This window comes from Acomys minous, assembly GCF_964271855.1.
Source record: "Acomys minous genome assembly, chromosome: 4".
Lineage (NCBI taxonomy): Eukaryota > Metazoa > Chordata > Mammalia > Rodentia > Muridae > Acomys > Acomys minous.
The window spans coordinates 45,093,606-45,165,694 of NC_140486.1; the positions used below are offsets into that span (position 1 = coordinate 45,093,606).

The window sequence follows — 72,089 nt, forward strand, 5'->3', positions numbered from 1 at the left end:
ACTTTGAAACAAGGAGCGAGATGCAAGGTGAGGAAGAGCATAGACACCTATAGGGAAGTACAGCCACTATATCCTCTAAGGATAAAGGACTGGGTATTTTATTCTTAGTGCAATGAGAAGGTATTGAGATGTTTTGGGCATGGAAACTTGTTTTATTTTAAAGCTCAGCAATAGTAAGCTCAGAAAAAGAAAGAAAGAAAGAAAGAAAGAAAGAAAGAAAGAAAGAAAGAAAGAAAGACAAATAGGAAAAAAGAGATTTCTAAAAGTGTGATCACAAGCTATACAGCCTCAATACAGAGACTGGGTGGATCACATTAACAACAACAACAACAACAACAACAACAACAACAACAACAACAACAAGAAGTGGTGAAACATAAGCGGGCTTACTCAGAACACAGAGTAGGTCATGGTGGCTTGGAAGGGCAGCAGGAATATTTGGGGCTCTCAGAGGTTGTTAAACTTGAGAAGGAACTTAATCTGAGTGCTAGCAAAAAGCATGAGCTTTTCAGAAAGCTTACCGTGAAGGCACTGAGATGAAGACACGTAGGCACATGACCACAGAGAGCAGTGGGGCCAGGGAGGTGCTGTTAGCCCAGGTCGAAGCATATGATCCTAGGTGGTGAGAAAGATGTTGGCAACTCATGGAGACAGCTGGGAACTGTCACCGGTCAAGTGTCTATAATCACATTTTTACTTGAATGAATAGATTTGGGCATAATTGACTCATGTGAGGAGCTCAGGAGGAGTGCATTTGATGGGGAAGAGGAAGAGTTCAGTGGGAGTCAGCCTTACAAAAAGGCTTTATACAAAGGACGAAATAGTGAGAAAAACTGAAGTTACAGGTGTGGGATTATTAAGTGAAACAAAGGTGATATATGAAATCGCTTTCTTCCTGGCATTCTCTCAGAATAAGAGTTTCCTCTAATATAAAGGATCTTAGAAGGTCACACAGAACTCATCTAGTTCTCAAAGAAGCAAACTGCTTAGGACAGAGGAAGTAATGTTTTAAAGACTTTAGGCAGCAAAAACCAGGGGAGAAAAATAGGATAAAGATGGCAAAGGCCATGTGGGGAAACTTTCAGGTAGCAAATGAGCCTCCTGGAGATGGCCACTGTGTTTGCATAGCTGTGGTAGATACACTCTGGCTAGGCATAGACTCCAGGGATTTTGACTCCTGATTGCTTCTTGCTGCTAAAATGTCTTTCCATGCTTCCCATCGCTCTATTCCACATGTATGCAGCATGATGTGGCTGGACATGAGGAAATCTTCATTGCCTATGGTCTGGTGTGATTGTTTCCTGGGCATTAGCCCACTCTGTCGGGCAAATTTCCTGAAGATTTACTTTCTGTGGGGCACTGCTGCAAAGGTGAAAGTCAGGTGTATCCAGATAACAAATGGGGTATATTGATGCACTCCTTTTCTCAACTGAGGAACCCCAGATCTTGTAAAAAGTGTCACATAGCCCTCAGGCAAGATTACAGGCTAGACTCTTTCCTGATATAACCTATTCAGCAAACACTTAGGGGTTCCTGTAAAAACCCCACACTACGCTAAGGAGATCCTAGCCTTTAGCAAATGACCTTTAATCATACCTAGAATTTCTTCTCCCCACCCATTGGATAATTAAGTACTGTGTTTTCCTTCTTGTGATAGGACCCCATGATACTGCATGTAAAAGAGATACTGTACCACTGCATGTAGATTAAGCATTCTGGAACCCCTAGCCCCAGTGGATCAGACACATTCACTCACAAATCCCTCTTTGCTGCCCAAGGTTTAAGGGTAAAGGTTGGCTGGGTTGCTTTCTCATGCTTGCGCTGTTCTTCCACCATGACCATCTGAGACTTTATTTATTCTGAGGGAAAATCGCAGCTGGATACCTAGCACTAGACTGAAGGTCAAGGCAGTCAAGGCAGTGATGGTGGAGCTGCCTTGGTAGCTGCTAGAACCTGCTCCATCACTAACTGGTGAAGCACCACCAGGCCTGCGGCTCACCGGACCTGCCTACTGGCAGGTTTCCTCCTGCTTCCTCTGCTGTGCTTAGCACATCAGCTTGACAAAGCGCTGTAACACTTTTTGTGTTATCACAGGCCTGTGGAGCTCCCAGGTCGCCACTGTGGTCTGATGCTAGCAATCTCATTCTAAAAGAACTAAACTGTAACACTGCATGAAAACCTCTTTTGACACCCTGGCCTAGCACAGGAGACTCATCCTAAGGTGCTCTAACCATTCATGGAGAAACGAGACCTTTGATCTTGAGGTCTGACTGTTCTCATCCCAAAGTAAGCAGTACCTGGACCAGGATGATGGATGCAGAAGCCAGGCTACCCACTGGATGCTGAACAACAACTTTCGTGAAATAAGGCTGTTTATGTGAACTGGTGCTTTTATAATTTCTGATAATGATTTTATAGAATTCTTGAATTGGTTCAAGTAATGTTAAGCCCCTCCCCCTACAGAATAGCAAAAACTGCTAGGATCTCTGTGAACTTTCATTTGTCATAAGCATGTAAATTCCACTAAGAAGAACAAGCATGAGATAGATTTATGATCAAGGAAAACATTCACTCTAGGTTAGGTCCTTAGAGGAAATCAGATCTTGGTATACACAATGATAAGAGAAGCCATGAACAAAGAATAAGTGGCTCTATTATGAGTATAGAACAGAATAGATAATTAACCAATTTAACTGTGAACTATAACTGTAATTTAAAAATAAGACATAAGATAGATGACCTATTTCTTGGTAAAAACAAAAACCAAAACACCCTTGTTAACCTATGACATAAAATACATAAAAATTATTTCTTTGAACTCAAAATGAGCTTGTGAAATGGAAAACAGATAAAATATTACTTTAAATTTTGTTTGTTTGTTTTGAGGTAGAGACTCTCTGTGTAGCCTTGGGTGTCCTGGACTCACTTTATAGACCAGGATGACCTTGAACTCACAGAGATCTGCCTGCCTTTACCTCCCTGAGTACTGGGATTAGAGGCATGTGCCATCATGTCCAGCTTTGAACTTATTATAAATTTATGGAGCTAAGAAATAGATAAAGAATATTTAGACAGTTGCCAGTTTTAATGAAAGAACATGTGAACAGTAATCTTGCTGTAATTTTTTAAACATTGTTAAACTACCACATAAAAAACTATTGCTTTGAAATTACAATAAACTTGTCATAAATAGATAGATATGGAATGTTTAGGTGGGAGCAAGTTTTAATGGAAAAACATGTAATTGATAATCTTGCTGTAACTTCCTTTTGTGTTATGGTTTTTATCTTTTTTTATAATAATTGATTTTATGGCTATGAGGTAAATTTTCTTCTTATATAGAGAACTTTGTTTTAGGAAGTATACAAAGGTTAAGAGAAAAAAGTGTAGGTTGGTTGGAACCTCTTGGAGCCTGCTTGTCAGGGCTTTGCTACACCCAACATCCACCAAATAGGTGTCTATGTGTTTGATTGTATATATGTATGTATATATGTATTTATTTATGTGTGCCCAGATGCATGTATATGTAGATGTATGTATGCATGTATGAAGTTGTTGGTGCTTGCCTTGCTCCATCCACTCAGTATGTGTGTGTATGTGTATCTGTGTAAGGTAGTTGAAGCTTTGTTCCATTCACCAAATATGTGAATGTGTATATGTCTGCACTCTGTATTTTTGTCTGCCTGTATGCATGTATGTATGTATATGTGTGAAGTTGGTGGTGCCCACTTTGTTTAATCCACTATGTGTGTGAATGTGCTTCTTCTCTCTTTTTTCCCCCTTTTCTGTCTCTATTGATAGTCTAAGCTAGAAGCTAGAAGCTCTGGCCATTAAAGGCTTAAAGATAATTTAAAGCTTTTCTCTCTGACTACCAGAGACAATAGGTTGAAGCTATCAGTGCTGGCCATTGAAGAGTTAAAGTTTAGAGGTCTTTGCCAGTCACAAACAGTACTGATCCCAAAAGCCAGGAGCTAGCAGCTTGTTGGCTTCTTTTGCCAACTCTATATTCCATTTCATGTTTACCCTGGTGTCAAACCTGGGCTTGACAGAAAGAGAAGACACCTGTGGGGAGGAAGTAAGGGAGGTAGGGAAAGAGGAAGGAAGGAAAGGAGGAGGGGAGGGAGACACACACACACACACACACACACACACACACAGAGAGAGAGAGAGAGAGAGAGAGAGAGAGAGAGAGAGAGAGAGAGAGAGAAGTGTCAGAGATCTTCTATACCAGTAAACTTAAGTCCTGTCTTAATACATCACCATATCTAATCATCCTATATCAATGACAAAAAGAAACATCTACGTTTGGTTGTGTGGAAAGCTCCTCTTCTTTCTAAAAGATCATGTGATACCTATGGGCTGCTATGGGAACAGTGTTGATTATGATTAATTATTGACTCTAAATATTGTAGCCATTGTTATGATATTAATTGAGTTAATGGAGCATTAATATGGACTGAAAATGTGATACTATCCACATTCTAATTTTTAGAATCAATATCTCATTAACAAGTCATTGCAGCATCTATGAGCATCATTAGATTAATCTCATGATATAAAAAACAATATTCTAAATACTGAGAAAAAGTCTGGTTCAAAAGATGAACTGAGTTTCATTATTTGGAGAGGCATGGACTTAGTACACATACGAATTAGTCTGGTTCTGCACTTAGACTCAAAACAGGCAAACATAGATCATTTAATTTATGATCTTAGTAATCATAGAGGCATCTGAGTTGTTTAATTGCTATAATTTAGAATCATACAGAATAAATAAAACAGCAAAATAAGGTTTTGACATGGCTTAAGGACTATAGGATGCTGCAATAACAGCAGCAAATCTCAAGAAATAACAAGAAAAAATAAATTGAAGTAAAACTGAAACTGTCAGGCTAGATTTGTATTCTTTTCTAGCCACAATATGAGGACAACCCTGGCAGGAGCCTTCCACTAGGTCATATTGTATCGATCACTGGGCCACTGGGCTGCTGGAAAGGTCCATGGCCAGAGGCTTACCGACAGATTGTCCATCACTATAATTTCTGAAATGCCTAATGGAGGAGTGTCAGCCTCTGCAACCCAAGGATCAAAGGATTAATAAAACTCCCAGACTCATATCTCACACATATTTTTCACCCTAAAATAAAATGAATCCAATGCCTGCATTCATCAAATTGATTTTTCTGTGTATTAATGTCAGAATTTACAGATTTTCTTTCAAGGTCTTCAAAAGTCCCTAAATGTCATGGTAAATAATATACTCACAGGTTAATTTACAGAAAAAAAAAGTTCAGAGTTTCTTTTTGAGCTCTTATTTGAACATCAGATCCATATGTTATTTTCAGAGATGGGGAAAATTTTAGACAAATTCCCTCTCTAAAACTGAAATGGGAAGATGGGAATTTATTGAGTCTTGGGTTATTTATAATTAAAATTGAACAGGAGCAATCAGAATTATTCAAATATTTATGCTGACATTGATTTCATAATATGTTATGATTTTAATATATAAAGCAAGTATTAGAAATGTATTAATACCAAAATCATTTTCATGGATTAGGTCCCTCTTATTTCAAAGACCCTAGCAATCTCTAACTGCATCTCTAAATCACTGTAGTTACTTCATCCTTCCAAAGAGCTGGTACTAGCGCAGCTCTTGCAAGTAAAGTCTTCTGTTTAATTTGATGTATTATCATGCGGTGTGGCGGGCTGGTGTCTCCCTGGGTGACCTTGTGAAGGATGTGTAGATTTGTAGAGCTTTTATTTCTTCATAAGAACGCAGGTTGAAGCAACATAGTCAAAGGAGCTTCTCTTCCGCAGACGGCCTTCACCTTGGATCTGAGGGTTGCCTCTTCTCATTAAATGTCTTTGACATAATTCAAAGCCTCATGGAAACACTGAAATTATTTTTGCATTACTATTTTTTAGTTGGTGAAATGGCAAGTGTTTCATTTGGCTGCTTTCTCAAATTTTGCTGTGTAGCTCAGGCAACAGAGGGTGCATATTTTAGTAGGTAAGAGAACATTTCCCTAGACAGACTCTTCGATGTCAGTCTTACTCTGCAAAATATAGATTGTAGGCTCAATTTTCTTAACCAATATATTTTATTATGAACTCATTAACCAAGCGTATGTCCCTTATAACCCGACTAACCAAAACAATAGGAGAAGAGAATTAAAGAATAACAAAACTGCAAGGATAAAAGATATCAGTTCTGAGGAACGATTCTCCTGTTTCAATCAGCTGGATTTCTACTGCTGGAACCTGAAGTCACCAGAACCCGGAACCCCAGCAGGAGCCGGGAGCCCCAAGCCCTGAAGCCTTCCCTCGAGTGGTTCTCTCTAGGAGCATTCAGAAGTAGAGCGATGAACAGCCAAAACTATCTCAAGTCTCCAAAGACCTCGCCTCTTGTTCTGGCTCATTTATATATCTCCTCCCAGAGTCTGGTCACAGGATCTTTTCAGCTGGAAACAATCAAGCTCCTGCACGAGGTGGTTTGCCTTGCAGTGGATTAACATCACCTGTTCTCTCACAAGACCATTCCCTGTCCCATACCTGGGATCATAACAAAAACAGGTATATCTCTCCTTCAATAGATTTTCTGACCTTGTACAAGTTATATACTTTGCTTACAGGTAAGTTGTCTTGCAGTGTTTTATTACTTGTGATTTCCATTAAAGATGGAGTTGAAGAAATAATAAGAGAAATGCCATCTCACCCCACCTCACTCCTCAGTATTTCCATGCTCTCCTTTTCCCTGCTTTACTCCTCTCTTTCATAACCCCCTTCTCTTTTCCTGTTAGTTGTCTCACACCTCGTGCCCCCTTAAAACTTCCTCCTTTATTTTGTTTCACTTTCTAGTTTTTTAGTTTCTATCCTCACTTACTCCCGCCAAAATACATATACTTAACACAATGATCAGACTTTTATGTTCTTGTTGTGGTCTTTTTAACATTTGGTTTAATTATTTTGTGTGTATCTGTGTACATACATGCTTGCAGGAGTCAGTTGCCTGCTTCTAGTATGTAGGTATTCAGGACTGAACTTAGCTCCTTAGGCTTGGCAGCAGCCATCTCTATCACTGAGTCAAACCACCATCCCCGTTGTTGTTCATGTTCAAATGTTTAAGTTATTTTGAATTATGTGTGCATGTGTGGGTATGTGCATCTCAGTGCGGGTCCCCTGTGGAGGCCAGAAACTGTGGGTATCCTGGAGCTGGAGTTACCGGACATTGCTAGTCATCTGATATGGGTGCTGTGCACCAAATCTTCTGCCTGAGTAGGGTGTGCTCTTAACCATTGAAACCCTCTAAAGACATATTATTAGATAGTTTTTAATTCTTAAGTGCATGCTTTTACAAAAAGTGGCCTTAGACAACATACTACCATGTACAATGAGTACATACAATGAAAAAATTAAAAATTCTTGGTATAGAATCAGCAAGTTATTTTTATTCTGTTTTAAATGTTCCATAGTTTCTAAATATTTGTAGAATGGATGAGTCAATTAGGGCTTTTTTTTTTTTTTAGCAAGAAGGTCAGTAACCATGATCAAAACTAACCTTGATCAAATTCAGGCATGAGCCACTTTATCCCCAGTCGTATTGCATAGTGAGGGAGAGTTAGGAAGAGAGGCTAAGGGAGACATTCTGTTGCTATCTTATGCCAATTCCTTTCCACATAGAAAAAAATACCTACTAAAAGTTATCTTTGCCTTATTTGTTTGCTCTCAAAATGTTTCCCCCAAATCCTTAAGTTATATGCAAAGTGTAGATAGTGGCTTTTAAGTGGCAAAAACTAATCTCCCAGCAGGTAATCTATTTTGAGGTTTTTTGATTCTTAATTTCTTTATTCAGAACATCCATTCTAGGTATTATGCAAACCCATTAGGATATAGGACAAAAGGGAGTACAGAAACATTCTAACGTGGTTGTTCTTACAGAGGAATATCAGCACTGTGGTTACTACATTAATTATTAGTAGTAAGTATTTAGCAGACATCTGTTAACACTGGAGTTGGAGGCAGCCTTGTTCTCTCACAGCTGGAGATCTGGAATAATGATCTCTGAATATTAAATTTACCTTTGAAGTACATTTTGTACTCAAACATTCTGAGGCATTTCTCACACTTTCTAATTATTCCAGACTTGAGACATGGCTTGCTACAGTAGATAAAGCCACACTCAAGGGCGTGTTAGTTCTCAGATCTGTTACACTTCTAATTAGCAGTAAGATTTCTGAACAACTCTTATATTCCTAGGGTGGAGCTTTTTTTTTTTTTTTTTTTTTTTTTTTTAGTAAAAAACACTAGGAGGACGGAACTGGATCCCTGTCAAAACGGTGCTGTGCCTTCAACTCTGAAAAAGAAGTCAGTGATAGGAGTATGTAAAGTGTAAGTCCTTTGAGTTGCTCCTGTTATATCAGCTCGGAGGCTTCCACGTTTGTTCCGTTTTACTTCTTTCATGAATGAGCTTGGAAGACATAGCAGAATGATGCAAGGATCTCTCCGAAGATATTCAACCGCAGCGTCCTGCTTTATAAGTAATCAGTGGGTTCTATAACTACGAATTACACTCCATGTTATTTCTAGTTTGGTCCTATTCATATCCGTCCATCAGATATTTGATATGGAGTGACCATGTTGGGGCTATAAGTCACAGAAGTGAATTATATGAGTCCCAGCCTTTAATAAGCTACACAACAAGGGATTTAACAGGTGTATCAGGGTGATGCCAGAATAAAATGTCCAACCTTAGTTTTTCCATACAAGATGTAAAATTTGAAAATGACAACTATATTGTAATTATTTTTATAAAACAAAGTTTGTTCCTCATAGTTTCCCTCTTAACCCAGCTATAACACAAATAATTGGGACTCTTTTATATTTGTTTAGAAGACTTTAGAACACTATATTGAGCAGTTTACATCTCTTCTTAACCCATTATATTATCCTGACTTTATCTTTACCAAAATCACCATGTTACTTGCCTTTTAGTTTTTTCTTTGCTCCAGCTGAATCTTCTTCATCTCTCCTGAACCTCTGCCTGTAGCTAAATCCTTTACCTCCTCTTCTAACCCCTCCTCCTCTGGTTGGCAGGAAGTCCAGCCCTACTCTTTCCCCTGCTCAGCAATTGGCTGTAAGCTGTTTTATTAACATATCAGGGAGGACAATTGGGAAGCAGGGCTTAACAATATTAAAACAGGTAATTATCAGAAGAAGGACCACAAGAAGATATGGGAGATACAGAAATCAGCACTTGGATTGCACAATAACCTTATGCCTACACAACAATATAAGGACAGATTCCTTTTGTGAGAAACATAGGAAATGCTTAAGAGACTCCTGTATCCAGATGAACGAGGAAAGTTTCACATTTGATGCAGGAGAATTGTTATTCCATGCGCTTATCACAATCAGTCTGCCTGGCTCAGAACAGCACTGAGTTTTTCTTGAGAAGGCGAAACAGACTTGTTTTTATCTCAATTTTTTCATTTTTATCGAAAATGGCTTGTTTTCTTACATGACATATCCTGATTAGAGTTTCCCCTTACTATATTCTTTGCAGTCCCTCCCCACATTATTTCCTATCCACATCCACTCTCTCTCTCTCTCTCATTAAAAAAATATCAGGCTTCTAATAAACAACAACAAAACATAACAAAATAAAATGTAATAAGAGAAAACAAAATTTATCACATAGAAATTAGACAAGATGGACCAGGAGAAGGGAAAGAGCCTCAAGGGCAGACACAAGAGTCAGAGACCCATTAGTTTGCACACTCAGGAGTCCCATAAAAATAGTAAGCTGATGTTTTTCTAATTCTATCCAAGTGCGGTAACCCAAACCTAAAAATACATGCATGGTATGTAATAATTTATAAGTGGATGTTAGCCATAAAGTACAGGGTAACCATGGTACAATCCACAGACATAGAGAAGGGGCCAGGGTAGGATGCTTGAATTTCACTCAGAAAGGTAAATAAAATAGATGTTGGAGGTGGAGGGAGGGAAGGAACTGAATAGAAGAGAGAATGGGGGAGGGAAAAGGGGGATACTAGGCGTAGGGAGAACAGAGGGAGAGAGGGCAAGGGGGAGACCAGAAATCAGAGGTAGGGGACATCTCTGGGATTTGACAGAGAACTGGTATAGGAGAGGTCTATGTGGTCACCCTAGCTGATAGTCCTAGCAACAGGAGATATGAAGCCTGAAGTTGCTACTTTCCTATAGCTATGCAAGGCTTCCAATGCAGGGTTAAAGACACCAACCCAGCCACAAAACCTTCAACCCAAAATTGGTCCTGCCTATAAGATGTGCAAAGATAAAGATGAAGCAAAGATTTAGGGAACGGCCAACAAAAGATTGGCCCTATTCGAAACCGATATCCTGGGAAAGAGCCAGTCACTGACACTATTAATGTTACTCTGCTATGCTTATACTCAGGAGCCTAGCATAACTCCTCTGTGAGGCTTCACCCAGCAGCTGACGGAAACAACGCAGAGACCCACAGCCAGACATTAGATACAGATCTGAAGGTCCTATCGAAGAGTTGGGGGAATGATTGAGGGATCTGGAGGGCATCAAGGACTCCACAAGAAGATCTACAGAGTTAACTAAGCTGGGCCCATGGGGTCCCACTAAGACTGAACCACCAACAAAAAGGTACCCATGGACTAGTCCTAGGCTCCCTGCACATAGATCAAAGATGGACAGCTGTGGATGGACAGATTTGGATCCCCTAACAACTGGAATAAAGGCCCTCTCTGACTCTGATGCCTTACTTTTGGTCCCATTCCCTAAACAGGCTCTCTTGTCTGCCCTCGGTGGGAGAAGAGTCATCTAGTTCTGCAGAGACTTAATGTACCAGAGTGTGTTGGTACCCATGGGGGACCTCCCCATTCTCTGAGTAGATGGAGAGGGGAGAATTGGGAGTGGAGGGGTGTGTGGGGGTGTGCTGAGAGAAAAGGGGAGCTGCAATCAGGAAATAAAGTAAATAAATAAATATTATATTTTTAAATTAAAATACTGTACTGAAATCTATAATATATAAGCAGAGGACCTGGTGCAGAGCTATAAAGGCCCTGCACTTGCCACTCCAGTCCTTGTGAGTTCATATGAGTCATGCTCAGTTGTTTCAGATGGCCTTATTTTCCTGGTATTCTCCATCTCCTCTGGGTTTTACATGTTTTCCCTGTCCTCTCTTCTGTGGGATTGCCTGAACTCTGGGCCAGGGCGGCCGGGGGATTTGATGGAAACATCCCATTTAGTGCTGTGTGTTCCAAGCTCTCTTTTTCTGTGTAATGTCTGGCTTTGGGTCACTGTATTTGTTACCACTTGCTGCAGGAGGACGCTTCCCCGATGATGGCTGAACAAGGGACTGACCAATAAGTACAGCAGAATAGCATTAGGAGTCATTTTGTCATTCCTTTTTTTCTCTCCTTTATTAATTTATTCTTGTTACATCTCAATGGTTATCCCATCCCTTGTATCCTCCCATTCTTCCCTCCCTCCCATTTTCCCCCTATTCCCCTCCCCTGTGACTGTTCCTGAAGGGGATTACCTCCCCCTGTATATGTTCATAGGGTATCAAGTCTCTTCTTGGTAACCTGCTGTCCTTCCTCTGAGTGCCACCAGGTCTCCCCCTCTAGGGGAGGTGGTCAAAGGTGAGGCACCAGAGTACGTGAGAAAGTATTATCCCACTCTCCACTCTACTGTGGAGAGTGTTCTGTCCATTGGCTAGATCTGGGTAGGGGTTTAAGGTTTACCACCTGTATTGTCCTTGGCTGGTGCCTTAGTTTAAGTGGGACCCCTGAGCCCAAATCTGCCTATCATAATGTTCTACTTGTAGGTTTCTAGGACCCTCAGGATCCTTCTACTTTGCCATTCTCCCATGCTTCTCTCATCTAGAGTCCCACTAGAATGTCCTCCCCTCTGTCTCAGTTTCCTGGTAAGTGAAGGCTTTGGTGGGACATGCCCCTTGGGCTAATATGCAGATATGTGAGTATATACCATTTGAGTCTTTCTGCTTCTGGGTTAACTCACTCATTATGATCATTTCTAGCTCAATCCATTTATCCACAAATTTCTGGAATTCCTTGTTTTTAATAGCTGAATAGTATTCCATAGTGTATATGTACCACAGTTTCTTTATCCATTCTTCCATTGAGGGACACTTCGGCTGTTTCCATGTTCTGGCTATTATGAATAAGGCTGCTATGAACATGGTTGAGCAAATTTTCTTGTTGTGTGCTGGAGCATCTTCTGGGTTAACCTAGGTCTCTGGGCTATCTAGCCTCTTGTTCTTGGCCACCCAATCAGTGTCATGTATGGGCTATATCTTGTGGGATGGGATATAAGTCAAATCAGACATTGGTTGGTTTTACCACAAATTTGTGCCACCATTGACCTAGCATGTTTTGCAGACAAGACAGCATTAAAGATTTTTTTTTCTGGTTGGGTTGGTGTTTATACTTCTCTTTTGGTAGGCTGCAGAGTAACTTCTTGTACTGAAGGCACAGACGATGGGGATAAAAGGTCTATATAGGAACAAGCTCAACCTCTCCATGTTCGATGAGTTGTGTAAGTGTTTCCTTAGCCACGGGGCTTTGCTGCCAGTTTGTGGAGAGCAATCTATTGTCTTGCCAACAGCCTAGGTTGTCTGGGGATTTCCCTGGGATGCCTTTGGCCAGTGGCTCAATTAAAAATGACCCAGTCCCAGTATTGGACACCTTATTTGGTGACAAGAGATAGCCAGCTGGGACTCTGTCTCCCTCATTATTGGAGACTTCATTAAGGTCACCTTCATATATTTTAGGAAGTTTTACTGTACTATTTCTGTAACATTCCCTTTCTCAACCCAATCTACTCTTCTTCTGTTCCCATCTCCTGCCCCAGCCCACACGTAAAATCCGTTCCATTCCTCCGTTCTTGGGAGACACATATGAGACACATTTTAATGTATAGAATCTCTACCCAGGGGCATCAGAATACCATTGGTCCTCAAATACATATAGACTATTCTTTGAGGCAGAACCCAAATACTCACAAAATAGGCCCTAACAATTATAAGATTAAACTAATATCAAATATCTTTTCCTACCACAATGGGATGGGAGATACAGACCAATAACACAAGGTCAATGTGGAAAATTCAGATACACATGAACATTAAACAACCTGCTCTTAAAACATTGAAAAGGCAGTGAAAAATCAAACAAATAATACAAGAATACTTTGAGACAAATGAAACTGATAATATAAGGCATTGATACTTACATGAGGGTTATAACAAAAACCAAATTAGAAAATAGCCAAAAAAAGAGATCAGGAAAGCAATAGAAAAATCAACAAAAATCAGAGCTGTATTATATAACATCTATACATAAATAAGGAAAGAAAGACCATGAAGTTGAAAGAGAGAGAGAGAGAGAGAGAGAGAGAGAGAGAGAGATATCAGTGTACATTGGGAAAAGTTGAACAGAGGAAAAGAGAGGTAGTTATAATAAAAACAGATTAATAATAATAAATATGACATGAAAAACAGGAGACTACCTAGGTCAGAAGGGTAAAAGGAGGGCAAGGACAGGGAGCAACAGGATTGAGCAGAAAAGCAAAGGGAAGAAACAGTCCTCCCAAAACAGCATGAACATTTCATAAAGATATCTATTGCTTTATATGTTAATTGTAAAAAAAAAACAAATTTAAACAAGAATTTATCTTGTAAAAGTAAACTATTTTGTCCAGAGGCTTTTCTGATATTAATTGCTTACTGAAAGATTAAATGATTCATTTTTAAGCAATTAGAGAGTTTCAGAATTTCATAGCTAGAAGGCAAGTTAGGATTTTTTTTTCATTTCAAAGATGAAAGATGGCCAATTTGAGGTTCTCTGGCCTTCCCACTGCCACAGTAAATGACAGTACTCTGTCTAGAACTCGAGGTGGTAATCTGAGCAGGGGGTATGTAGTTAATTAGGTTCCATTCCCAAGGGGAGAGAGTGTTTATTGAATGACTGGGCCAGGAGAAAGACAACCTGCACCTGACATTGTTCTCCCAACACGGATAAAACAATCACATGTGGTCATCAAACTGTGGGCCCTCTAGTTTCCAAAGGAAACAGCTGATGGCAAAACAAACCCTTCGGCCTAACAGTAGGAGTCAAGGTTAGATTATTGGTATGGTACACATATTTTAATGAGACAAATTATTCATTAGATAGGTATCAGAGTTTGCTATGTAAGCAAAGCATCCACTCTGTTCACTGAAACTGGACAAATTGGCGAGGAAAAAAAAATACAAATTGTTTTCTTCAAAAGAATTGGGTATGATGTAAAGCACGCATAGCCAGAAATTCATAGAGCTAGAGTCCTACTCTGAGATACCTCTAAAATTATGAAGGAAGGGAAATCATCTTCAAGGCACATAGAGACCTCTCAGAGTGCTTGTTTTTCTTTGCTCCTGTCCCCTTCCCTGCCACCACGTGAAAATGTAGGCACTTGCCGTAAATGCATATGTACTATAGAGCGTACCCACAGATATACTGTACAGTGGCAGAGTCAGGTGAGAAAGTACAATCTGCCTGATGGTATGATGCACACTACAGTGCAGTGAAGACAGATGTGGGGATGTGTGAACTGAGTGGCAAGGAATATAGGTTGACTAATAAGTTTGCAGATAGTCAAAAAATGTAGGTTTCAACTCTAAGTAAATTATCTAATCACACATATGCCACTCATAAAAGGGGGCTATTGTAATACATTTAGGTTAGCTTAATTCAAAAGAGAAAGTGTCCAGAAACATAGAATGTATCTAGATAATTACCTCAGTTATCTCCTGACTTAACTCATCCTCAGGAAAATTACATAAGACCACTCATCTATCTATTTTATTTAACGTTGCCACTCAAACATAATTTGTCTGAAAAAAAAAAAAACACAAGCAAAATCCAAAAATCTTGCTAGAGATGAAAAACAATATTAGCTGAAAAGTCAGAAAATAATCCCACATATATCTTCTGATGCTACAGGAGATCAGAGGTAATTTGCAATCTGGAGGAGGGAGTCCAGTAAAACAGGAAGCTTGCCCAGATGTGATCACTTGTCAAAACACAGTCATGAGACAAGAAAGACTTCCAATTTGAAAGAAGGATTCCTGACTTTAAATTATACTGCATAGCATGACTTATGAGATAAAAGGGAGAAGTATAGTCTTCCCAAGAGAGGAACTCACCAATTGGTTATCTAATACTAAGTGGCCAGTCTTCAAAACAAATATACAAGAAACACTGTATAGGCTGAGCAGGATGTATTTATATACTTAGGAATTTGTTTATGAGTGTGTGCGTGCATGCGCGTGCACGTGTGTGTGTGTGTGTGTGTGTGTAACAATGGAAAAAGAGACAATGAATTTGAATGAAAGCAAGGAGGAGTTTATGAAAGTTTTTGCGGGGAAGATGTAATGATGTAATTATATTGTAATCTCAAAAATAAAGTAATTTTTAATTCAGGTTTTAAATGGGAAGGCTTCCTTTCTATGCTTCCTTGCTGGTCCTAGTTGATGAGTAATAAAGACATTTGCATCAGATAAGCAATTTAAAAATACAAAGAAAAGAATAAGAGGGTTGTAGAGATGGCTTAGTGGTTTAGATTACCTGCTGTTCTTCCAGAACACCTGGGGTTTGATTTTCAGCAGCTACATGGTGGCTTACAACCATCCGTAACTCAGTTCCAGGGTACCTGAGACCCTCTTTTAACCTATAGGCACCAGGTCATCAGACATGCATGTGGTACAACATACACATGCTGACAAAACATTTATACACATAAAATAAATAAATCTAATAATTAAATAACCCAATATTTGAGTCTACCTTCAAGAAAATGACTGAGCATATGTGCACAAAGTGAAGTGTAAATGCAGCTTTGCTACATCTTACCTCAGTAAAGATTTGTGTTAAAGGTACAAATCATGTTTGGGTAAAAATGCCTTCAAATGGAAAATATTTGAGCGCCCGTCAACCCCTCTACACCACATCTGTCAGAACATTTTTGGCCTTGATCTGAGCATGGAATCAAACTCAGGTCTTGTAGTTTCACAAAGAGAATGAGGCTCTAACTTCAGAGAGTGGCCATCTTCTCGACATTGTAGAAAGTTTAGTTGACATTTGTCTGTATTAAATCAGGAGAATGAATTGTCTCAGGGACAAGTTCTTTATGGATTTAAACTAATTCTACTTTAATGGTCAAAACAGGAAGGGACACTCCCTTTGACATCAGAGGCTCAGGAGCCTCCACAAGAAGGCCTAACTGGAGAGCAGATTGTTCCATTAACTATCAAAAGCGCTCAACTTTTACCAGTTTTGAACTGTTCCCAGATCACAACTGTATATTAAGTCCTCCTATTTGACAAGGTGGAAGAATGTGTCACCATAGCCTAGGGGATCAAAGTGCTATAAGCCAGACAAGGAGAACCCTCTCCTCCATGACTTGTCAGTACTCATGCGGATAGCAAAATAATTATGATCTCATGGTTTGAGAGCTGTAAACATATTTTAATAAGAAATGATCATGCTGCAGGCAGAGTCAATGACCAAACTCTGCCAAAACAGGGTAAGCAAATTCTCAATAGTTCCTTCCTTGCATATATGTCTGTTAGATATATTGGGCCAGAAAGCTGAAGATAATCCTTCAATGTTATAGAGAGTGTTGGGTGCCTGTTCAGGCAGCAAACTGTCTCAGTCATTTTTTCATTTTGGAAGCTGCTAACATGCACTTCTGATTCACTCAGACGTTTTATCCCTTCTCAAATCTCTGATGGGATTGAAGACCAGATAGTTTAGTCTTTCAATTAAACTTAGTAGGTTAGGGTTTAAGATATTTTTAGATCAAGATAGATGTTTTAAGTTAAAAGAGATGAGATATGATAGGCATTGATCTTCACTCAGAAATTTGGACCTAACAAGTTAGGAAAGATGTTTACTTCAAATTTGTCAAAAACAAATAGCAAAATCACTATGAGTGTAACATTTATATAATTCCTGATTGTCTCATGGTTCTTCCTGCTGTATGTAGTTTATTTTATTCATGTATAATAATATAAATGTATAAGTTAAAAAGAAACATAAAAAAAAGAAATGATTATGATTCTTGTCTCAATGGAACCTTTCTATTTATTTCACAAGATTAAAATGCTGCTCAGATCTATAATCAGAAATGAAAGCTAAGATCTTTATAAAAGTCTCAGGTAGATTATACAAAAATATAAGATCACCTCCATACCACTGTAGAGATTACTGAGTCCAACTAACTTTCAAGGAAAACAGTTAAAAATAGGGGAGGAGATAACCTTCTGTCACAGACCTAGGGGAGGGGGATAGGGTGAAAGAGGGAAGGGGGGAGGAAGGGGAGGATACAAGTGAGGGGACAACAATTGAGATGTAATCTAAATAAAGTAATTTTTAAAAAAAGAAAAATGTGGTTTCCTCAACAAAATGTCCAGAGTTATGTTTTTTTCCAAATAAGAATTATGCCTCTTCCTTTAGCATCCATTTAAGCAAATTTTCTGAAAAAGTCCATTTTCTGCAGCAGATTCAAAGTGAAAAAAGAATACACTATAATTTAGCCTCCTTTAAGAGTTCCCAGAATAGTCTGCACTTTATAAGTCAGTGGAAGGTAACACATTCTAATCATGCAAATGTCATTGCTGGTGGCTGATTTGGTATCTTCAGCATCACTATATCTTTAGTCATTTGAGTCACCTGTACTTGAGAAGTTCTGCTGAAGAGAAATTTCCATCCCTTTCAAACCCGAGGGCAAACTTCCTACAGCAGACTTCTAGAAATATCTTGGTTGTAAAAGGATGCATTATCTGACATGGGCTGGTCATTATCCCCACTTGCACAGTTCACAGGCTCCAAGTTTGATATCCCAGAACTATATTCAGTAAACAAGATGTAGTGATGCATTTTTGTAATCCATGCATACGGACACAACTGGTTCTCTAGGATTCATCAGCTGACCAGATTAACCTAATCAGGCATAGAGAAATCCTCAAAAAATGAAGTAGGTGGTACCTGAGGAATGAAAACGAATGCTGAAGACCATCTGTTATACCCAGCCTTGTGGGCCAAGCAACTATTGAATTTTTGGACTTTCCATCAGGAAACAGCCATCTTTGGACTAGCTGTATCATTCTAACCTCTAATTCATGATGTGTGTGTGTGTGTGTGTGTGTGTGTGTGTGTTGTATGTATGTATATATGTATGTATGTATGTATATATATGTGTGTGTGTGTGTACATGTGTATATATACACATATATTATATTTAGTCTTTGAATAATGTTTTTCTAGAGATCCTTGACAAATTCAGCATACATGTACAATAAAGAGGTCTAGAATGCTTATGAAATAGGAATTATAGTTAATAAAATTAATTCAAACTGGAGATTTTTGTCAAATATGTAGATTTTTGTTTGCCTCTGTTACCAAAATAAACAAACAAAAGCATAACTATACAAGATTTTAAAAAGTGTTTATTTAATTCACTACATATATCAATATATGTCAACTATTTATTATTTGTATATAGTCCATATTATCATGATCTAAGTCTCAAAAATACCAAATAGAATTTATTTTAAAGAAAGTCATGAAGTTGACAGGTTGTTATGAAACTATAATGTAAACAATCAATTAAATAACTGACCCTTTTAGCCAGTAAATTAATTTAATGGCAAGAAAATAACTAAAAATTGTTAAGAAACTAAGTGGTTAACTTGGCATTCTGTACTAAGTGAAATGCCCTTGAAAGCTTCAAGAACTCAAAGTAACTAAGTTCCAAGATTATTATCTATAGCAAAGGTATTTCTTAAATTTTGTAGTAAACTAAAAAATATAAAAACAATTGTGAACTAAGGCAGATCAGGACACCAAGTTCACAGTGCAGAAGATACAAAAGAAATAATATACACAATAGAGGAAGAAACACAGTCTTAACCATGAACTTATGGGAAAGAATACCCTTCAGAAGACTATGAGCAACTGAAGGAGTGTACCATGTCCAATACAACAAACCATCAAATGCCTGATGGCATTGCAGGGGTGGAGAAAGAACAAATAAGAGTCCACTCAACTAGAAAAATAACCAATAAAAATGCAAGAATTATTAAACAACTCACAATAAAATTTAAATATAAGGGATTACAGTTTGTTAAAATGTGACAGACTGTTGGGATAGATTTTAAAAAATAGATGCAGGGACTGAGGAGATGGTGGGTGTATGAGAATGCCTGCTGTGAAAGCACTTAGTACCTTGTACCTGTGTGAAAATTCAGGTATGACTACACATACTTGTAGCCCCAACACTGGGGAATGGAGATAGGTAGATGGCAAGAGATCTCTCTAACATAGCATAAATGGTGAGCTTCAGTTCACTGAGAGAGCCTGTCTCAGAGTAATAAGGTGAAGAGTAATGGAGGAAGGTTCTGAACAACATGTTCTGGCTCTTCATGAATGTACGTGGTCATACACATGCATGTGCCTGCACATAAACACACATACACACATATATGGTCACAAACATTCATACATTCCCCCCCCTCTCTCTCTCTGACACACACACACACACATACACACACAGACACGTGCACAGATAAGCACAGGTGTTGCTTCCAAGAAACATACACTACTGATGAAATTACTTATGGACTAGGAGTCAAGGGATGGGAGTCAATCAAACGAATGAAGCTAAATACAAACAGGTGCAGCTAATCTGATCTTTGAGTTGAAAACAAAGGAAAAGATTTTATACCAAAATCAGTCCAAAAATAACAAAAACAAACAAACAAACAAGCAAAAACCATGCATTCGTTACTAAGACACAGAAAAATTCATCAAGAAGAAACAGTGATTATAAATGTTTATGTGCTAATATGTGGGCTCCAATAAAGCAAAAACTAATGAGAATAAAGTATCTGATAATTCCTGACATTATAATAGGCTGTGATTTTTATATCCTACTCTCATGTTTAGTTAGATCATTTAAATAAAATATCAATAAGGACACTTCAGGCATAAATCAAATGAACTTTACAGATGTATATAGAGTATCACATCTAAAAAGAAACAAACTACATGTTGTTTTCACCAGAGCACAGACCCTTCTCTAAAATAGAGGTCATTGACTTTTTAGGTTAAAACAAACAAGCCTCAATAGATGCAGTACATTAAAATAGTTCATATATCTTATCAGGGCATAGTGGCATAAACTAGAAATCAATAGCAAGAGAAACTACTAAAAAAATTTAGAGACTGACCTAAACACTCTTGAATGGCAAATGGGTAAGTAAAGAAATGAGAAAGATTTTTTTAAGTTCTAGAAATAAATGAATAGAAAAACACAATTTAGTAGAACTTGGGGGATACAGCTAAGGCAAGTCTAAACAGATCTAGAATCAGTACTCCTCAAATTCTACCATAAGAGAGAAGGAATAGGAACATGACCAATCTCAGCATATGGAAGATTTATCCCCAGATTTCCAAGATGGTGACACCAATCACACACTGCATCTGATTAGCAGGAAATACAGGGCTGCACAACAACCTAAAGACCAAACTGAGAACTACAAAACACCAGTGCTTCTGAATCTCAGGTAGCGACCTCATTGGAGGAATCCCCAACACCAGAGACAACCAGATAACTAGAGGACAGCACAAGAAGACTAGCAGCAAAACAGAGAGCCTTATAAGAACACAAGAAAACAGTGATCTTAACACAGCAAGCCCTGGAGATATGAATACCCACAAAACTCAAAAAGAAGACTTTAAGTCTGAGGTGACAGAAATGATAAAATCTTTGAAAGAGGAAAATAAATCACTCAAAGAAACACAGGAAAATACACTCAATCAGATGAAGGAATTGAATAAATTCTATAAAGACCTACAGGAATATACATCCAAAGAGGTCAAAGAGATGAAGGAATTGAACAAATCCTATAAAGAATTATAGGAAAATACAGTCAAACATGAAAAATAAATGAATAAGACTATTCAAGACCTAAATAGGAAATTAGAAGCAACAACAAAAGCACAAGCGGAGGCAATCCTAGAATTGGAAAACATAGAGAAGAGAACAGGAACTACAGATACAAGCCACACCAATCAAATACAAGAAATGGAAGAGAGAGAATCTCAAGTGCGGAAGATAAAATTGAAGTTATTGATACATCAGTCAAAGAAAGTGTTAAAACCAAAAAATTCCTGACAGAAAACACCCAAGAAGTTTGGGACGCTATAAAAAGGCCAAATCTAAGAATTGTAGCAATGGAAGAAGGGGAAGACTCCAAGCTCCAAGGCCCAGAAAACATTTTCAAAAAAATAATAGAAGAAAACTTTCCCAACTGCAAGAAAGAAATGCCCATTAGCATCCAAGAAGGCTACAGAACTCCAAATAGATTCAACCAGAAAAGAAAATCCTCCCACCACATAATAATCGAAACATTAAATGTACAGAACAAAGAAAGAATATTAAAAGCTGCAAGAGAAAAAGGTCAAGTCACATATAAAGCTAAAACCATCAGAATTCCACCTGACTTCTTAACAGAGACTATGAAAGCTAGAAGGGCCTGGACAGAGATCATGGAAACATTAAGAGCACACAGATGCCAACCCACACTATTATACCCAGCAAAACTTTCAATCACCATAGACGGTGAAAACAAGGTATTTCATGACAAAACCAAGTTTAATCAGTACCTAACCACAAATCCAGGCCTACAAAATGTATTAGAAGAAAGGCGCCAAAGAATCATCAGGTCACACTTCAAAAGCCTATATGCCCCAAAATCTGAAACCTAAATGAAATGTACAATTTTCTTGATAGCTACCAACTGCCAAAATTGAATCAATCAGGTAAACAAACTGAATAGTCCTATCACACCTGAGGAAATAGAGGCAGTCATCAGGAGTCTTCCACCAAAAATAATGCCCAGGACCAGATGTATTCAGTGCAGAAATCTACCAAGCCTTCAGAGGAGAGCTGACACCAGTTCTCTTCAAACTGTTCTATAAAATAGAAACAGAAGGAACATTAGCAATCTCATTCTATGAGGCCAAAGTCACCTTGATACCTAAACCACAGAAAGACTCAACAAAGAAAGAGAATTTTAGACCAATTTATCTTACGAACATTGATGCAAAATTATTCAATATAATACTCGCAAACTGAATTCAAGAACGTATCAAAACTATCATTCACCATGACAAGGTAGGCTTCATCTCAGGCATGCATGGGTGGTTCAATGTATGGAAATCAATCAATGTAATTCATCATATCAACAAACTGAAAGAAAAAAAACACATGATCATCTCCTTAGATGCTGAAAAAGCATTAGACAAAATCCAACATCCATTCATGTTAACAGTCCTGGAGAGAGCAGGGATACAAAGTACATTCCTAAACATAATAAAGGCAATATACAACAAGCCTATAGCCAACATGAAACTAAATTGAGAGACACTTAAATCAATTTCACTGAAATCAGGGATAAGACAAGGCTGTCCACTCTCTCAGCTCTTCAATATAGTAACTGAAGTCCTAGCTAGAACAATAAGACAACTAAAGGAGACCAAGGGCTTACAAATCGGAAAAGAAGAAATTAAACTATCGCTATTTGCAGATGATATGATAGTTTACATAAGTGACTCCCAAAATTCTATCAAGGAACTCCTACAGCTGATATACACCTTCAGCAAAGTGGCTGGATACAAAATCAACTAAAAAAAAAAAAATCAGTAGCCCTCCTGTATACCAGTGACAAAGTGGCTGAGAAAGAAGTAAAGGAAACAACACTCTTTACAATAGCCACAAATAATATAAAGTATCTTGGTGTAACTCTAACCCAAGAAGTGAAAGATTTGTATGAAAAAAACTTCAAATCTCTGAACAAAGAATTTGAAGAAGATTTCAGAAGATGGAAAGATCTCCCATGCTCATGGATCAGGAGAATCAACATAGTAAAAATGGCCATCTTACCAAAAGCAATCTACAGATTCAATGTAAGTCCCATCAAAATACCCAACCAATTCTTTACCAACCTTGAGAGGTCAATTCTCAACTTCATATGGAAAAATAGAAACCCCAGAATAGCTAAAATGATCTTCTACAATAAAAGATCTTCTGAAGGAATCTCTATTTCATATCTCAAGGTATACTATAGGGCAACAGTAAAAAAAAAAAAAACCCAGCAAGGTACTAGCATAGATAGACTGGTTTATCAATGGAATCGAATTGAAGACCCAGAAATAAACCTTCATGCCTATGGACACTTGATTTTTGACAAAGAAGCCAAATCCATACAATGGAAAAATGATAGCATCCTCAACAAATGGTGCTGGTCTAACTGGATGGTACATGTATAAAAATGAAAATAGATTCATATCTATCACCCTGCCCAAAACTGAAGTCCAAATGGATTAAAGACCTCAACATAAAACCAGACACACTAAATGGAGGGAAAAGAGTGAAGAGCCTTGAGCTCACTGGCACAGGAGACAACTTCCTGAAGAGAACACCAATTCAGGCCCTAAGATCAACCATCAATAAATGGGACCTTATGAAACTGAAAAGCTTCTGTAAGGCAAAGGACACTATCAACAGAACAAAATGACAGCCTACAGACTGGGAAAAGATCTTCACCAAACAGACATCAGACAAAGGGCTAATGTCCAAAATAAATAATGAACTGAAGACATTAAACACCACCAAACCAAATAATCCAATTAAAATTGGGGTACAGAACTAAACAAAGAATTGCCTATAAAGGAATATCAAATGGCCGAGAAACACTTAATGAAATGCTCAACATCCCTAGTTATCAGGGAAATGCAACTCAAAACAACTCTGAGATTCCATCTTATAGCTATCTGAATGGCTAGGATCAAGAATTCAAGTGACAGCACATGCAGGCGAGGATGTGGAGAAAGGGGAACACTCCTCCATTGCTGACGGGAGTACAAACTTGTACAGCCACTTTGGAATCAATCTGGTCCTTTCTTAGGAAATTAGGAATAACTCTGCCTCAGGACTCAGCCATACCACTCTTGAGAAAATACTGATTAGCTTAATTATAACTGTAAAGAACAATTCTAGAGCTGATCACAACTGCAGTTACAAAAGCAACACAGTACTCACTCAAGAGGAAGGACAGAGAACATTAGAATCCAAAAACAAACCCAAACAGCTTCAAGAGACTGAGTTTTCAACAAAACAACAACAGTGTCACAATATGCATTAGAAAAATAACAGCCTCTTCAACACATTTGGAAGACATGTATTTGGAAAATTTTTACGTGCAAATGAATTAAATCATATCAATATCTCTTGTCCCACACAAAACTCAATTCAAAATGTATCAAGATTTGAATGTATGAATGAATTGGAATGAAACTTTGAAATTTCTAGAGAGTAACACAGAGAAAACACTTCAAAACATAGATATAGGCAATGACTCTGTGAAAAGGATTCCAATATCATAGTAAACAACTCTAAAACTTAAGAAATAGGATTACAGAAAATTAAAGTATGTTTGCATACCAAGTGGAATAATTAGCAAAGTGAAGATAAATTATACAGAAAGGAGATCTATGCCAGGTATACCTCAGACACAGGATTAATGTCTATAATATACATTGAGCTACAAATTGTAAGTACCAAAAATCATTCATCTATATAATAATGGGCTAGTGAACTGAATAGAAAATTTTCAAAAGAATGAATCCAAATGGCAAATATTTGAGGCACCTCTCCTGTCTTAGGGTCAGCAGACAAAAATTAAGACTTATTTAAGATGCCTGCACATCACCTCTATCAGAGTGACTAGCATCATGAAAGCAAATAACAAATACAGGTGAGGATGTGGACAAAGAGAAGTCATCTTGATGGTAGTTGGTGTAGCAGAGTACAGCTAAAGATGCATTAGGTAAGTTCAATAGAAACTTACATGTCTGCCCTAAAGAAAAATAAAATCATGACATTAATTGGAAAATGGTTATAATGTAATAAAAATAAATCCTTCATAGTAGAATGTGGTAGTATACACCTCAATCACATCTGAGAGAGATGGCTCTCTGAAACAAACAGGGTTTCCCTTATTCCAGGAAGGGGTAGTAAAAAAGTAAAGAGTGGGCCATATTCTTTCACTTGTGACACATTGGCAGACACTCCCAGAACCTATATATTCTCCTCTGTAAGTCAGCATTTCTGGAAATGTTTGATAGGCTTGCTAGGGAGTAGCAGTTCAAAGTGTTTCAGATAAACATACAAAGAACATGTAACAACTTGGTCTAATTTAGTAATATAGGATTAGAGGTGTCTCCTGGTTAATAAGAATCCTGATCCTGATTTAATGATAGTCAACATTCAGTGGCTTCCTTCCTTGCTCGCATCCTTAATTCCTTTTCTTTCTAATCTGATACAGACCTTTATTTTAACACCCATTATTTCTTTCCACCTGTTTTTTTTCCTTTTTCAAACTTTCTACGGTTCAAATATGTTGCAGGATATTTGATCACATTGTGAACCCCAAGACTGTGAACTGAAAAAACTAATTTCTAGTTGTGGTGTGGCTCAGACCTAGCACACACCTTAGATTAAATGGGTCAAGAGGCAGACCAAGCAACCTGTTGACAGGGAGCTAACATAGGGAAGGACCATAGAGAGTGAGAGGAAGTCCACAGGACAGATGCACAGGAAATAGAAAGGAAGGGCATTCAGTTTGATGAGATTTAAGACAGCATAGAGAAGGAGAAGAAGCTTCTTCCTTCTGGGACATTGACTGACTAGGAAGGTCAGCTGGGTGTTTTCTCTGCCTATCTGAACTAGCAGGTTTTCACCCCAGCATCTGGCTCTTGAGTCTTTATTGATAAAATTGAACATTTTGGGACTTTGTTTGAAAAACAACACATTTATATGTTCAATACATCTTTCTAATGTTTTCTTCTAGAAACTTACTAAGCAATTATAACATTCCTCATATTTTATTATTTATATTATAAGGATTCAGGCTTCTCAATGGTAAACTGTCTAGAAAATCTTTGGTATTTCATTATTTTCAAAGTCTACTCACATTGTTTTGTAATCTTCTAATCTTCCTCCAACAGACATTAATAAACTCCATTTATTGAGATTGTTCTAGCAATTGTTATTTCTTTATACTCAGATAAGGTTTCCATTTTGGAGAACATTTTGCTGAAACACAAAGCAGTAAGATTCATCCATTCATTATTTTTCATGAGTATATATTAATCATAGCATAAAAAGATTTATTATAATATTTTTGCAGTTCACATGCTAACATTAATGCTGTTTACCCTCCTATTATTTTATCCTAACCTTATTTCCTTACCTCCCTTCTTCCCACTAATTTTCTACCTCCCTAATACTCCACCTTTTACTTTCATGGCCTCCTTGCACCTAGATTCCATATATGATGGAAAACATGAACTTACCTTTGTGTACCATTAACACAATGATATCCAGTTCTTTCAGTTTTCTTGGAAACACATACCTTCATTCTTTACCACAGTTGAAAAGAACTGAATTTAATATATACTAAGTTATATTAATATATATTAAATATATCCACATTTTTAATTCTTTAATCAGCCAGTGGTCACATAGGCTACTTCTATAAATTGAGTGCTGTGAACAATGCTGTAATAAAGACAGGCTCACAGGCACCTCTATAGAAACATGACTGATGCTTTCAGGCATATATCCAGAAATCATGTGGCTAAAGCACAAAGAAATTCTACTTATGATTTTTAGGTGCCTCTATATTCACATTTGCTTCTATATTCACACCAGCTACACTAACTTCCAATCCCATTAGCACTAAATAGGAACTCACATCCTCAGCAGAATTTCTTGTCTTCCATATATACAACTTCCATTTCACTGAGAAACCATTAACATCAATGGTTGTTATGACTTCAAGGGTACAGGCTGTGCTGTATGATGAAATTCACCTGTGGTGCCTGCCACTGCTCAAGGCATTATACACACTGTGTATCTTGCTCGAAATGTGTGGAAAGGAAACTTGATAATTTACTGTAGTCCACTACAGTGTGTGTGAATGCAGGTTGTTCCCCCAAGGCATGCATCAAATGTTTGTTTTTCAGAGTGGCACAACTGCAAAATGATAGAACATAAATGTGTGGCCTTGTGGGCAGCTTTTTTCTTCATCCCTTGAAGGGAATTCTGGGAGCTTAGCTCTTCCTCTGTGTCCTAATACATGCATAAGATGAATGCACCCTTCTGCCAATGACGTGAATACATCTCAGGCTCAATGCTCTAGTTTCGACGGTTCATGAACCAAAATCTATAAACCTCTGACTCAAAATGAACCTTTTCCCTTCAAGTTAATTATCTCAGATATTTTTACAACAGAAGCCTATCACACACAGACAGATTAAATCTAAAAGTTCATATCTCTAGACCGTTTTGCACTTCGTTTTCTCTCCCTCAACTCTCTCCTCCCCTTAGAATTGCTTTATGAGTTTTCTATAAACGTAAGTTTGTGAAACACTGCAGTATGATGGTAAAGACTTTTTTTCTTATCAGATCTTTAGACCATTTAAAAAGTAATTATATGAATGCTCAGTGTTATTAGTTATTTTCATTGAATTGGCATTTTCATTATGAATCCATTTTTAATTACACTGGACACATTTCATCAATATTTCTTCTGAGGAGAGTGTATAATGGCATTTGCAAGAACATATACACTAGGTCAAATGGAAAATGTCTACACCTGAAGCCATGCCAAGTATGATCTGAGTAGCTGGTAAGTTGTAGAAAAGTTCTCACAAACTTAAATATGCCTGTGCTAGCAGGTAAACTTAAGAAGACAGTGATAGTTAACAAGCAAACTCATCTAGAGACCATATAAACCACTGGTTTTTTGTAGCTCTTTTTTTCTCCATTAATTCTGTAAGGGAAGAAAAAGAAAGACAAAGGTGGATTTCCAAGCCTGAGACTTATGATTCTTCCCTGGAACCAAGCAGCAGGATGCTGAGGCATGCCTTTGTGGTGCTGACTGTGTAAGATAAAACCTTGATGTGCAGGCTTCAGAGCCCCAACTCACAGGGTTAAAGATCCAAGGGCCATCATTGGCTTGTGGAAAAGAAAAAGGCAAGGATCCTCCTATCTTTGTGGTTCTTAGAGTGCAAACAAAAGACATTTTGACTTTTACCAGCGGCTTAGTCCAGAATTCAACAAAACAGACCAATTGATAAGTATTTTGGGCTTTCATGGGCTTATCAGGTCTTTTTAACATTTTATTCATGTTTATTTGTTTACTTTTTACAACACTCTAATATATATCTCAAAAATATTCTCTGTAGTGCATTTAGCCCCTGCCCTACTATTTCCAGGCCCTGGACAAAAATCATTCCTATCTCATGTTTAATTAATTCTTGAAGATAATATGTATTGACATTTTCCCCAATACAGAAATATTCTAGGAAAAACAGTACATCACATTTGATTTTCAGTGGTCTTTGGTTTCTGTTACAATAAATAATTCTTCAGCTTCTCTTGTCCCTTTCTTAACATACATAAATATATGTATGTAACAACATTTATTAAACATATAGGCATTAATTTGAAAGAGAATAAGGATGAGTAAGGGGGGAAGGTTTGGAAGGAGGAAAGAGAAGAATAAGTATATTATAATATCAAAAGAAATATTTTTAAATCTATATGGCAGTTATTTGACAGAATATCCTTCAGTTTGGGAGATGTATATAGTTATTGCTCAGAATTAGGTAGAGCTTTGGATTTATCTGGGAACATTAATCACCTATCATTTATTTGTCTATGGCCTAAGATGACCCTGTCTCACAGCAATGGTGATGTCCTGCTGTCATTCTTCAATCAAAGTGTTATGTACTTGGTTGTTCACTGTAAAGTTACTATTTCTCCCTTTGTAATAAAAAAAATAAGGTAAGAAATCCTGAGATTACCAAATTATGTCCTTCTTATTAAATTGAACTTTTCCATTACTATTTATGAGTTCACATTTCTACCTATGTTATGGTTGAGTTTCAAAAGCCCTCAATTTCTTGTTATCTCTACCTTCTCCAGCCCTCATCTCTTTATCTCTCTCTCTTTCTCTCTCTCTCTCTCTCTCTCTCTCTCTCTCTCTCTCTCTCTCTCTCCTTTATTTCTATCTTCCTGTTTCAGCAAGAAAGTCCTACAATTCTCAATTTAATCAAGAGGTTATACTTAATTGCTATCATTACTTATTTTGATGATCAAAATGTCTCAGATACTGTCAACTGTGTCTACTTGTCATGTGTCTTCCTTTCATGTGAATCTTATCTATTTTTCATAAGATTTGTCTTAATTGTGTGTGTGTGTGTGTGTGTGTGTGTGTGTGTTTAGAATATCACTGAGCCTATAAGACCACCATTGAAGAGTATGTGAGGATGATGTAATGCACCCTCACTCTTCTATTGATAGTGCCTTCAAAATAGAAGTGTAAGAAGATGTCTGTTACTTACCCCTTCGCTGGCATTAATGAGGCAGGATCTTTCCAGGTGTCACACAGGCTGATTGGGAATCCTGGTTTGTCAGCCTCATCTGATAAAATCTTAATGTGCTTCCTGTCCACAATGACGCAGCCTAAGGAAGCTTTAAACTAGATACAGTATCATCTCATAACAGTCAACATATTCAAAAGCGAAGCGCCTCAACCTGAATAATAAAAAAGTGACACATAAATACCAGTCCCAGGGTGACAGAGATGTTAGATGGTCTGCAACGGATCTAGAGTGGTCAAGAAAAAAATGGCCTGAGAAAATTACAAACATGTTTGCAAGTTACAAAAACCAAGTCTCAGAAAAGTTACAGATATATTAGAAATGAGATAAAAACAATTAAAAACAACCAAAATAAACCGTGGAAAAATTTTAGGTCACAGTTAAAACAATCAGAAAATTTCAAGATAGAACAACCTGAATTAAACCATCAAAATATCAGAAAAGAACCTGGGGTACATGCAGTAGTAGGGCAGTTGTATAGGGTGCCAGAGGCCTTGGGTTCAAGCACAGCATAAGTAAATAACCCTGAGGACATACAGCATTATAATAAAGTATACAAAATAAAATCAAATAAAAGTATATATAAAGTTCCATTGCTGTCCCAGGGAGAGAAGAGAAAGGTGTCATCAATGAAAACCATTCATAAAAATAATAGCTAGAAAATCCTCAATTTTGGCAAAATGTATACAGAAAAAAATGCCTAACCAAGTATACAAGAAACAATCAATAAACAGGTACTTAATGGCATATTAAAATGATTTTAGTAGCATCTGAATAGATGTTGAGGGACCACGCTACTTTCGAAGTTTCTCTAGGGTACTCTGCAGTTCAGATGACAACAATCTGCATCCATGAAAAAGGAGTATCCACAACTCCATGCACAGAGATTTGCACACTACCATTTGTTCCTCGTTTATCACAGACGATAGCCACTGAGACAGGCTTTCAAGAGCATCAGTCCTGTTACAGAAGAAAAGCATCCTCCTTCAAAAAACTGGTTTAGTTCACCCACTGAGCATAACTCTAGCATAAAAACTCAGGGAAGCGATATTGTCAGCTGAGTTGAAGCTACTCCACTTCCATGGACATCAGAAAACTGCCAATCTTGGAACCTATACAACAGTATGTGAAGAGGACAGCACTCTTTTAGGGAATGATATGGCTTAGGATTTCCCTTTATGAAAATACACATCACTCTGTACACAATGGATGCTAAACTAATATTGAATATTTGCAAATTTACTGTTTGTCAGATATGTAATAATAATTAAGATAGTGTTAAGAGCTTTGCCTTCATCTCAATACTAAATATAAGCTCATGGAATAACTAGCTTTATTTTCACCAACATACATAGGATGCTAAATCATATTGCTCATAAATTACCTAGCCAGGATTTGAGCCTGGTCTCATCATTTAAGGTATTAAAGACTACTTAAGACTAGACTTTATAGATGAAAGTCAGGGCCAAAGTGAGGTGGCTTTTAACACCAGAGTAAGAGTCCAAAATATGCTAACTAAATATCTAAGAAATTATTGAAGATTTTGAAAAAAGATGCTATGTACTTAGAACACTGATGTAAGAGAGGTAACATAAGTACAATGTAAAGAGATAAGTAGCCTGTATTTTAAAAATATTAGAACGATAATTTGAATATAAAAATATCTTTAAAAGCATAAAATGTGCAGTATGTGGAGTATTGAATACATGTTTTCTGCTGTGAAAGATATAGTTGTGGATCCTGTAAACCAAGAGACTGGTGCTGAGTAGGAAAGAACACAGGAGACACATGGGTAGAATGAGCAGAACTAGCAGTTGATTTAAACTAGGAATCAGAGTCACTCACTATCTTCTCAGTAGGATGACCAGTCAATGCTTTTACCTATGGCATAATGTAAGTTTGATTATAGAAAGTTTAGAATCTTTAGAAAAAGAATATACTGTAAAAATAACTAGCTGTGTTTCTACATATGTGTGTCATGAATCACCATCCACGCTCCAGGAAAGAATACTTCAATTCTGAGGTATTAGCTACACAAACCTTGAGTTAGCCTCAGTCAGATTATTAGAGCAGCTCAATTTATACCATTCACAGCACCTGATTGTAGCTTACATTTAGTCAATCAGTGAATGACAGTTAGGGACCCTCATATATGTGCACACTTAATACTGTTGCTCTATTTCCATTCTCAGAGAAAACCAGGAATCTCACTCCTATTGTAGAAATATACATAGTTAATAATTTATATAGTACTGTGAGAACATCTCTATAAAACTTCAGAGAACACCTCAAATTTCCTCAGAGATTCTTTTTCCATGAATCTGCACATGGATTTCACAGCACTAGAGCTTTGAATGGAAATGTTCAAAACTCCAAATCTTCATGAATACCTTTGATGTGAAAGATTTTTTGAAGCCCACTGAGCTGAACATATTTAAATATTTCACTTAACATTTCCTTTCGAGAGTTTACTAGGAATACTGGCAAGATGTCACTCTCTAGAACTTAAGCTCAATCCTCCCTGCTTGATGTTTTTGGTTTTGCCCACCAACTCTCTTGCATCATCTTTACCCTTTGCAGTACACCCTACCTCTGCCATAGCTTTCTTCAGGGATGCAAGCATGCAAAGCAAAAGACACATTGCCGGAGGGTTCAAATATTGAGCTGAAGATGAACGGAAGGGCTATTCTGAGTGGACACTGAAAGCTAGAATCAGGAACAGAAAGAATTATTACCTAATCTGATTAGAAAAGACAATGGGAAAAAATGCCTAAGGGTAGATTTTTCTGTTAAGTATGAGTCACTTTTAATAATTACTAATCAACTATACTTGTGGGGTGAACTCTTAAGGGTTAAATAATTCTGTTAGGCATTCATGAGCAGTTGAGATTCTGAAAAGAAAGAAAGAAAGAAAGAAAGAAAGAAACAAAGAAACAAAGAAAGAAAGAAAAAGAAAGAAAGAAAGAACTGGTTCAACAGACAAAAGAGTCAGAGACATACCCTCTCTCACTGTTAGGATTCCCACAAACACGCTAAGCATGTATGCGGAGAGCCTAGTGCAGACCCATGCAGGCTCCATGACTGCAATCTCAGTCTATGTGAGCCCCTATAAGCCAGTACGGTTATCTGACTCTGTGGGCTATGTTCTCTTCGTGTTCTCGGCCATCCTACTGGGCTGCCGAGCCCAACCTTGATATGAGGCTTATTGAATCTCATTATGCGTTTTTATGTTGAAACTACCAGAAAACCGATTGTTTTCTGCAGGCAGATGGAGGAGCAGTGGATCTTGGGGAGAGAGAAAGTGAGGAGAGGACTGTAAGGACTGGAAGGAGGCAAGACTGTGGCCAGGATGTATTGTATGAGAGATAATAAATAAACTGGTTCAACAACACAACATTGTTTCTGAGATTCAATGAGGTATTTTTTTAAAAAAGAAATCAGTGGAAATGAGAAAATATGTGTGTAAGAAGGGGAGATGCTTAGTAAGCATCCTAATAGGAATGAAATGTAAATGTTATATATTTTCTGTGTCTCTCATTTTGAGCATGTGGGGTTAGTTGTCTTTGTCCCAGGTTCTTATCACACACATTGTAACAACACAAGGCTTTTCTCTGATTAGAAAAAAAGGGTTTGTTACTTTATGCATGAGTAAGAAGTAAGTAATCCTCTTCAGTATAGTACTGCAAAGGAAAGGTGTATAGACATGTGAGAATAGCACACATAGTGGTACCACACATATAATATCAAATTACATTTAGGAGACCAGAGATGTCTCCCAAGGGAGATGATGTGTCATCTAGGTTTTAAAGTATTGTGAGGACACCCTTTAGGACTCTAGGTGAGAGAAGTCCAGCAGAATGGGGAAATAGAAGGATTCAAAGGGTCCTAGAAACGTACAAGAAGAGCATTATGATGGGCAGATCTGGTCCCAGGGGTTCTGCTCAAACTATGGCATCAGCCAAGGACAATACGTGCAGTAAACATCGAACCCCTACCCAGATCTAGCCAATGGACAGGACATTCCCCACAGTTGAGGGGAGACCAGGGACTGACTTTCACATGAACTCTGGTGCCCCATATTTGACCAAGTCCCCTTGATGGGGAGGCCCAGCGGCACTCAGAGGAAGGATAACAGGCTATCAAGAGGAGACTTGATACCCTATGATCATATAGAGGGGATGGAGGTCTTCCTCAGTCACAGTCATAGGGGAGGGGAATAGGGTGAAAGCAGGAGGGAGGGAGAAATGGGATACAAGAGATGGGATAACAATTTAGTTGTATTATGAATAAATTAATAAAGATGTTAAATTTAAAAAGATATTGTTTTTAATTAAAAAATAAAGTATTGAAATAACCAGAGTTGGAGACAGCTCTGAAAGGAAGGAACAGGGAATTTCATTGCTTCAATGGCCTACTAAAGTACGCAGTAAAATAAATCCAGTTTCTCAAAGGTTTTCTACACCCTGAGCACAAATCTTACTTTACTTCTTGGGCCTCTTCTAACCTTAAAGGAAATCGAGATAAGTTCAAGAAAATTAACTATTAAACAAACAGACAAGCTCTCTTGACTATACAGTCTAAGTAAGACATGATTTATCACGGTCAATTTTATTTTCCCACTTTATTTTCTTTGTGACACATATTCCTCTCTGTAGATAATTTGCTTGATTTGTTTCCAACTGTGCTTTCCAGAATGTAAGTCCAATTAGTGAAAATTGAATATACCTTTCCATCTCTTTAATCAAGAACCTGGGACAGGCTCTTATATGCAGTAAAAACTCAATAGGTGCTTGTCAAATAAGGAATAGCTGCCTTCCATTCCAAAGAAAGCAAAACCTAGGGACATCTGGTACACTTCTGCCCTGACATTTTGAGCAGCATATTAATGGTGCATTCCTTGATATTAGTGTGAACATTGAGTCATAAAACAATGCCAAAGCATCCACTCTGACACATTAAAACTTTATGGGAGTGCCAGCATTTGATGAAATATAATCATTGTCGTTGTATTAAATAGTTTTATGACAGTAATCTGCAGGTCCAATGCAAGAATTCAAGTCTCAGTTTTGCATCTTGTGCCATCCATTTTGACTCTTAGCTATCTTTCCATAAAAGTAAAAAACAAAACAAAACCATCTTAGGTTATTAAGTATTTGTTGTACTATATGTTCCTGGATGAAGCCAATGAATAAGAAAGTCAGTAATTGGGCTATTATTTAAAGGCTACTATAAAGTGAAAGTGGAAACCTACTTGTTAAAATATCTATCCATTTATAAACCACAAAGGTATAGTGTCTCATTTTGAATTGTTCAAAAGTGCTATCTTTCTATGCCCTGTTTCAATGTATTTACAATGATAAAAAAAAAAACTTACTGAAGGAAGTAGAATACATCAACGACAGACACTGGGCTCTGTGTAGGGGCAGCATACCTCCAATTCTCACTACAATAACACAGTAGACACTAGAATAATCTCTATTTTAAGATGTGAAAATTGCAGGTCAGAGAAGTTTGTTCTGATAAGTCAGAGTGGTTCCCACTCAAGTGTGAGGCTATCTGATCTCCAATTTCTCCAATATAGCCAATTTCTAGTCAGTAAACTGTATGAAATAAACATCTGACTTTTTAAATTCTTTCCAAATGAGAAATCTACTTATTTAGTTCTTACTTAGTTGCTTTATAATTTAAATTAATTTCTGTATTGAAAGCAGCTACTCTGTTTATGTGCTTTATCATAGACCTAAATGTACAGAGAATCAATGCTGAATCCATTTTCTATTGAGCTGGATTCTTGCATTCACTGGACACAGAAAGAAATGAAAAATGCCCAGATACCAAAGTTCTGACTGAATCTCAAAGCAATTAAAGATCAGAAGTTGTACACACAACTCTTCTCTTGGAGATTTTTCCTACCAGATTGCTGTTATTCCTCCATATTTAAAGATCAAGTTAATATGAGTGTAATATGTTCCATTGCAGCTCTTAATACAGTCTCTGATACAGTGAAAACATTTTCTTAAAACACTTTATGCATTCTGTCATTTCCTCTCATCTAAGGTTTCAGTCATACCACAGAGAGTTCATGACTTAGCTTGATAGTGAGATCAATAATTCTCAACTGGTTTGGTTTTGGACTCAATCTAATTTGTTACAACAGTGTCTATCTGAGCATTTTACTTCCTTAATTTTTCACTGTTGTCCTTTCCTTTCTTGGTCATTTGTTTATTTTTCTTTCTTTTTTTTAAAGATAGTTTATTCTCATAATGTAGGCTGGCCTTGAACTTGTTATGTAGCCAAGCCAGCCTTGGAAACATGATATTCTTGACTTCCATATGTCAGTGTGCCCAAAACATGTAGAGGGTATTAAAAGATAATAGCCCTGCATAGGGCTGAGCTCTAAAGTAAATAACCTATTACTGTGTATAATTAGGGCAAGCTGCTCACTCCTTGGGAGCCTATGGTTCATCTTCTAGCTAGGGAAAGGAAATATGTTTCCCAAGCCTTTTTTCTCATAAGATATTACAACATCATAATATTAAAGACAACATAATACTCAAATAGCAATGTATTTTGATAGCATAGGCAAGAGCAATTTAAGCATGAATCATGATGTTGAAATCCTTTCCATCATCCTGACTCTAGAGTTATGCCACTCGAATTATTCTAGGGTAAACTGAATAAAGTTCAGAATTTAACTGAATTTTTTTCTTTGCTTTTCATGTCATAATCTTTCATGTCTATAGGTCATTACAGTTGTACCAGACAAGACACATTCAACATGCCCTGCTTTCTATTGTGTAGCTAAGTATTTGATAAGATGACAAAATAGGATAGCCAGTCAAGAGTAAGTTCTTTTACTGGGATTTTAAAAAACAAATTCTTAATTAATTTATCCATTCTTCAAATTGAGGATCTAGGAAACTCACATATACCCTATACTGGTAAAGTATTAGTGGCCAAATCTAAGACCTATGAATCTTGAATTTAGTCAAGCAACTGTAATTCACTGGGAATAAAGTTGACATTTGAGGAAGGATCTCCAGTGTCTTGCCTCTGTAGAGCTTGCTCAAAACTATGCAGTAAGTATTTGCATATTACATTTATATTGGATGATGTTTACTTTACACATACACACACATGCTTACTTTTGAAAGACAAGCTATAAAGATGAGTTAAATTTCATTAGAACATAACTTTGGAAAATCTTAACGAGATGTTTTTTAAAAGAAAATGCCAAGAAATATCTACCCAATGCCATAGACCATAAGAGAATAGACAAACAAAAGTATCAAAAGATTTAAAATCAGCCATCATTAAACATTTTTAATGATTCACATCCATTTCTTTTAGAATTTACAGTCATTTACACAAATATTAGCCAGTAGTACTCTTTCCATGAAATCAGGGAGCAATATCTGAGTTTACAACCTGTTTCATACTTAGAAGAGTCCATGAATCTGAAGGTTACTGACTTGGCATTATTTACATATGGAAATATAGAAACATCTTTGAGTTCTTTATCGTGCTTGGTCCCACATTTTTCACTACTGATTCCAGAAATACAAAACTCAGAACGAAAACAAATAAATTCAAAGTTAAAGAACAAATTTAGAGTCCAGATGATTATGTTATGATAAGAATGGAGATCACAGATAAACCACCAGATATTAAGCAGTAATAATTATTCTTTATAAAAGCAAGTTCAAAGTTATTAGCTGTTTCCTCTCAAATGGGTGCCAGGTTTATAAGCTAAATGACTCATTCAAAATTTTGTGACTTTTATATTTTTGGTTGTGAGCCTAGCATTTAACGGCTGAGCTATGGGAGAATAGCGAAGTAGAAAGATCCAGAGGGTCCTAGAAACCTACAAGAAGAACATTACGATAAGCAAATTTGGGCCCAGGGGTCCTGCTCAAACTATGGCACCAGCCAAGGACAATATAGGCCGTAAACTTCAAATCCCTACCCAGATCTAGCCAATGGACAGGACATTCTCCACAGTTGAGTGGAGAGTAGGGTATGACTTTCACATGTACTCTGGTGCCTCATATTTGACCACGTCCTCTTGATGGGTAGACCTGGTGGCACTCAGAGGAAGGATAGCAGGCTACCAAGAAGAGACTTGATACCCTATGAGCATATAAAGGGGGAGGAAGTCCCCCTCAGTCACAGTCATAGGGGAGGGGAGTAAGGGGAAAATGGTAGGGAGGGAGGAATGGGAGGATACAAGGGATGGGATAACCATTGAGACGTAATAAGAATAAATTAATAAAATAAAGTTTTAAAAAAATTGTGACTTAAAAGTTTTAAAAAATATTTAACCCACATATCACTTAGGATGCAAACGTGCATCAGTGAGATGCATGTGTCCAAGTATATGAAAGTCTCCTTTTATTATTGTGAACATTAAAGAACATGTACCCAGAAGGTGATATTCACTCCATATACACTAACTCATTGTCTTTTAGGGATTTTACTGTTCCTAATACCTCTTTAGTGATCTCAAGCTGATAGTAACCTCCCTGCCTTCTTAAGTAATTTTGCTTGGAGTGTTTGTCTTTAAAAGATTATACCATGGACGAGAATGCATCCTGAAGTTAGAGGCCTAACTTTAGTCTAATATGATACCTGCCTGTCTAGACTTCTCAGGCTATCAAACCACATAAAACTTCCACTCAGAAACTCCATCACAATCACCATAACACCAGTTTCCAGTAATGGCTAAATGCCACAAGATTGCCCCATTAAAAGTTTTTATTTAGTCTTTGCATTATAATATTTTAGCATGCTGCTTAAAAGATGAATGTTGAAAGCAAGATGGCAGTGCCAGTTCCTATGGTATCTTAGTAGCAGACTATCAGAGACTGCAGAACAAGCAAATGACATGACTGCTGACTCCAAAACACCAATGTCTGTGTTTCCCAGAGGAGAAGAGGCATCTTAGGAGATAGAGACACACAGATCCAGCCCCCCCCCCCAGAAAGGACTCCCAGGGCCAAGAGATACACTCAGTCCTAGGCTCCTCTGGTGGCTTCTGCCTGCACAAACAGGCTCCTATGTTCCAGAAATGCACAGCTCCAGCATCCAGACCCAAGACTACTTCCACCTCACCAAGGACAGCTCACAGATACCAGGGATAGGGTCTCAGGCTCCATCCCACGGTTCTATCCATCTCTTGGTGGAGAATGGCTGGACAATCAAAGCATACAGGGTCTGGTTCCAAGATGGCAGACCCCAGACTAGCATCAGGAGCACCGTGCCTATACAGTAAGCAAGAAACATTGCTATGAAACCTTAAATGCCAGCATCCATTTGTGTTTCTCCAGAGAAAGGAGTGGATCCCAGCTGCCAGACACACATGGCAACACCATCATACCTCCTGGACATCCTGAGGATGATTTTGGAGTCCAGAGACATGCTGATACAGCCTACAGTTCATGATTCTACTAACCTTCCTTAGGTAACATCAAGATCACACAGGTTAGAAACTTACACCCTTATTCCTGACCTATAGGTCCAACTGGGAAAGAACCAGCAGAGAACAACTGTAGGCTATGACCTAACCCATGACCTAGGGCTTTTACCCACTCTCCAACTGCCCAGGAGGCCCAACAAACTGTAGGAACAACTACCCAATGCCAGAGACAACCACATGGCTAAAGGCCAGAATAAGAACACAATCAATAAAAATAAAAGTATTATGGCAACAAACTCTGGATACTGTAATTCAACTGAAACACAAGAAAATGACCTTAAATCTATGCTTATGAAGATGGTAGAGGTCTTTAAGAAGGAAATGAGTAAATCCTTCAAAGAAATACTGGAAGATACAACCAAGCAAGTAAAAGAAATGACTAAAACGGTTCAAAACTTGAAAATGGAAATAATATCAAAAAAGAAAATGAACTGAGGAAATCCAAGAAATGGAAAACATAGGGAAAAAACAGAGGTATGTATTACCAACAGAATACAAGAGATGGAGGAGAGAATCTCAGGCATAGAAGATACAACTGAAGAAAGTGATCTATCTGTCAAAGAAAATATTAAATTGAAAAAAATCCTGACACAAAATATCCAAGAAATCAAAGATACCATGAAAAGATGAAACTTAACAATAATAGGAATAGAAGAAAGACAGGATTCCTGAACCAAGGGCCAGAATATATCTTTAATAAAGTCATAGAAACAAATGTCCCCAACCTAGGGGACATGCCCCCCCCAAAGAAAGAGATGCCTTTGGAAATATAAGAGTCTTATAGAACACCAAATAGATTAGAACAGAAAAGAAAATACTCCCTCCACATATAATCAAAACACTAAACGTGGAGATCCAAGATGGTGGCACCAATATCACATGGTATCTGATAAACAGAACACCCTGATTGCAGAATGACTGACAAGCCATGAATGTGAATGCTAAAACTCCACTGTCTGTGCTTCCCAGATGCTCTCCAGGTGATAGGAAAGCCAACAGTGAAGGAAACAGTGAGTCCAAATTCAGGTCACCTAGCTAATCCTGAGACAAGTCTCTGGGATCTGCCAGAGCCTGGTCTCAACCTCTGGCCACCCAAATACTCTCACTGTCATGTGAGTGGATACTGTCCAAGTACTTAGGTGTATCACCCAAACATTGGGCCTCTTGGCATCCAGAATCCACTGAAACACCCCACCTGCCTCTCCAAAGTGCAACTTGTCTTCCCAAGGAGAAAAATCAGTCCTCTAAGCTCACAGGTTCATCAAAATGACTATACCTAAAGATTACAGTGTCCAGGCAGCTGGAGCTCATTTTCCTCAGAGCAAGAAAATCAGGCTGAGTCTAGGACTTCCCTTGGTCAGAGGAGGGCCCTCAGGCTCCAGAGAAGCCCAGTCAGTCCTAAGGATCATATATAAGAAGAAAACCACAGGCTGAGAACCAGCTTCCAGTCATAGACCATATCCACCAATCCAAGAAGGACTCCTACAAAACATCCAGCTTCCTGCCTGGGGTTTTGTCCAGTGTGCACAATGTCTGAGCACATTGTCCGAATGGCTGCAGTTCCTTAATCTTGGAGAAAGATAATCAGTAGCAAGGTGGATGACTCCTGAACTTCCTCGAGAGAGGAGGGGCCCCAGTCCAAGAGGGCTCCAGCAGGAACATCCAGCTTCCTACAGGATCTTCCCACACCCCTGATAACTCTATAAGGCAGCAGAATGTATCTACTAGCCAATGCCAAAGACAACCAGATGGCTAAAATTGAGCATATAAACACAATCAACAAAAGCAAAACCAATATGGGATCTCTGAAACTCAGTTTTCCATTGGCAAGCAGCTCTGGATAACCTATCACAAGTGACATACAAGCAAATGACATTAAAGCTATGGTAATGAAGATGATAATGGCCTTTAAAGAGGAAGCCCTTAAAGAAATACAGAAAGATACAGTCAAACAGATTGAGGCTTTAAAAGAGGAAATAATACAGGAAAACGTTATATCTAAAAAGTTCCTGACACAAAACATCCACGAAATCAAGGACACCATGAAAAGATGAAATTCAAGAATAATCAGAATAGAAGAAAGAGAAAAGTTCCAGCTCTAAGGCCCAGAAAAGATTTTCAACAAAATCATGAAATAAAATTTCCCCATTCTAAAGAAAGAGATATCTATAAGCATACAAGGGGCCTACAGAATACCGAATAGATTGGACCAGATAAGAAAATCCTCCTGCCTCACAATAATCGAACACTAAATACACAGAACAAAGAAAAATATTAAAAGCTGCAAGGGGAAATGGCTGAGTAACTTATAAAGGTTGACATTTCAGAATCAAACCTGACTTCTCAGCAGAGACCATATAAGCCAGTAGAACCTGGGAAGACATTTGCAAACCCTCAGAGTCCAGCGATGCTAATCTTGACTACTATACCTAACAAAACTTTCAATCACCACAGGTGGAGAAAAGAATATATTCTATGACAGAACAAAATTTAAAGTATCTATGCACAAACCTAGCCCTATAGAAGAAAATAGAAGGAAAACTCCCACCTGAGGAGATTCACTACACCCCCCAAAACCCCACAGGATATAAATATCTTCACTACAGCAAAATCAAAAGAAGACAGTCAAACAAATACACTATCACAACCAATAACAAAATAATGGAAACTAACAGTCACTGGTCATTGTTGTCTCTCAACATCAATAGACTTAATAATTTTTAAAAAAAAGGAAAAACACAGACCTACAGAATGCATATATAAACAGGACCCCTCATTCTGCTGCATACAAGAAATATCCCTAAGCCACAATGAGAGACATTTCCTGAGAGTAAAAGGCTGTAAGAAGGTTTTCCTAGCAAATAGATCCAAACAGCAATCTGGAATAGCTATTCTAATATCTAATAAAATAGACATTCAACCAAAATTAATCAAAAGACACAATGAAGAACACTTGATACTCATCAAAGGAAAAATCCACCAAGATGACATCTCAATTCTGAACATCTATGCCCAAAATGCAAGGGCACCAACATTTGGAAAATAAACATTAATAAAGTTAAAATCACATATTGAGCCCCACACATTAATAATGGGAGACTTCAACATACCACTCTCACCAAAGGACAGGTTAACAAAACAGAAACTACAGAGAAATAATAACACTAACAGATGTTATGAATAAAATGGATCTAACAGACATCTACAGAACTTTCACCAAAACACAAAAGAATATAACTTCTTCTCAGAACCTTAAGGAACCTTCTCAAAAATTGGCCATATAGCTAGTTACAAAGGAAGCCTCAATAGATACAAGAAAATTGAAATAATCCCTTGTAACTTATCAGACCACCATGGAATAAAGCTGGATATCAAAAGCAACAGAAGTAACAGAAACCCTACACAAGCAGGGGAATCAAACAATTGCCTGCTCAATGACAACTGAGTCAGAGAAGAAATAAAGATTTCCTAAAATGTAATGAAAATGAAGGCACAACATACCCAAACTTATGGGATACAATGAAATCAGTGCTAAGAGGAAAGTGGGTAGTGCTAATCACCTTCCTAAAGTAATTGGCGATATCTCATACTAGCACCTGAACAGCACACCTGAAGGCCCTAGGGGGGAAAAAGCAGTAGTAGGAGTAGAGGAATAGAGGAGTAAAAGTCTGGCAATAAAAATAAAATAAAATTAAATTTAAAAAAACAGGGCTGAAACCAACAAGTTAGAAGCAAAGACAACAATTCAATGATTCAAAGAAATCAAAAAATGGTTCTTTGAGAAAAATCAACAAGATAGACAAACCATTAGCCAAGCTAACCAAAAAGCAGAGATATACTATACAAATCAACAAACGCAGAAATGGAAGGAGGCATAACAACAGAGACAGGGGGAATCCAAAGAATCATTAGTTCTTATTTCAAAACCCTATATGCCACAAAATTTGAAATTTTAAATGAAATGGACAATACTCTTAACAGATTCTACTTATCAAAATTGAATCAAGATCATATAAACTAAATAGTTCTATATCTCCTAAGGAAGTAGAAGCAGTCATCAAAATTCTTCCAAACAAAAATGTTAAGGGCCAGATGGATTCAATGTAGAATTCTACCAGACCTTCAAAGAAGAGCTACTAACAATACTCTTCAAACTATTCCACAAAATAGACCCAGAAGGATCATTACCAAGTTCATTCTATGTGGCCAGAGTCACACTGATGTCTAAACCACACAAAAATACAACAAAGAAAGGGTATTTCAGAGCAATTTTCCTTATGAACATTGATGCAAAAGACTCAATAAAATATTCACAAACTGAATCCAATAACACATCAAAAATAGGCACCATGACCAAATAAGCTTTATCCCAGGCATGCATGGAGGCTCAATATATGCAAACCCATCAAAGTATCCTACCATATGAACAAACTGAATGAAAAAACACATGACCATCTCCTTAGATACAGAAAAATCATTTGACAAACTCTAAAACCAGTTCATGTTAAAGTGTTGGAGAGATCAGGAATACAAGGCACATACATAAACATAGTACAGACAATATACAGAAAACCTATAGCCTGCATCAAACTAAATGGAGAGAAACTTAAATCAATTCCACTGAAGTCAGGGACAAGACAAAGCTGCCCACTCTCTCTGTATCTCTTCAATATAGTACTTGAAGTCCTAGCTACAGGAATAAAACAATTAAAGGAGATCAATAGGGATACAAATCAGAAAAGAAGAAGTAAAAGCCTCACTATTCAAAGATGATATGACAGTATACATAAGGAATACCAAAAATGCAACCAGAGAACTCCTACATCTGATAAACACCCCTAAGAATGTGACAGGATACAAAATTAACTAAAATAAAAACAAATACCAAAAACAATATCCCTCCTCTATACAAAAGACAAAGGGGCTAAGAAAGAAATTAGGAAAACAACATCCTTCAAAATAACCACAAAAAAACATAAAATATCTTGGTGTACCTCTATACAAGCAAGTGAAAGACGAATATGAAACAATTTCAAGGCTCTGAATAAAGAAATTGAAGAAGATATCAGAAGATGTCCCATACTCATGGATCTGTAGCATTAGCATAGTAAAAATGACCATTTTACCAAAAGCAATCTACAAATTCATTGCATTTACCATCAAATAACCAACCAAGTTCTCTACAGACTTTTAAAGAACAATTCTTAACTTCATATGGAAAAACAAACAAACAAACAAATAACCAAATAGCTAAGACAATCCTATGCAATAAAGACCTTCTGAAGGTATCTTCAACCCTGATTTCAAGCTGTACTGTAGAACAATGGTAGTAGAAACTTCATAGTACTGGCATAGAAAAATACTGGTGGAAAACGGAATTGAGTTGAAGACCTAGAAATATATCCACGCACCTAAAGACACTTGATTTTTGACAAAGAAACCCAAACCATTCAATGGAAAAAAAATAGCATCTTCAACAAATGGTCTACTCCGATGTCTACATGTAGAAAAATACAGATAGATCCATATTTATCATCTTATATAAAAACTGAAGATCAAATGGATGAAGGACCTTAAAATAAAACCAGAAGCATTAAATCTATTAGAAAAGAAAGTGGAGAAGATCCTTGAACTCATTTGCACAGGAAACAACTTCCTGAATGGAACTATAACAGCTCAGGCTCTAAGATCAACAATTAATAAATGAAACCTCATGAAGCTGAAAAGCTTCTGTAAATCAAAGGACACTGCCACTAAAACAAGATGACAGCCAACTCTGCATCCATATGACAGAGGGCATATATATTTATATATGAATAATATTACATATATATTATTCATATATAAATATATATAACTCAAGAAATTAAACACAAACAAACCCAACAATCCAATTGAAAAATGCAGTGCAGAGATAGAGACGGAAATCTCAACAGAGGATTATCAAATGGCTGAGAATCACTTAAAGAAATGTTCAACTTCCTTAGTCATCAGGGAAATGCAAGTCAAAAAGACTAAGTGATTCCATCTTACACCTATCTGAATGGCTAAGATCAAAAACTCAAGTGAGAGTACATGCTGGTGAGGATTTGGAGAAAGGGCCACCCTCCTCCATAACTGGTGGGAGAGCAAACTTCAGAAATCAGTCTGGTGCATTCTCAGAAAACTGGGAACAGCTCTACCTCAAGACATATACCCAAAAGATGGTGTACCATACAACAAGGACACTTACTCAAATATGTTCCTAGCAGTTTTCTTAGTAATAGTCATGATATGGAAACAACCTACATGTCCATCAATCAAAGAATAGATAAAGAAACTGTGCTACATTTACACAGCTATTAAATAGCTACTCAGCTATTAAAAACAAGAAAATCATGAAATTTGCAGGCAAATAGATAGAACTAGAAAAGATCATCCTGAGTGTGGTAACCCAAACATATATGGCATGTACTTACTCATAAGTATATTATTTTACCCATATAGTATATGATTAAACATTCTATAATTCACAGACCCAAAAAGATAAACAACAAGGAGGATACAAGGGAGGATGCTTAAATCTCACTCAGAAGTGGGACTAGAATACACAGTGGAAGTGGTTGGAGAGAAGGAACACGCTAGAGGAGGGAGCAGAGAGAGAAATGAGGGTGGAGATCAGACCTGGGAGAAGAGTGAGGGATGGAGAAGAGAGGGCATGCAGAAAAAAGAGAAACAGTGGTGGGAGAATCTTTCTGTCAAGCTGGAGACCCAACACAGAGTAGGCTTTTGGGAGGATATGGGGTGACTCTAGCTGAGACTCCTAGTAGGAGGGGCCATGGAGACTGGAGACGATGCCCTCTATCTAAGCAAGACTCCTAGTGGAGAGATGGGAACACCACCCACATACAAGAACTTTGAACCAAAAATTTATGCTGCATACAAGATGGACAAGGATAGTAATGGAACAGAGATTAATAGGCTGTCCAGCCAATGCATGGACCAACCCATGGGAGAGAGCCAACCAATGACACTATTAATGATACTCTGCTATGCCTGCAGATTGAAGCCAAGCCTAGCTGTCCCCTGAAAGTCTCCAGCCAGGAGCAGATAGGAACAGATGCTGAGACTCATAGCCAAACTTTGGTCAAAGACAGCATGGGAAGTCTTGTGGGAAAGTGGAGGGAAGGATAGAAGGACGTGGAGATGACAGGGGTTCCACAAGAAAACCAACAGAACCAACTGATCAGGGCCCATAGGGTCTTACTGAAGCACCAACCAAGGACCATGCATAGAAAGGAACCTAGCCCCCCTACACAGATGGATGCCAGCTCAAGCTTCATGTGGGTCCCCTAGTAGAGAGAGAAGGGGCTGTCTCTGACATTGACTCTGTTTTCTGCTTCTTGGTCACTTCTCCTTGGCACAACTGCCACAAGGAAAGAGGATGTGCTCAATCCTGATGTCACTTGATAAGCTGGAGTGGGTTGGTGAAGGGGGCAGCTCCTCTTCTCTGAGGAATAGGTAAGGGGGGTGGGGGAAGAGGGACCAAGGGTGTAACTCAGAGGAGAGGAGGGAGGGGCCATGATCATGATGTAAAGTGAATAAATAAATAAAGTGATTTTTTAAATTTAAGTAATTTATTCAGATTACTTCTCAATTGTTATCCTCTCACTTGTTAAAATAATTGTAAGTGATATTTATAACTATGTTTGCTGAGAAAATAAGCAAATATTAGTCTGGGAGTTTTGTTTTGTTTGGTTTGGTATGGTTTGATTTGTTTTCTATCCTGGGAATTGAATCCAGGGCCCTATGTATGCTGTGAAAGCACATCTTTCCTGAGCTATACCCATATCCTTCCTTCCTTCCTTCCTTCCTTCCTTCCTTCCTTCCTTCCTTCCTTCTTTCCTTTCTTTCCTTCTTTTTTCTTCCTTCCTCTCTTTCCTCTTATCTATCTATCTATCTAATCTACCCAGTTGTTATTTGCCTGTTTTGAGCCAGGGTCTTGTGTTTCCCAGAACGACCATTGATCTGACCGGCCTTGACTTCCCTGTGACTCTCACGCTGGCTGCAACCTTGCCTTCTTCTTACCTCTCCAGTAGTGAGGATCACAGATGTACCAGCAGTCTTGTTCTGCCTTGGGAATTGTGGATAATTTAGACATGAGCATATGTATTTATTCAAAACTAAAATGCAGACTCTTCAGGTCACTGAAGTTACAGATTCACTCATTTCATACACTCAGTGTTAAGTAAAAATTGTAATTCTATGGAAAAGTCTTTTTGTACTACTTAGCTGCCACTCCCCAGTGTTTGCTTTCCTGGATGGACATTGAAAAACTCCCTCCTATTCTGCCAAACCACCTCAGGGTTTTCTGTTTATCCCAGCTGATGTGAAACTTAAGGAAATTCATCATCCTACTTTCAGGATATTGTCAGCTCATTTTCTTCAATATAGGAGAAGTTTAAATAACTACACCAGAATAAAGAATATAAAGTGTGGATAGGGACAGGATAGAAGACAGGTAAAGTTAATGTAGCACCCATTTTTAAAAGTCTTTTTAATCAAGTTCTCTGCAGCTGTTTAATAAAAACCACCCACTTGCATTGATAAATTACTTGCAAATTATATCAGCCCTAAATTAGTTCCCAAAGTTCTTAGCTGCTGATGGCAGCAATGTTTTATGGAGATTTAAACAAGGTGATTTGGCAAAGAAGCACCAACTCGCCCTTGCATAGCCCTGAAATAACTGGTGGCAGAGAATGCCTAAGAGATGAGGGAAATGTTCCCAATAAATAATTTGTCACTTTGTCTACTCTTGCTGCCCCAGTGAGCTGTAGCACAAATGTGCAACGGTCAAACATATTTACCCTTCATCACCTCGTAAGGGTGAGTTCATCTACATTGACTTATGCTTAAGAATAAAAGGGAAAGGTTTCTATGCAGATGGTTTGTGAGAAAGGTATTCAGTGGGATTTTATTGATGCTTTATTTAATATCATCCAAATATTTACTGGGGATAATAGTGCAGAATGTTGTAATGTCTCTTTCTCTCTCTCTCTCTCTCTCTCTCTCTCTCTCTCTCTCTCTCTCTCTCTCTCTTCCTCTCTGTCTCTGTCTGTCTGTCTCTGTCACTCTATCTGTCTCTATCTCTGTCTGTCTGTCTCTCTCCCCCCACCCCCGTTGTGCTTTTCCCTAAAATATTAGCTTAATAAAGATTACAACATTTGTGTTCAACTGAATTACAATATAATAGATATAGAAAACATTTTTGTGTTAATGAAAGGTCATCATCACATTGGTAACATTCAATATTTTCACAACCTAGAAACTAAAATCATACTCACTGCTTGTCAGTCTGTCCGTTTGTCTGTGACCTCAGCTCTGTCCCTCTGCCATATCTGCCTCATTTAACACAGCCTTCAACTGCAACCGAGGTGAAAAGATTGAGCTGTAATCCTTCAATTGAGATCACTGCAAGGACACTGCCCATCTCCTGAGAACTCTTTATCAACAAGACGTTTGCAACATTTTGGGTTTCCTGGAAGTCCTTCAAGAGTGACGGCTGTACTCATCAGAAACAGTCTGGCTTATGCGCAGAAGAGGAAGTTTTTCATGCTTGAGCATCCAGTGTGAAGACAGATAGTCTCTGAGAAGTGCAGCTGATACGGTACAGACTCCAGGTACCAGCTTTATAAAATGCAACAGAAACTCCATTTGTGTAGAGGGCTGCTACGTCAGACATCACATTGCAGGGCTGCCCCCACAAGTCATAGATGCAGGACCTAACTTCCTTAGTCTCACTGGTCTCTTGCATCCTATTGTCCAGTTAATAAATATGCTACATCTCTACTAAGACAGAAATAGTGGAAACCAATAAAGCAGAATCTACACTCAGAGCATGACCTGTTACAAGAAAAAGGAAACATAAAAATTGAAAATTTGCACATTATCATAGATATTAGGAAGGAGACAGAACAAGAGATGTTCTACAGGGCAGTAGATGGGGAAAGCCACTTCAGAAAACATCTGAGCTCTCACTGACTCCATACGTAACTAATATCAAGAATCAGTCAAATATTTATGGCGAGAAGAAATCTGGTTAGATGAAAACTAATTTAAAGAAAAATTACTAGTATTCATTGAAACAAAACCAACAACATGTATTTATTTCCTTCAAATCTCCTACCTTGTGCCAATATACTGTCTCTGTGGGCATATCTTTTTAGACAGTCTTAAAAGTGGGCATTCCCTAATCTCAAGTTCTTTTTTCCTCTAAGAGACTACCTTGGCTTTTCTGGGATTTCTGTATGCATTGCAGGTTCTGATGCCTGTTACTGAGCAAGAAGCTCATTGGGCTTTGGGCAGGGATGACAGAGATCAGTTTGGAAATGATGAATATATATTTATTATTCAAATTGAGAGCAAAGAAAATATCTTTGCTTGTTTTAATTTCACCCTGTAATGACTTAGACACTTGGACATCTTTGACTCTTTGACTACGTGTGTGTCTCTGTGTGTGTGTGTGTGTGTGTCTGTGTGTGTGTATGTGTGTGTGTTTGTGTGTTATTTCCAGTGATTACAATTTTTTCTTTCATTTTTTAAAAATTTAATGTTACCATGTTGAATGACATGTTTTTAAATTTTTTATTAAAAATATTTTATACAATATATTTTGTTCATGTTATTTTACCTCCTTTGGCCCTCCCCTCCCAGAAACTCACCAGCTCACTACCCATCCAACTTCATGCTCTTCCTCTGTGTCAAAAAAAAAAAATGAAAGAAAGAAAGAAAGGAAGAAAAGAAAAAAAAGAAGAGGAAATAGTTTTTAAAAATCAGACATTAAAAAAAAAATCAAAAGGTCAAATAATTTCAAAACAAAATGAAGCAAAGGCACACAGAAAAACCATGGATCTCATTTAGTGCTGACTGCTCCTAAGCATGGGCCCTGCTCCATTGAATGTAGCTGACAAGCCCAGGTTCACTCCACTGAAGAAAATTGGTTGTCCCTTTCCCACTAGGTATCAGTTGAAAATAGCCTCTTAGTTAGGAGTGGGGATTTGCGTCTATTGCCCCTTTTCAGTGCTAGGATTTTGTTTGCTTTGAACCTGTGCACATTTTGTGTAGGCTGTCAGAGCCAGTGTGAACTATACATGAGTCAATCCTGTTGTATCTGAAAGAAACTGTTTCCTTGGTGTCTTGTAAGACATATGGCTCTTAATATTTCCACCTCCTCTTCCAAGTAGATCCATGAAAATCTGATCCTATTAAGCAAATAGTGTTTCAAAATCTCTTATTCTCTGCACATTATCCAGTTGTGGGTCTCTTTGTTAATTCCCATTGACTAAAAAAAAAATAAGTGTCTCTGAGGAGGGTTGAGTGGTGCTCTATGGGTATAGTAATATGCCAGTAGGAGTCATTTTATTGCTATGTTCCTTTAGCAGAGCAGCAGCAGTATCATTTCACCTAGGCCTATGACCTAGGTCTCAGGTTCTTGGTCTTGGTAACGGTATTATATATGGGTTCCATCTTATGGAGTGCACCCTAAATCCAATCAGAAAGAGTTTGGTTACTCTCACAATGTCTGTGCCACTATTGTACCAGTATATCTTGTAGGTCACAGGGTTTGTGGCTGGGAGAAACTGAAGACTACTTTTCTCCTCCATTGTGAAGTGCTATATGAGGCACTGAATGCTCAGCAGTAAGGATGAAGCTTGATGTCATAGTTTTATGTCTTTATGATCAGGGTGTTGTTGTTATTTTTATTGTTGAAAAGTCAATGTTCCTATTACTTATGATACTAGTTATAACTGTTTCTACTAACTCACTTCCTTATAAATGTATTTTTCTTTAATTCCTACACTCTGAACTATTTCTCTGTTTCTGTCAATTTACTTTTTCAAAAGTATTTTACATGTTTTGTTTTTGTTTTAGTGTGTCCAGTGTTTTTAATTCAATGTTGAAGAATTATCTTTTATTTGTATGTGTAGAAGAATAAAGGTTAAGCAAATAATGTTCCAGGAAGAAAATGTGCTCATTTTTAAATCTCGTTGCTAATTTTTATTCAATCTGGCTTAATTTCATTATACATTTAGAAGATTTAGTTCAGTAGTGTATTTTAAGAACATTTTTGGGAAGGACCAAGAATTCCCTTTAAAAGAATACAGGATAATGGTGTCTGATGACTGTCTGGAAATGCTTATACCTTCCATCCCATAACCGAGCATTGCAGATTGACAGGGAGTTCTCCACATTGGAACTGTGTTCCCATATGTTTATTCCTAGATATCGGGTAGTCAGCTTTTGGTAGCCATTTTGCTAAGGGTGTGATGGAGTACTGGAAAAGACACCTGTGAATCTTCCTCACAAAAATGAAGAGAGCATTTAGAAATCCATAGTTTTCCAATGTTCTCACAATGATTATTTCTTCTCTTCACAAACAAATGGATGATAACGTTGCTTTACACTTTTCAAAATAATAAATATTTTATTATCTAAAATTATAAATGTTATGTAGCAAATTGATGTTTTATAAGCATTTGTTTCCAGTTGAGTGCCAATGTAGCAAGATTTGGTAAATAGAAAGTCAATGGTTGTAAATTATCATTAAGTTAACTGTTGCAAAATTATAGGGAGACAAGCTGACATTCAGTAGCCATTTGGCAGGTGAACCCACACTTCCTACATTCTTCCCAATAGAAAAGTCTTTCTCATGTTTTAAAATAAGTATAAACAAAGCATCAAGTATTCCCCTAGGGACTGAAGAAGGGAACTCCCCCTATTTAATCTCTTCCCTTACAAGCTTCCTTCATTTTGATATAGAAATGGTGGTCAAAAGGTTAATTGAAACATAGAAGATGCTGATGTGAACATCACTGATGTCTGACAGTTTAATAAGTTTATTAACTTTTGGTCTTTTGCATTTGGGAAAAACATAATTTGCTATTCTCTCTACATTGGTTCTCAAGATAGGCAAACAGCACGCCTTTAATTCTCTAAAAACAACATAATCACAAAGTATTCCATTTCAGTTTGTCTTTGAAAATAGTTATTAGTCTTTAAAGTATGCAAGAATTGTCAGGAAATCATCACACAAAACTGCTGATATCTGGTTCTCTGTTGATCTGATTCATAAGATTGCATGTAAGGCTCTGCTAAGGAAACACCTATCACTTCATAGGTAACCAGGGCAGATTTGGTGACCTGGCTGGCTACACATGTTGCTCCTTCCTCCACTGCTATTAAATGAATATGGAAACTCGGTTGAAGAGGACAACTTTCCATGCTAGGGGAAGGGCATTCCTAGGTAACCATGATAGCAGTAGCTGTACTTCCCTGCTAGAGACTCCAATCAAGTCTGTCAAGTTCCATAAAAAGCTCTGTAGTTGAATGGAGTGATCAGGGCAACATCTACTTGAAACATCGCCTAACTATAAAGTTGTGGATGTCAGCACAGCAGATTGCACCTTGATAGTGGCAAGCTTTGGCCTCTCTATCTTTCTGGTTCCTCCTCACATTCCTATTCTGTCATTGCTTCAAAGTTGGCTTCACTGCTTATCATTTGGTTCCTGTGAAATGTCAATTCTTTCATGCCTGGGTACTGTTGTATATGGGATTTTCTCTGGCTGGAGTGTACACCCTTGTTTCATCAACCTTTCCTTTGCCTTGAGACTTGTGAAGATGGTCTGTTCCAGTTTCACTCCACCAACATGACTACTTTGGTGCCATCCACTGACGTTACCTCTAAAAGCTTATTCTCTGGGACTTAAACGACTGTGGTAAGCAAGAACAATCAGAGCCCTGGTGCAGAATTTTTGGAAATAGAGTCAAGAATGAAAAGCAGTCTCTCTTTATGTAAGTGTATATTAGTTGAAAGACAGCAAAGATAAGTAGCCATTGTTCAGACATAAAAATAAGTTGAGCAGAGAAAGCAGTCCCTAGATAGAGTGAGCAACACTGACATGCAGAGGAGTGCACCGGGACATACACTTTTCATTGTAGGCTGCAGTCATTCTGAAGACCCATCTGTGTTCCTCAGCTCAGGCTTCCTGCTACAGTTCCTATAATGTCTCAATGGGCTCAAACCTAGGTATCCCCAGAGCTGCACTGTTGTCTGTGGTCTCTAGGAGAAAATGCTTGTTTCTTTCATCTTCTAGAGGCTTCCCACACTTCTTGACTTATGATTATTTCTTCCCCCATCTTCAAAACCCACAGTTCCACATCTGCCTCCTTTAAAAAGTTCCTACTTTTAAAGGTTGTGGTAACACCAAAGCCACACATGGGTAGGCCATGGTCAACCCTCAGGTCCACACGTCCTTATCCTGACTCACATCTCCAATGTCTCTTTTGCCAGAAATGTATTGACGGGTTCTGAGATTATGCACATATACGTCTCGAGGGACTGTTTTTCTATCTAGTATATTTAGGTGTCCATAAGACAAATGAGCCTTTGTGTATAGACTATTTCTATGGCAGAGGTGTCCCTTCCTTGATTTAACCTATATTTCTGACTGTATCAATGGTTTAGAAACCCAGAGGTCTTTAAACTAGTTACTTTTCACATCACACCCTTTCCCAGTTATTCACTAAGTCTTGCATAACTACCTTCAAGATTAGCCAGGTTGACTACATTTTGCCTGTGTTCTAACTCAGGCAACACCCTTCTTACCGGTGGCAACAGTGTCTGTCAGTTTCTTTTTGGTCCAAGCAACCCTTCTCCAGATGGTAATCACATTAGCTAATCAAATTATCTTTTCACAGATGATCACATAATGCTGCTTATCTCCTAATAAAGCACATTTGATGGCTCTGAACATTCCTCAATTACATCTAGGCTTTCATGCAACGATTCAGTTCAATTCGTGGCACAGTGCCTTTGTTTGTCCTTCTCCTCCCATCCTTCTTAGAGTCTAAGTTTCTAAAGGGGCTTAATGTATTTGTGTCATGAAATGTTTGCCCTGTTCACTGTTCCTGTGTGTCAGGTGCTCATATGTGTGGAAAGAATACAAGAAGAGTCTGAGAATTCTTTTTGTAAAAGGTAGTGTATGGAAGTAAATTGACAAAAAAAAATGTAAGAGAATGAGTCAGCATAGAGGATACGTGAGGGGAGGTTTGTAGATTGAGAAAGTCTGTCACAAGACATATTCAATTATTCTTATAGAACTGGTTTTTATTCATCAAGTCTAACGTTTTTGAATATTTGCTATCTTCTGTTTTGAGTAAATAGAACCACAAAGAACAAAGTTATCATCTTCACAGTTTGTATGTGAGTGGAGAAAACAATTACCAATTATTGACAATATATACAAATTTGGACAGAATTATTGCAATGAAGTAAATAAAGCAGCAGCATAAAAGATCAAAGGATATGGATAAATGCTGGAGTCCCCTTTAGGCTGGGTTTTAAGGGTAACTAGATAGGAAATGTCATATATCACAGATTTACAGTATAAGTGCATTCTTTGATTGTACACCTTAGTGGAGAGGGTTTGCAGGTGGGAACCAGCTGTGCACCAGGCCGTAGTGTGGAACAACAACTTGAAAATCCATTGTGAGAAAACAGTGAAAAGATGGTTAGAGGGAGAAAGGAGGAAGAACTTAAAATCATTGCTAAATACATCTTTGCTTACATGCTAAGCACAGTGAGAACACTGTATAAGGTTTTAGTCAGGAAAGCTGTTGTTCAATTTGTGATTTTTTTTTAATTTAAAGAGTTTTTTTAAGATTTAAGTAGTGCTTTTTTTTTTAATGTATTCAGTCTATTTCAGACCAAGAGAAAAAGAAAACTTCTTTAAAATACCCAGAATACTACTGTCAGTTAGAACTTCAATATTCTGAGTTTAGAACAAAGGCCATTAGTGCCCACTGCATATCAGATTTTTAAAATAAAAGTATTATAATTATATATTTATTCACTTTACATCCCTATTGCAGCCTCCTCCCTCCTTTCCTCCCAGCCCCACCATCCCACCTTACTCCACCTTTCTCCTTTCCCCTTCACCTCAGAAAAGGGGAGTCCTCCCCCCTTTTACAAACCCATCCCGTCACATCAGGACTAAGCATATCCTCTTCCCCTGAAGCCAGACAAGGCAGCCCAGACAGGGACAAGTGATCCAAAACCAGACAACAATGTTCATGTCAGAGACACCCACCCCGCCGCTAGTTAGGGGATCTACATGAAGACCAGGCTGACCATCAGTTACACATGTATCATCAGTTTAGGTCCAGTCCCTGCCTGCTCTTTGGTTGGTGCTTCAGTCTCTGTAAGCCCCTATGGGCCTAGGTGAGCTGACTATGATGGTCTTCTTGAGGAGTTCTTGTCTCTTCAGGGGCCTTCTATCCTTACTGTTCCACAAGACTCCCCAAGCTCCACCTAAAGTTTGGCTGTGGGTCTCAGCATCTGTTTCAATCCACTGCTAGGTGGAGCCACTCAGAGGACGCGGAAGATGACAGTGACTTAGAGAATCATTAACAGTGGCAGGGGTTGTCTCTCTCCTATGGAGTAGGTCTCAGGTTGGGCCAGTCATTGGTTGGCCATTGCCCCATTCGCTGCTCTATCTTTATCCATGCACGTCTTGTAAGCAGGGTAAATTTTGGGTCAAAGGTTTTGTGGGTGGGTTGGTGTCCCCTTCTCTCCACTGGAAGTCCTGCCTGTCTAGGAGGTAACCACCTCAGTCTCCACAACCCTTGCAGCTAGGAGTCTCAGCTAGAGTCACCCCATATCCTCCCAAGAGCCTCTTACCCTGTTCCAGTTGCACCTTGTCTCAGAGGTGCCTTCCCCCTAAATCTCCGTTCTCTCTTCTAGCTCTCTACCCTCCCTACCACCACACATCTAATTCCTACCCTTGTTCCCCTCCACACACGCTCTCCCACTCTGTTCCCTCTTTCCATCTACTTCAGTTGTCTATTCTATCTCCCTTTCTGAGCAAGATTCAAGCATCCTCCCTCAGGCCCTCCTTGTTACTTAGTTTCTTTGGGTCTGTAGATTGTAGTGTGGTTATCCTGTACCATGTGGTTAATATGTGCTTGTAACTGAGTACATACCACGTGTGTCTTTATGGGTCTGGGTTACCTCACTCAGGATGGTCTTTCCCAGTTCTATCCACTTCCCTGCAAATTGCATGTGATTTAAGAACTCCGCCTTGACTGTTCCAAGATAAAGTAGACCTGTTAAATAAAGCAAAAGTCATAGGAAGAGAGCATAGCACGCTGGATCTCAACCTTCCTGATGCTGTAGCCCTTTAATACAATCCCTTATGCTGTCGTGATCCCCAACCATAAAATTACATCTGTATTATCCAACAGTCTTAAGAGACCCTTGGGAAAGGATCATTTAAAATGAGCCGGGACCCACAGGTTGAGAGCAGCTAGCGTAGGACTAGGATACGGAAGATAACAGTGACAGACAGTAGGGTGAGGAGTAGATTTGTGAAAGTTAATCAATGAGTCTTAAAAAGTACAGTGTGAAAGTGGAGTAAATCATAATTCCATTGAATACTACTCAGCTATTAAAAACAAGGAATTCTCGAAATTTGTAGACAAATGGATTGAACTAGAAATGATCATAATGAGTGAGTTAATCCAGAAGCAGAAAGACTCAAATGGTATATACTCACTTATATCTGCATACTAGCCCAAGGGGCATGTCACATTAAAATTTTCACTTACCAGGAAACTGGGACAGAGGGGCAGACATCCTATTGGGACTCTAGATGAGAGAAGCATGGGAGAAAAGCAAAGCAGAAGGATCCAGAGGGTTCTAGAAACCTACAAGAAGAACATTATGATAGGCAGATTTGGGCCCAGGGGTCCCACTCAAACTATGGCTCCAGCCAAGGACAATACAGGCCATAAACTTCAAACCCCTACCCAGATCTAGCCAACAGACAGGACATTCTCCACAGTTGAGTGGAGAGTGGGGTATGACTTTCACACATACTCTGGTGCCTCATATTTGACCACGTCCCCTGGATGGGGAGACCTGGTGGCACTCAGAGGAAGGATAGCAAGTTACCAAGAAGAGACTTGATACCCTATGAGCATATAAAGGGGGAGGAAGTCCCCCTCAGTCACAGTCATAGGGGAGGGGAATAAGGGGAAAATGGGAGGGAGGGAGGAATGGGAGAATACAAGGGATGGGATAACCATTGAGATGTAATAAGAATAAATTAATAAAATAAAATTTTTAAAAAATCATAATTCCAGTCATTAAGCCTATGAGAGCATTGCAATTTGGTGTGTGTGTGTGTGTGTGTGTGTGTGTGTGTGTGTGTGTGTGTGTGTGTGTGTTACATATGTATGTTTATGTACATATGAGTGTTGAGTCCAGAAGTGAATGGCAGATATCTTTTTGTGGCACTCTCCAAATTAGTTTTTGAGATTTAGTTTTTGAAACAGAGTCTCTCTTTGAACCTGGAACTAAGAAAATTGGGAAGCTTAGATGGTCAGCAAGCTTCAGGACTCCTCCCATGTTCTCCTCCCCAGTGCTGGAATTACAACTGTGACCACCATGTCCACCTTTCCTATAGGAGACTTGGGGATTGAACCCAGGGCCTGGTGCTTGTGTGGCAGGCGCTTGACTTGTTGATCTAGCTCCAGCTTTTGCAATTCTTAACATCTGAAAAATAAAACTAACCAAAGATGATTGGTCAAATAGGGACACCCAGGGAGCTGAAAGAACAGGAGTACAAGGTGTCCAAAGGTCAAGTAAAGCATGACCAGAAATCAAACAATCTACCATGCCAAATGTGACTGACAGGCCAAGGAAGAGAAGCCAAAGTAGAAGTCACTTTATTAAGATTCCTTTTGTTTTAAGAATGAATATCTGCTTGAGATAGAGTAAAGAAAAGGGGTGAAAGAGAGAATTGTCAGCAGATACGGTCTACTGTTGGGAGGATTTTTGATGCCTGATCCAAAGGATGAAGGTGGTTCAACCTTTAAAAAAAAAAAAAAAACCTTGATATTGATACTTGGATGCTTATATGTTTCTGACACGAGTAATGGACTTGACTTCAGTTGATTGACTGTAATAAGATTAGTAAAATCTCCCTTTGGGAAGACTGATATAAGAAACAGTGTGCATTGTCATTAAAGAGTTAAGCTGAATACCCTCATATTTAAATGCATGATTTTAGATGAGTTTGTTAAGATTTCTGAACCTCTGTTTCCTTGTCCATAAAATAGAAATGACAATGGGCATGTTTTTCCTTTAAAGAGAGAAGAAAGGGACACATGAAAACAGGGGGAAAAGAGAGAAAGAGAGAAAACAGAAAGAGCAGGAGGAGGGAGGAGGGAGAGGAGGAGGGAGAGGAGATGTGATAATATATATAAGCATCTATGTCAATGACCGAGACTTGGTGAGCACTTAATAATTGAGAGGAATTATTGTCATTACTATTTAGCCTTTGTTAATACTCTCCCTAATCAGTGGGATAGCAAATTAGGATTTCAGCTGCACCAAAGAGAACAATTTCTATCTCAACTGCCTCAGCCTTGATGTGCTTCTTGTTCTGAGCCAGACCCTAATGCCCTTTCCCATTTCAAAGCACCACAGGGGACATAGCCAAGGGGATGGAACAGCTGTGTACCAAGCCTCACACAGAAACCTATTGAGCTAATGTCATTTTAAACATAGTTTTCTTATGTGTAAATTAGCTTGCAGAGTTTTAGCTTCCTACCACTAATTACTAGATTAGCTGAAGTCACCCTGCAGGGAAAGCTGCAGCCAGGAAGACAAACATGGCATTCTTATGTGACTGCCTATTTGCATAGTTCACACAACTCTCACTTTACAGGAGACAAGAAAGAGAGAGAGAGATGGGGTGGGGGGGCAGGGGGTGGGAGAGAGACAGAGAGAGAAAGAGAGAGAAAGAGAGGAGAGAGAGAGACAGAGAGAGACAGAGAGAGAGAGAGAGACACACACACACACACACACACACACAGAGAGAGAGAGAGAGAGAGAGAGAGAGAGAGAGAGAGAGAGAGAGAGAGAGAGAGAGAGAGATCCTTGTTTATTCTGGTTAAATCTGTTAAGACACGTACAGTTATACCCAAGAATATTAGGCAACAAATTAGCCCAAAGCTACAATTAATCATAATCCAGAGCAGACCCAAGGGAATAAAGAACTCAACAAATATTTTAACATTTAGCTCTCTTTCTAACCCGTACAAGCTGGCAAGATCATTTCCTAACTTGTGAAATGCTGAATGAAAACTTACCAGTAAAGCTTTGGGAAGGATCCTTGGTGTGCAGCATCAGATGCTGAAATGGATAACATCCCCCAACATGACCGGATCTAGAAGCACTTTGGAGATAAGCCTCTGTAAATTATCTATCTACTTTAGGTTATCTTATAGGCCAGTGCCTGTGAGAGATGATCTCCTTTATGTTATCTTCTGGGCGTGCTTGTGAGAGATTTTTTTATAGTAGGTTACTTGAAGTAGGAAAGTCCATCCTAACTCTGGTAGCAGTATTCATGGGCTGCAGTCCTGAAATTAAGAAAGAGTAGACAGAAACGGAATGTAAGATTCGTCCTCCTTGGCTTCCTGACTAGCAAGTGTAACGTGAACACCCACCTGGAGCTCCTGGCTACATCCTAGAACTGAGAGCAAATTCAGCCCTTCATTTCTTAAGTTGCCTATGTCTTAATATTTTGGCATAGCAGCAAAATAAGTAATTTCCACAGATTCCTAGTACCTAACTTCAAATTCCAATTCCCGTTAACTGAACTCCTGCATTGAATAAGTTGTTTTTTGTTTGTTTGTTTGTTTTGTTGTGTGTTTTTGTTTTTGTTTTTTCTTTTTTTCTAGGAAAATCCTGCATTCTTAGAACAATTTTGACAGTGTAAATCAGTACTTTGGGGCACTTCAGGGATAAAACGACTTCAGGCATGATTATATGCCAGTGTCTGCTGGCACTTCCAAAACACACTCTCTCTTATTCCCTCCTAGTTTATGATTACAATAGTTTAGATATACAATTTCCTCACACACTCATGTACTGATAGCTTAGTCCACTGCTGGTGTTACTGTTGAGTGTTAACTGGACCACGGGAGCCCTAACTTCTTTGATGAATTAATTTATTGGTGAGGTAGGAGCTGGAAAGGCTAATAGGAGAAGGGCTCTGTTTGGAGGAACTAGGTCTTGAAGATGTGACTCATGGGGTTTATCTTGGGCCTTGCCTGTATCGATGCCTGCTTCCCGGCTGCCATTAAGACAGCAGCTTTTGTCCATCAAATCCTTCTACAGTGATGTTTGTGCCTTTGACGTTGATCTAAAAAGCCATGGACACTGAGAGCCCCCAAACCAAACCTCCTTTTACAGTAGTTTCTCAACTAGTTATCATATTAGAGACAAATTTACCATATTTTCAACAGTTAAACTTGTACATGCATAAAAATCTGTGCAGAATATTTCCTCTTTTAAGGTGACTTTTTTTTCTTTTTGGATATTTTGTTGCAATGTTAGAACATTAACATAGTGTTAAGGAAAGTACATTGAGCTAAGTAGTTGAATAATCCAAGGTCAGATTGAGGATCTTTGTGAATGGCTCTTGTAAAGTAATTCAGCTTCTCTCTCATTCATTTTGTATTTCCTTACAGTCTGTGACATGCTTCTTCATTTTTAAGATATCTTTTACAGATAAAACATTTAATTTGATTAAACACAGCCTATCATTTTCTTTGTATTCTGTGGTCATGGTTTTTATGCTATGTATAAGGATTCTTCCAATAACTCAAAATCATGATTTTTCTGTTAATGTGTTGTTTTTGGTTTTTTGTTTGTTTGTTTGATTTCAGCTTTACATTTAGGTTTATATTCCTTTAAAGAAAAAATTAAACAAATTATTAAAGCCCAAACCAAAATAGACCATCTTAAATTGTACCACTATGTAGAGTTCACTACCTTCAAAATGTCATGCCAACACCATTTAGATCAGCTTCCAAAATGCCTTCACCTTCACAAAGCGAAACTCCTTTCCCATTGAACAGATGCCCCGTGTCGCCATCTTGGCCTTATTATTGTAGAACATTGATTTATATTTGCATTGTTCATCTATAAACATTTTGGATGTTTCATATAAATATAATTAATCAAGATGTCACCTTTTTTGTCTCTAGCTTCTTTCATTTAGGAAAATGTGTTTGTGGTTCATCCACATTGCAGTATTTCACTTCTTTATATGGATGAGTACTTACATTACTTTCATATACCACCATTTGTTAATTCATTTTTGTAAAACATTTGAACTATTTTGAGCTTCAAATTATAGCAAATGTTGCAGCTAAGAATAGGAACGCGTACGTACTTGTTTCAGTAGCTATTCTTAAAAGTTATTTGGAGTGTGTATTTAGGAGTGGAGTCACTGAGTCATATAGTAATTACAGTCTAATGTTTTGAGGGAAATGTCAAATTCTTTTACACATTGTCTCTGCCCTTCCATCACCACCACGGATACAAGGGTGCTCTGCTATATCCGTGCCAACATTTGTTATTTTTCTGTGGATGCTCTGCTGATGTGACGCAACAGTTCACCATAGTTTTCCTTACTTCCCTCATGACTAACAGGCTGAGAATCTGATTACATGCTAATATGTCATTTGTATATCTTCTTTAAAGAAATGTCTATTGAAATTTATTCAATTTTTAAAGGGGAAGCTTGGTTTTTATCAAGTCATGTGGTGTCTTTTCATTTCATAAAGGAGAGTTATTTCTCTTTTTTAATAGTCATTAAAATATTTATGTTATGGTTATTAGGCAAAGAACACAGCAATTTTATTTATCAACATTGACACTGTTTGATAATTCTTTATGGTACATAATTTGTGCTTTCATACTGCCAAGTGCTTATATTTTGGCATATGTTACCTTGATGTAATATCTAATATCTATTGACGAATGTGTGGTCAAAGAGATTTTCCCTTGGGCTTCTTCTATGAGTTTTACAATTTGGGGATGTTATATTAGGCAGCAACCATTTTTAATTAATTTTTCTGTGTGATCTGAGGTAGGCACCCATCTCTACTTACTTTATATGAGAATCTATTTCTCCTAATATTATTTGTCAAAGAAATCATCTTTTCCCGATTTTAATCATTTTTATCTTTGTCAAAAATCAATTGGTCATAGACGCAGTAATTTATTTCTGGACTTTCAAATGAATTCTATTAGAATATGTGGTTATGGCTCACGTCAGTGACACATAGTTTTCATTATTGTAACTTTGTACTTATATTCACCGTCCCACACACCACCTTTCCTCTATTGCCTCCCAGCCACTATCTTGCTCCCTCTAGAATGTTTCCTGCTACTTCATGCCGTATATCATATGTATATATATGAGCTTATATATTTCCCGGGACCTGGCCACTCAGAGTTTCTTCACTTGTTGTGACATTGAAGACAAGACAGGTTTAAAAATGGGGGCAAGAGAAGATGCTGAAGGTTCTGGTAACTATTGCAATAAATGCATCAAACTAAGAAAAGCCAAGATTTACCCAGACTGATAAAGCATGCTCTGTGAAGGCTTGTTTCCCTCATTATATATCAGAAAACTACCGAGGTCCAGCTTTCACAATAGTATGGCAAGGCAAACAACACAATAAAATACGGAACTCTCAGCCTAGTCGAAAGAGCCAGCCGATTCACAGCCAGCCTCAGACATGACGCAGATATTACATTATAGGCACGGCATCTAAAATAACTACGGTAATCATAAATAGAAACACAAACAGCAGTTGGGTAATATCAGACAAGAGATGGAGGGTGTGAGAAGAATCAAAGGAAAATGTTGGGGTTAAAAAAATAAAAAGCACAGCAACAGAAATCAGGAAATACTTTCATCAAAGCATGTGTCAGTCATACTGAAACATCTGATGCAGAAATCGGTGAACTTGAAGACAGGTCAATAGAAACCTTCAGAACTAAAATGCAAAAAGAACAAAGTAATGATTTTTAAAAACAACAGGAACATCCAAGATATACAGGATAATTTTTGCAAAGGGGAGAACATATTCACAATTAAAGTGCTGAAAAGAGCAAGCAAACAAACAAATAAAAACAAAATAAAACAAAAACACTATTGGAGAGACTAGATACTAGGAACATTCAAAAGTTAGTGACAAATGTGAACCCCAAGCCCAGAAAGAGAACACAAGCCCACAATACACAAGCAAATGTCACCTGGGGCTTTCCATATTCTAAAAGCAGAAGACAACATCAAAAGAAAGTACTGAAGCAAGCAATAGACTGGGGGTGGTTGGGGACCTTGGCCACAGGGGAACAGTGATGCAATTGCTTCTCACCAAGAACTGTGCAAGCCACAGGGGCATGCAGACAAGAAGAAGCAAGGCACTTGTAGCCAACTGTTTTGCCTGCCATTTTCTGCCTTTACTTTTCTTTCATTTTTATTGGCATCTTTATTCCTTGGGTACGTTTAGCTATAATCAATGGGAGATACAGGAAACAGTGATCATTCTGTGTCCCTTGGCCCAGTTACAAATCACCACTCTTGACTCTTAGTTATACTGTGAATTAAGTATAACTTTATTAGTCTTTGAGGAAACTGAACCAGATTAAAGGATAAATATAGACATCACAGTTTATTAAAGGTTCTACCAAGAATTCTAATACAAGATTGAAAACAATTTTTGTATTCTCCAAGAAGCTGTGTGTGTGTACCTATATACACGTGTGTGTGCACATTTGGTAATGTCACCTATTGCAAGTTCTTTTAAAATAAACTTCCTTCTTAGTGAGTATGATTGGAATTTTATTAAAGGAACCGAATGGAATGTTACTTAAGAAATGACTCACCAATTTTCTGTTTTCTGCATTATTACCTTTACCTCCACCTTCATAAATGGCTAAAAATTTATTAGGACAAAATAGCAGAGAACAAACAATGGTGTATAAAAAGCAGACATTAGTGACATTTACTTTAACTGATGCCATTAGTTAAAATTTGAAACATTTTGAAGAATTTTCACACATTTCAGGTGTTTCACAGTTTCATCTTAGGACACTTATCCACCAAACAGAAATAAATCTTTCAGGCCTGTGTGAAGTCAGACGCTACTGTATACCCTTTTTCCCTTATAGTTATTACTTAATCTTATATACAATAATTTCATTAATATTCAGTCTTGGCTGGATTGTGCCCATAACTGTGTTTATACCAAATTGTTTCACTCATCTGCATATTTCCTGTTATAGTATCTTTGATAATATATATTGATTGAAAGTTATCTCCTTGACGCATAACTTGTTTCATTATGTTCAGAATCTAAATCAGCTCAATATGGCCTAGACATACAAAAATATAGAGTATAACTAAATAAATCAATAGGAAGGAAGACTGTTTCAATATATAGGGTCCTTCCTGTGTGAGGTTTTGGTATGTGCTGAGGAAAGCCAATTAACGAACATGAAATTACAATGGCATTAGCAAGCCAAATCATTTCTATGAACCAGAGGTAACAAAACATAGAATTAGACAAGTAAACAGACTGGACATGTGTAGTCACTGTTCAAATAAAAACAGACAGAGTAGCAGTCAACTTATTTCAATTAGACTAGGAAATAGCAATTTAGGAGCAAGATGCTGTGTGCCCAGGAGAAAACTGCTGAGCACACGTCTAGACATGCATCAGATACAGGATGCTGACGGTAGTGAGTGTGAGCAGGGAACCTGGAAGTCAAAAACCAGGAAGCCTATGATTCTTTCTAGGAGCTGGAAAGGAATGGTGACACAACTCAGATGAATTTACAAAGAGTGGGTGAATCTTGAGTGAGAACTTTAAAGAGAGAAAATTTGTACGGGTGGCATGCACAGTCACTGTCCTTTCTCAGACAAAAATCCAACTCAATCCCCATCTCAATTTCTTTTCTCCACACATACCAGGCCTAGTCTTAATATAGAGTAAATGCCTTATTAATTTCATGGCTTCTTATTGTACCTCTTTTTCCTGTTTTGTCTGTTAAATAATGAATGATGCAAGCTTTCCATGAGGAGCTTGTCCATGCACTTTTTGCAAACTTGACACATATGCGCACCTACATGTATATTTAGACATGTATATTTTTCTATTACACAAGAGATTAACTTTGTATTCAACGTTTAAAGGAAAATTTTTAAGGCCAGCAATCTTCTTTACACTTGATCTAACTCATTTTTACCACCATTACTGTGTGTGTGTTCATGCCATCATTCCTTGGTGCATATATAGAGGTCAGGCAACATTTTTTAGGAGTCAGTTTCAGTTTTCTTTCTTCCACACTGGATATGTTTACTGAAGAGAAAAGTAATTTTCCCCACTAAGCCATTTCATCTGCGCCTGCTCTACGATCTTTATTTCTGTTCAAAATATTGCCTTCAAACACTGTATCTGTGTGTGCTAATTTTGAAACACTAATTATGCTATTCACCTGAAACACAATCTAGTAAGAGCCTCCCCATTTAACATTTATATGTAATCAGTAAAATTCCATATTTTGCTGTGCCTCACAAGAGAGAAGAATAATATTATTATATACCCCATATTCAAAATATATAGAGATTTTTATTAGTGTTAGAAAATTGAAAATCACAAGAGATTCTCATTCTTATTCCAATAATCTAAATAAACACAATAAGCTATGAAATCACAGTTTTTAAATGATCACCAGAGAGCTCAGTATATAAATAAATCTAAATAAAGCAAATTCTGGAAGGACCACCTATGTAAGAAAGGAGAGATTATAGAGTAGTTTTAAAATATCAAAAGGTACATGATATATACATTTTAACATCAGAAATGAAAATTTCACATAGTGGGCTTAATAACAAATAGAATAAAGCAGAAAAACTTGAAGGCTGGCCAAGAGAAAGTATCCAAGTGGAAATACACAATTTAATGGGAAAAGAGATTAAGCATCAGATATCTGTGGGATAGAATCAATTGAACTAATTGAGCGTGTACATTTAGAGACCTAGAAGGCAAAACAAAGATACATGAAAATGTTTGTATTCAAAACGGCCAACAGCTTCCTAAGATAAATATGTATCACATGATAGCAAGTCTATTTCATAATGTTCACATCAATCACTATAATTTACCACAGTGAAGAATGAGACGATAAAATCACACAATGATCTCAACATATATAGAAAGGGCATCTAACAATAGTTAACTTCTTTCTAATCAATGTTATCCTCAAAGTAGGACACAAAAGCAACTTTGCAATTGATAAGAAGTGTCTTTTAAAAACACTAAAGAACTTCACCAGAAATAATAGTAAAAATTTTAATACTTTTCTTCTTGGGTCAGAAACAAAGCAAAAATAAGTAATAGACAACATTCTATGGATGATCTGGGTTCCATAGGAAGTCTACATATTAAGAATGAAGTGCAACCAACCAAGGGCAATACGTGCAGTAAGCATCAAACCCCTACCCAGATGCAGCCAATGGACAGGACATTCTCCACAGTTGAGTAGGGAGTGGGGACTGACTTTCATAGGAACTCTGGTGCCCCATATTTGACCGTGTCCCCTTGCTGGAGAGGCCTGGTGGCACTCAGAGGAAGGATAACAGGCTACCAAGAAGAGACTTGATGCCCTAGGATCATAAACAGAGGGAGGAGGTCCCCCTCAGTCACAGTCATAGGGGAGGGGAGTAGGGTGAAAACAGGAGGGAGCAAGGAATGGGAAGATACAAGGGATGGGATAACAATTGAGATGTAATATGAATATTATCAATAAAAATAAAAATAACTTGTAAGTAAGGCTTCTGAAATTTAAAAAAAAAAGGATGAAGTGCAAACACTGTTTTGATTGTTTGAGAATGGTGGGACTGTATAGATTAAAAAAGGAATCATATGTACAAGAAAACGTAAAGCGACACATGACTTCAAGAACTATGGAGACCAGGTGATTAATGTACAAAATCCATGTGCTCCTGGATATTAACAAGAAATAATTTCAAAATTTAACTAAAAATATACCAGGTATAAAAAAGTACAAAATGCAATAAATATATGGAAGAAATGTAACAAATGCACAAAACTCTTGAACATTATTTAAAAGTGATAAACAAAACATAAATTAGGAGAAACAAACGTTAATATATTGATGATTGGCCAGGCATGGTGGATCACAACTTTAATGCCAGCACTTAGCAGGCAGAGGCTGGGCATCTCTGAAAGCTTGAGGCCAGTCTGGTCTACAAAGTGAGTTCCAGGACAGCCAGGGCTACACAGTGAGACCCTGTCTTAAAATAAACAACAACAACAATATACTGATAGCCCAGTGTGTTTATATGATTATGATCATCTCCCCAAGTACGACCGCTCACTCCTGTGAAGAAATCAACAAGTCCATTGAAAGTGCAAGAATAAATGAAAATGCAAGAATAAAACATTATTTTTTAAAGAAATAGGTAATAAATCTGTTTGTTTTCATAACTTATTACAAAAGTATAAGGACAAAGTTAATTTTATACTAGCTTGAAAATACAGACTGATCAAATTGGGTAGTATATACTCAATACATTTTTCTTGGTAAAAAGTCAATGCCTATTTGCTTTATTGGGAAGAAGGATGATATTAAATTTAGAAGCTTGCAAGTGTATTTGAAATAATTCATCTTTACTCCTTCGTATCCCACTGTAACATCATTACAACTATAGCACGTTTGTCAACAAACAAACAGGCATTGGCATGCTATTAGCTGAACTCTATACAAGCTTATGTGCATTCCAATTATTTGAGCACAACTTTTATTCATGATTTTCTATTATTTTGGGGTCAAATGAAGGATATAAAAGAAAGGATAGCAGGCTACCAAGAAGAGACTTGATACCCTATGAGCATATACAGGGGGAAGGAAGTCCCCCTCAGTCACAGTCATAGGGGAGGGGAGTAAGGGGAAAATGGGAGGAAGGGAGGAATGGGAGGATACAAGGGATGGGATAACCATTGAGATGTAATATGAATAAATTAATAAAAAACTATTTGGTCAGTGTGTATCCCCACTCTCCTCTGACTTATAGAGTTTGTCTCTGTTTCTGATTAATCTGATTATTTCTGAGGACTGTCCCAGAATTCTGTGTGGTAGTCTGTAACTTAAATTTGTCTTATTCTAAGGGTAGATGTGTCTCAGAAGGAACCACCAAGTAAACTGCCTCTCTTGTCACATCGTATCTTGAGTGCTTACTCTTCAGGTGACCTGCATTAACTGCAGTCACTTGTACATGGTATATTTGCCTGGTTCCTCTGGCCCATGACTTTGTTCAGTGGAAAGCCAGCCACTGAGACAGCCCACGGTCAAGAGTGGGGGAAAATAAACTTTGGTTTCAGGAAGAAGGAGACACAAAATAAACTGTTATGCAATTCTTCCATATAAATGTGTTTATTCAGTTAACTATTAAGCTTTTATTTTATATTAATGTAAACTACTGCACTGTGATCATTACCATTTTGCCTAGTTGTCCCAACCTGAGACAATAGGATTTCTTTCAGTTTGACCCCTATATTCTTTTAATGAACATTTTAAAAAACCTTCCATCCCTGTAGGAAGCCTCAGACTCATGTTGTTTTCTATTCCATAACACTGGGATCAGCAAATTCTCTAATAGTCCACGTACCTTTTGATGGAGTATAACGTAAATATAGGAACTAATATTTGGGTGCCAGCTCTACTATTTGCCACTAGGATGCCATTGCTGCATAGTTCTTCTTGCTGCAGAGTTCAGTAATTTATATATGTAGACTAACACATATATACACATAGATCTAGAATTATTTCTGGGTCTCTCCATCTGTATTTATGTTAAACTAAACATATGTCAATGCAAATGTCTCTAACTCTAATCCAGGACTACATAACTACTCTATTTTACTCATCTATAAAGTCCTGAGACAATGTGCCCATGTCCCACTGATATTCAGGTCCACTTAATTATGTCTTTGACCCTAGCACAAGAATAAAGCATTTACAATATTGGTAATCTGTATTTCTACAGCAAATAGCTTTTGTTAATGAGACTGCAGTGCTTGTACTCAGTTCATTTTTTCCCTTATAACCTTATAATTTCTAATTAAAAAACTGTTTTTTCCCAAGATGCTTAAGTGCTGTTTCTTGCCTCTTTGGTGAGGGTATGTCATACTGTATGGTATAAATAGATTCCCTTGTTATGCTCTATCATTTGTAGTGGAAATTTCCCAAGCTCTTGGTTGATTTCACAAGTTAATTAGCATATCTACAAGTTTACTCTCTGTTAAGTATAAAGTCCTCAGGCCTTGACAAGTTCATAGACTCCTATATTTACTCTTCAGGACTGCACAGAAGGGCTATAGCACCTGAAATACCCTAAGGCATCTTCTGTGTAGTCAACCATTTTCTTTTGTTACAACCCTCAGCAATCTCTCTTCTGTGTTTTACCTTTACTGGTTTACACTTTCTAGGATGTTAAATAAATGGAGTCATACAGTGTGCATTTCTTGGGCTGAAATTATTTCATTTCGCACTGAAAATTCACCCACTTATGTGAACCACTATCTCATTCCTTTTATTGCTCAGCAATATTAAGAGTATTTGCAGTTACCTAAACACATTCTGGTTGTCTGTATATCAAAAATTTATGCATAAAACTTCTATAAACATATTTACATATGTCTTGTGTGAATGTCTTTGCAGTTTAATTAAATAATTACAGAGGAGGGTGATAGTTGGGTCATATGGCAAATATGTTTACTTTTTACAATGCCCTTTGAGGTTACCCTATAAATAAACCATTTCCCTTGCTTCCCTGAAAACCTGTCAACATACCCTTCTTTGCTCTCTTTCAAGTTCATGGCCTGTTTTATCATAAATTGTTGTTACATAGATCTAAGTGTATATATGGGTATTTATATGCCTACACATAGCTTGCTCAAACTGGGTGACATAACTTGTATAATATATGTCTTCAGGATAGCCTATCAGTGTGCTCTTCCCTGGGGAGGACTATACGACTTGCAAAGCATCTTCTAAAATGGCTGTCCCATTTGTATTCTGAGTAGCAATAAATCAGAGTTCCGTTAGTCTCTGAATCCTTGACAGCTTTGGGTACCACCACTTTTTAAATATGTCTTCACCAGTGTAAATATCTGTTTATAGACAACATGAAGAAATGTAGTTCTCTAACTCTGAGATAAGTGAAGTCATTTTGACCAGGTCTAGTCAAAGCTGCCAATCTAAATTAGTTCAGGATGTCTGCTTTATAAATATTTTATGAAATTAGATCTTATGAAGAGGAAGACAAACAAGGAAATGGTTAATCATGTGTGATAATCATCATCATTCACTGGAAGTATGTTTGGAAATGCATAAGGATCAGAGGCTCTTCCTTTCATCAGTGAGAGCCCTGTGAGCAATTAGCAGTTTGTTGTAAAGAGAACACTGGCCACCAGAACTCAAGTACATTCCATTTCTAAGCTTTGTGTTAATTGGTGCGATCTAATGGCAATTCACCACAAGGACCTATTGTTGTAGACAGAATGAGTCTCCAGAATGTTCTGGTCCTGAACTCCAGAAAATATTAAACTGCAAAATCCTCAAAATGCAAAGCAAGGGAAAAAGTGCTAGGGCTGAAGAAGTAGGAAAGCCGAAGCTCTGCTGACTTCCCAATCACCAGGTTACTTTGCGATTGCCTGCGTGATTTGGAGTAATCATAATGTCAGTGAGTCAGAAAAGGCCACGTAGAGGAACTGGGTAAAACAACTTTGGCCACTCCTGGCTTTAAAGATGAGAAAGGCTATAAGTCAAGAGATGCAGTAGCTCCCAGATGCTAGAAAATGTAGAGACAGAGAGTCGGTCCTACAAGCACCATGCACAAATGTAGCCCTGTCAGCTCCTGGGTTTTTACCCACATGAGACACACATTCGAGTTCTAACTTACAGAACTCTAAGATAAATCCATACTGTTTTAAGGCACCCAGCTTGTGGTAATTTTTTATAGAAGATATACTGACAGATCTAAAAGGAAGAGATAGAAAATTAGAATGTGACCATGAAAACAAATTACTTAAAATTTTGAGTAACTCAGCTCTTCCTATAAGTGGCCAAAGGTGACCTGTGAAGATGGTTCACTACTCACTTGACCAAAAAACCCTACAAAATCATGCAAATCAAGAGAGTCAAATCTTCATGTTCACTTAAAGAACACTCAGGAAACTGCCATCACATCACTTTAAGAACACATTGGGATGCTATCAAGGATATGCATATCTGAAAAGCCACCAAGTATCTGAAAGATGTCACTGTAAAGAAGCAACGTGTGCCATTCTGGCGGCATAATGGTGGAATTGGGAGGTGTGCACAGGCCAAACAATGGGACTGGACTCAGGGTCAGTGGCCAAAATAGAGTGCTGAGGTTTTGCTGCACGTGCTTTTCAATGTAGAGTAATGCAGAACTCGAGGGTTTAGATGTAGAGATTCTCCAGTCATTGAACATATCCTGGTGACCAAGGCACCTAGGATGTGCCAACCAACTGGCAGAGCTCATGGCGACATTAGCCCATGCATACATGAGCTCCCCCTGCCACATTGAGATGATCTACATTGAAAAGGAACAGATCATTCTATAGACAAAAGAGGAGGTTGCACAGAAGGAAACAATATCCCAGAGGAAATGGAAGAAACAAAAACTGATGGCACAGGAATAAATTCAATATAAAATAAATGCAGATAAAAATAAACACACAGACACACACACACACACAAACACACATACAAACACACACACACATACACACAAAACTCCCACCAGTTTAACATTAGTAATGTTCCTAGGGTTGATGGCTTTTTGACGATTGATTCCTTCCTAAAAAGATTAAAGACCTAAGTCTTATATACATTTGTAACACTCGGCACTAACCATAAGTGAATAATGAAATTTCTTAGTAATGAAATAAATTAGTTTGTCACTGTCTGCAACAAAAGGCAAATGCAACTTGATGATCATGAGGGACTGAAGTATAGGCCTCATTGCCCCACTGATGGCAGGGATCCACACCCAGGACCCAGT

General features: G+C 37.9%; 1 long non-coding RNA gene across 1 annotated transcript; it reads right to left on the minus strand.

Moving 5' to 3' along the window:
- Positions 1-26,116: 26,116 nt before the first annotated feature.
- LOC311595932 lies at positions 26,117-56,140 on the minus strand. The gene is made up of 3 exons (XR_014778624.1): positions 56,089-56,140; positions 29,556-29,748; positions 26,117-26,238 (listed from the first exon to the last, which is right to left on the minus strand). It is a non-coding gene; the product is annotated as an uncharacterized lncRNA (long non-coding RNA).
- Between the last annotated feature and the right edge of the window lie 15,949 nt (positions 56,141-72,089).